Source organism: Anopheles marshallii, chromosome 3 (assembly GCF_943734725.1).
Source record: "Anopheles marshallii chromosome 3, idAnoMarsDA_429_01, whole genome shotgun sequence".
NCBI lineage: Eukaryota > Metazoa > Arthropoda > Insecta > Diptera > Culicidae > Anopheles > Anopheles marshallii.
In genome coordinates this window covers 81,002,247-81,072,821 of record NC_071327.1, presented here as the reverse complement: position 1 = coordinate 81,072,821, position 70,575 = coordinate 81,002,247, and the positions used below count along the sequence as shown (strand labels likewise).

General features: G+C 43.8%; 4 protein-coding genes across 4 annotated transcripts; 1 reads left to right on the top strand and 3 right to left on the bottom strand.

The window, feature by feature from the left end:
- Positions 1-17,614: 17,614 nt before the first annotated feature.
- Positions 17,615-21,205, top strand: LOC128712160 (E3 ubiquitin-protein ligase Bre1). The gene is made up of 4 exons (XM_053807054.1): positions 17,615-17,999; positions 18,089-20,055; positions 20,184-20,375; positions 20,633-21,205. The coding sequence occupies exons 1-4, from the start codon at positions 17,615-17,617 to the stop codon at positions 21,203-21,205; spliced, it is 3,117 nt and encodes a 1,038-aa protein (XP_053663029.1).
- A 2,638-nt stretch (positions 21,206-23,843) lies between these two features.
- Positions 23,844-25,215, bottom strand: LOC128714474 (tektin-1). Its single transcript, XM_053809348.1, has 3 exons — positions 25,070-25,215; positions 24,484-24,999; positions 23,844-24,420 (listed from the first exon to the last, which is right to left on the bottom strand). The coding sequence occupies exons 1-3, from the start codon at positions 25,213-25,215 to the stop codon at positions 23,844-23,846; spliced, it is 1,239 nt and encodes a 412-aa protein (XP_053665323.1).
- Positions 25,216-29,940: 4,725 nt separating this feature from the next.
- Positions 29,941-49,810, bottom strand: LOC128713989 (ribosomal protein S6 kinase beta-2). Its single transcript, XM_053808864.1, has 10 exons — positions 49,730-49,810; positions 32,206-32,246; positions 31,996-32,122; positions 31,778-31,909; positions 31,557-31,690; positions 31,280-31,471; positions 31,097-31,187; positions 30,775-31,023; positions 30,587-30,694; positions 29,941-30,423 (listed from the first exon to the last, which is right to left on the bottom strand). Exons 1-10 carry the CDS (start codon positions 49,808-49,810, stop codon positions 29,941-29,943), a joined length of 1,638 nt encoding a protein of 545 aa, XP_053664839.1.
- Positions 49,811-53,891: 4,081 nt separating this feature from the next.
- On the bottom strand, positions 53,892-59,406 carry LOC128711430 (rab GTPase-activating protein 1-like). The gene is made up of 8 exons (XM_053806306.1): positions 58,731-59,406; positions 57,795-58,341; positions 57,423-57,622; positions 55,596-56,983; positions 54,802-55,509; positions 54,420-54,740; positions 54,185-54,355; positions 53,892-54,122 (listed from the first exon to the last, which is right to left on the bottom strand). Exons 1-8 carry the CDS (start codon positions 59,404-59,406, stop codon positions 53,892-53,894), a joined length of 4,242 nt encoding a protein of 1,413 aa, XP_053662281.1.
- Between the last annotated feature and the right edge of the window lie 11,169 nt (positions 59,407-70,575).

Below are 70,575 nucleotides of genomic sequence, written 5' to 3'. Positions count from 1 at the left end.
TAGTCTGGAAAATCGATTCGATCTCCTTGACTGTAACGTTTTAAATGACATAATTCAATTAAACCCGCAACATGTCTTATTTGCATGTTGCATTTCGCCATTATGTTGCCATTGAAGACGGAAAATGCTTTTCCCAATTGTGTATTATAAAACAATTACAAAACTTTGGAGCGCTTGAGCGTTGGACTGGACCAATAGCACTACAGACACATTGGTTATTGCTCGGTAAAATAATTAGCATAAATATAATCTCCTTTATGCGTGTTGCAAATCATGCAATTCATAAACGCCATGCCTCTTCTGTGTGTTTTATTACCCATTTGTTTATTTCCTTTTTTATGGCCTGCTTGTAAACGATAGCGATAGCACTCATTTGCTCGTCTCGTAAACATTTACAAATTTAACGCTTCTTTGACAAATTGAAAACCAGCATCCAATGTTCCCCGGCTGACCTCATCATACCGCACATCGCGACGGGTTGCAGAGTAATCTGAATTGAATCTGATGCCCTCAGTTTGGTCCAAAGTTAATAGTAATCAAATGGACATAAACTTTCATCAGCACAAACGCAATTGAGCAATACATTCATGCGAAATAGCATGCACAGCACAAGCAAAACCTACGCTAATATAAGGCTGATGATGGATGGATTATGGTGTAATCTTGAAATTGTTGCGATCGTAAAAATGCTTCAGAAGTAACTTCTTATGCTTAACATGGGATTTCTTACTAAAATATATATTTTAAATGTTTTTATACAAATATAGAATGGAAACCAAACCAACCGTCAAATAATTTTATAACCATTTTGGTGCCATCACCAAGATCATACGAGTTGCTGCTTTAAATTCCGAATGGCTCTTGTTTTTAAAAATAATGTGCAATACATATTTCCCAGATTAAACACATGTTCCCTATCCCTGACTACACTGATGCAAAGCCGAAATGGTTCATAATTTTAGATAACCAGATTTTTTGGTGTCATCCCACATTCTTTAGCGATACTTCATCCCGTGTTCAACGATACAACGGGCGCGAGGAAAAGCAGGTAACACCCCGCCGACGACCGATGGAACGCTGCCAGAACGCATTCTGGCGCTCCAACATAAGAAAACACTTTTGCATCACGAGAGCACGTCCACGCGACCACAGGCACGACTTCACACCGCACCGAAATACCGAAAAATACCTATACCACAGCATAAATCTGTGCTGCGGCCCCTTCCCCCTTATGGCCGGATCGTTGAATTGGTGTTGTGTACTGCAGGATATAAGTTGTTGTTTTTTTTCTGTTTCAAAATAAACTAACACACTCAAATTCCCGTGAGTTGTGTTAAAACGATAATGAGATGCTCTGGGATGCTGTTGCTTGCTGGTTGCTGGTATTAAAAATATATGCTCAGAAGATGCTTATTTTTGTTGGTTTGTTTAAGTGCGAGAGCGCTAAAACCCCACAAGCGAACAGAGCAGGCGGGATTTTATTTTGGCTCCTCGGCAACTTTGCTCTGGAATGCGTACGGAATGCCGAAATGGGGTGGAAAAAGTTTTCGCGAGTGCAATAACTTGTAATCCAACCGTTGAGTGCAAGAAATGTCATAAAGACCTCGCGTCTAAGAAGAAACGACAGGGAAAACATGCGTTCGCGAGACACTTTGGTGGCATTTAAACTTTGTTTTGCATTGAAGAAATATTTTTAAAGTTTAATAACAACTTGATCGTTTTGGTGCCGTGACCAGGATTAACCAGATCGAAGAATTCCTATGTGAAGTGACTATAACTGTTTTGCAAACATCGTTTCGAGGCCAAATTTTCTGACAAATAAATTGGGATCGATAGAATCTGCACTCGCTGGATGGTCTGAAGCGATAATTTCATTGATTTAAATCAATCTATTGAATCAACCTCGATACAATTGGAGCCCTAACATCGTTCGCCTTGATCCCGTCGTACCACAGTAACGAACGCCAGCAAGGCCAGAGGAGAAGAAGAGCCCGTAAAACTTTGGTGACCTACATTCTCGCAACTTCTCGCCCATGTCCGTCTTTATGTGCAAATCTTATCCGAAAGAGTCGGGGAGGGAGATGAAATAAAGTCACCTCAAATGGCGCCAGTCGCTTGAAAAACCCCTTGAAAAACGAGACAAAGAAATCGGAAAGTTTGTTCATTCCAACAATTCGTAACAAAATGCTAAAGCTTCTAAAAGTGGACATTAGTATTGCAGCCGTGTAGCTGTGTGTTTCTATGTTGCATTGTATTCTGCATGTCTTCCCAATTCAACATTTCCCCAAGTACGAGAGAAAGAAAAAGAACTATAGCTAAACAATTTCCACCGTACGTTCGGAACCTTCACCGAGCTGCAATCGGGGGTTGAGACATTGACCAGACATTTTTTCTGCAATTCAACTTCCTCTAGTGGTTGTGCAGCGAAAGGGAAAATGTCTTAGCAAATAGAAGAAACAATCGTTGGGGCGACGACAGCGCACTGCAACTTCTAATCGGATTGCAGCGACGTAAACGACGAAGCAGGATAACATTCCTGCACTCGTTTTGATGTCGCACACGGGCAAACGCTTTGGTGAACTATTTTTGTTCAACACGGTTCGTTCCCGCGTACTCAATCTTTCTACACTTCATTCCCGAAAAAAAGGGATACCTCCCGGTTGTGTGAGTCATGAAAACATTTAAAACATTAAAAAATAAGGCCAACAAGACAAGACACTCCTTGCCTACCTCAGGTGTGGCCTTCGAAGGAAAGCAACTAAATGCCATTCCGCGATGCCCACATGCTGACCCCCGGGAGCGCGTCATGCTGGGGATGAAAAGAAGGTTTACAACTTCGCCCCGTTGCTCGAAAGTATTCCGATCACGATTCGCGCTTGTGATAATTGATTTCACACCCTTCACCGACAAACACTGACCTAACTTTTTTTTATCCCGCCGTGTTTACTGTATGTACTACACAGGTCGACAGAAAGAAAGCTTCCCAACCACTGCACGCAGTATCTGGCCGGACATCTCCGAACATTGGGGTTAGGGTAGGTCCAGCTGCAAGAGACGTCTGACCTACTTGAGTCGCTTGGTGTCACGTACTACGGCGAAACCGACGTAAATCGATACGTTTTCCCTGGGCCTTTTTTCCGTAAACAGTGCACTAAAAAGAACCAGATCACCTCAAGCGTATGTGATCGTGAAACAAACATGCAAAGCGGCGACGAGACTCGCGCTTGACGAAGAGCCTCCCCGTCCCCCAAAACATAAGAAACATTTTAGCAAACACATTCGCGTTCAACGTCCTTCAACCCTTTCGGTAGAAAAGGCTTCCGAAAATAGTGACTCAAGGTGAACAGACACGAGGTGCTGCCTCATCATGCCCATGATCCGACACCCTATCGAATGATCAAATCGTTGCTGTTTGGATCCTTACTATCTGATTGAGGTAGTGATGATGAAGGTCAGTGGTACGCCATCAGAAGCTAACCTTCCGAATGCGTAAGCATCTATTAACCTTTTTCGTTGTTTTGGAATGGAAACACCAGTATCCGAGAGAGCAGTACATTAATTTATGGTCCGTTGATTACATCAAGTGGCTACACCGTGAGATCGTATCACGGGATCGAGATTGACAAGCTTTCGAACACGCACCAAAAAAAACACACACACCGCACTTGACCGCATGTTTACACTTGCCGTCGGAAGTACCGTATTCGTGAGGATGTTCGAGTCCATGCAAGTCGCACCACGTGGAAAAAGTGAAACTGATACGCACGACACTCTTGCAGCTAAACAAAACAGAGCGTGAAACAAAGGTTTGGAGCTTAATTTTTTTGCGCCTTCCCCTTGGAGCGGTGTCTCACATTTTACATGACTTTCAACGTGATTAAAATTGTTGTTAAAGTGAGTGCGTGTACGATTGCACCCATTAAAGGTGCGGTTCGGCCGCAAGTGGGGTGGTAAAACAGTTGCCGAATTTTGTGAAGTGAACGATACACCTTTCCCCGCCGGTTGCAGGGGTTATTAAAAATGCAAGTGTGACTTTCACTAGCAATAAACCATTATTTTATTGACGTATCGAATCGACACGTGTGGACTAATTGGTGTTGGAGGTTGGATTAAGCTAAAGTTTTAATGTAACGATGATAATGAGCAAAGCTTTTAGTCCTACCTGCTTGGTTAATTTACGGTCTGTTTCAATTTTAATTGCGCATGCTACTCTCTTTCACGTAATTCCGCTCGCTCGTTGTATCTTGGTTTCATTGCGCCTAACAGTAGACAATTACAATTTTAAGATCTCCTAGACTTCGATGTTCAAGAATGTGAAGCTCAAGGCCATGTTCAAGAGTAAAAAAAGATGATGATCAACCGATCTTGTCTTGACCACCACTAAAAAAAAAAACCTATTTTATCAACACCTCAACATTTGTGGCTCATAAACTTGGACCGAATTAGCATTTAAAATGGAATTAATTTCCTCTTAATGTATCTTTCTTCTTCTGCTACTCAAATCACACAAATCATACACAAAACAAGAGTTGGGACAAATAAATCCTAGAGTTCTCACGGTCGTTTCAGATTTGAAGCTCTTTAGCCCATTGACTGCTGGTCTGGCTCGGTAATAGCTATCTCCTATTCCCTCTCGCTTGCATTTTATGTCTTTCTTTTTTATGATCCCCAATCGTAACGGCAGATTAGGAAATAAAACTACTGCCCCTGCTCGCATTATCACAAACGTTCCCATTCCAACCTAGCGCACTACCGATAAATCATCACACACCTCCAACGGGGTCCTGAAGTGAGCTCTTAAGCTGGAGTGCAACGATATAAGAGAACCCAAAAAAAAAACCCAATTCCAAAGCCGAAAAAAACTTCTTCTTGGGCGGTGGGAAATATTGTATGACAGGAACAAGTTCGTTCAAAAACCCAAACTACCGTACGTTAAAGGCCAATAATACGTAAGAGAGGGCGTTGCAAAGGGTTCACTTCCATTCGCTGCTGAAAAGTTCAAACCAATTACCTCGAAACCACTCGAAGCTATCATAACTCATATCAATTATGGGACCATCTCCCACACGGAACCATGTGGCCAAGAAGAACTAACCGAAAGTAGTTCTTCGATTCGCAGTTGGGAGCAGCAGCCAATTCCAACCAGAGCACCAGCAAACATAACATCAAACAGTCTGCCCGATTTAAGAGGGCTTTAAAAGTCGACTACTCTTACGAAGTTTGCCGCTCCCTGCAAACGTCTATAATCTCTCGTGGCCTAATAATAGCTCCACTTCGATGCTTGAAACAATCCGCAAAATGGACGTAACGTTTTTGGAGGCGAAGGATTCGGTAGATGCGTTTGACGCGTTCTTGCGCTCCCGGTCCGTGCGTATGGTCTTCAGCTAATTAAATTAAACATTCATTTATAGTGGTACCGACGAGCTAAACGAGTGCGGTCGCTTCTTCTGGGTGGTTAGCGTTTGACGACTTCTACACTTTGATGTAAAAGATCGGTGTCTGTTGGGTCCCAAGCCTCTTCCCAGCCATTTTGCTCCAGTTATGTGGTCCAGGGGCGGAGAAGAATAATATCTAGCAGCAAACAGGCACCTTCATTACGCGCATTATGAGTTTCACGATCCGTCCTCACGATCGCTGTCGTATGCATTCTAAGCCAACGGATTGGAACAACGGCGCGCTAAGCGCTAAGTAACGTTCTACACCCGTGGCACGGCAAAGAAATTCTTGCATACTACAGACAACACGCACCAGAAGGCTTCCTTCTTTACTATCACGCTTTGCCTAACGCGTACAACACGATACCGACCGATCATGTGTGCGCCTGGTAGCCATGATTCTTTATCTCCAGATGAGCGTCAGGCATAAACCATCGCACGCACATATTATGAGCCATGCTTCGGACGGGATCTCTGAACCATCCACATGTATCTGCAGCGAAGCGGTAGACAGTAAACACAAACATGAATATTTATAAATAACATATCCCTCCCGTCCTGTCAGACCCGTCCGGCGTGTGGCAGTGTCAAGAGAAACGATGCAAGATAGTGCATAAAACATATTAACCCTCTCACTTGGTATGCTACCGATCCGCGATCGTGTCTTGTCTGATCTTTTGAATTGTATCTGTTAGAACATTTGACTTTCGTACACTTACTGACTAAGAAATTAATTTTAATTATGAATTTGTTCACATAATAAAATACCCCTTATATGCTGGAAAATTATTTCCGGTTGTATTATTCGTGACTGTCATACTCGTCGAACAGCATCAGTTGCATCAAAATACGGCAACGTTGCAACCATTTCACCCTCATCCATAACACACATCATAAACACCGGATCAAAACCAGCAAGTTCTAACGTACGCGCAGACAAAATCATTCAAGCCGAACCAACAAAGCATAAACCATCCACAGACAGAACGCTGCACGCACACTTGCATCGAATCAGCCTCGAAACGCCGAATCATGCTCCACAGCATAAAACGGATCGCTAAATTACGGCCGCAGCCACAGATGTGTGCGTGCGATTGCGAATGTTCTTCTCCCGGCAACGGAGGCCAATTTTTAAGTGGATAATAAGACCGTCAGTTAAGACTGGATGTGTGTGCGGAGGGTGAAAGATTTCCCCAAACTACGCGTGTCTGCTGGATCGCAACAGCATCACTAGAATGAGCAGATTGATGTTTGTTATACGGTTTCGAGTCAATAAACCGTGTTGTTGTGATGCTTAAGCAAATGTTAATTTACGTTTCATAGACAAAACTTGATTACAGCAATACATAAAAGCCTTCTCTTTGATTTTCCCCAGTCAAAACATATCTCATGGTGAAATACGGCATTAAATTTATGTCAGAAGATTTCAAAAACCACTTGTGAAATAGCAGATGATCTACATAAAACGACATTTTCATTTCTTATTCACCTTATTAACAGTCTAACTCCGTCCAACCGTAATCACATCACACGAACAAATGAAAATAACATTAGAGAAATCTCGGATCGTAATGATTCCATCACTAAATGTATTGCAAACGCTCGTTTATGAATTGTGCTTTGTTGTCTGCCTTTATCCAAGACCCTTTTTTCACACCTTTTTCCTTCAATTTGTGAAGGCGAAAGTTTACAACATTCAACCTTCAGCCTGTGTGTCGCTCATTCAACCAAATGAAACACAATTCGGTAGTAAATGGAGCATAATGAAGCATAATCCATGTTTTTTTCTTTCGTTCGGAACACAACTAGTGGCACAATGAAAATAAATAAACATACACCAGAGTAAGCACGAATGCCAACACCGCCGGAACAAAGCCTAACGAAAAACAAGCGGAGGAAAATCTTCACACCTTTGGACCAACCACCACACCAACACCGTCCAAAAGGTATTGGAGAAAGGAAACGATGGATGAAAGACCATTAACAATTGCATCACCGTGCGCTGACTGTGGTAAGGAAAGCAACCGTTTTCCTTTTGTCAAATTTCGTGAAAATTAAAGGAAAATAACTCTCCATCCCCAAACAGTAGGAGCAACAGACGGTGCACACACGCGCCCGCTAATGTATAAATGCAACCATCGGGTATAGGGGATCCATCTTGCCTTACTCCAACACTCACATACAGATGCGTTCGGTGACTTGGATCGGTCACTTCATTACATCGGTGGAAGAGCCAAATCGTTACACCCGGATGAACGCTCGGCCGAAAGAAGGTGGACGCAATTTTCCACGACCAACACAACACAGCCCCCCCGAAAAAAGTCATCAACGGGTGCGAGCACGAGATGTTGAGCAATTTTTTCCTTCGCCACTCCGTCGGAAGATGTCGTAAAAATTTGGGCCATCTAGACAACCACAATCACACACAGCGAATGTCCGCACCGGTTCACAGTTTTAGCGGTAGTTTAAACGAGCTTGTGGCTACGACAATCAACGGAAGCAACAGTCGTCGTGCGGAGTTTTCGGACCAAACGCCTACCACAAGAAATAACCAAAACCTCAACGGGTACTGGTCATCCGCATCATCAATTTTTCATTTTCCATTTCCTTAACGGTCGCATCCGAATTTATTGGTGCTGTGTGCGAAAGTTTTCCGTCGTGTCCCCGTTCGAACAAGATTTCCTTCGACGTCTAATGAAACTCTTCTCAACATTTATCCACTCCGAATGGAATCCGACTTTTGGTGCCGCTTCGCCAACACGCCATTGCATAAGCCGTGGAGGAGGAAGGATTTAAATCATCGCCCGTGGTATGCGCCGAGTGCACCATTAGTGCTATTTCCTGCAATGATACAATCGAGCGAACTGAAAACAACTGATAATGGCAAAGAGTGTCGAACGCGTGATAAAAGCACCAGAAGTGCGGAGCAATACCGAAGAAACCGAGATTCACCCCAGCTGCACGGAAATGCGGTCAGTGCATTAGGCGAAATTACCGATATTCGACCGGTAGGAAGCCGTCGCAAGACATTCCTCGGTGCGGTTGGAAGTACCATTCGAGCGAGATTATGCAACGGTGAATCATTTGAGCATGGTGGCGCGAAACGGAAAGTATCCTGCTGCGTCGATGAGGCAATTTCGGCGCGAAACAACTTCTTGAATAAACACAAACATACATTCGGATGGATTGAGATGGTTGGCGGGTTCTGCAGTTGCCCAACCGAGGTACGCGAACGCTTCCCAGATCATTAGTAGTGCGGCTCGTCTTCGTACTTCGATTGACCAAAGGGCACTCGATCGCACGTGCTTACCTAAAACGAGAGAACGAAAACAGATTAAAATTACCAAACGGAACGGAGATTGTTGTTCTTTTTCTAAACACTCATCAAGTTTAATTTCGAGACCAGGGGCTGAGCATGAAAAACATTTAGACGTCACGCAACAAAACGGCTCTCCCCCGGTCCATAAAGCTCGCTGCTTTCTAACCACAAAATCAACCCGGCAACGCGAACCATATCAACCACTTTCCCTAATTGCGATTGATGATACATTAATTGGATCGAAACATGTCCCCTATCAGTTTACCCACCGTGTTTGAAGACCCACAATGACAGACCCATATTCCTGACTGGCTGGATCGTAAATTGTCCGAGTACCGGCACCAAACTCCACCGCGAGCTTTTCCGAAACCCTAGCCGCATCGGTCGAGCATGGAAAAACAGAACCAACAGTGAGAGTGATATATAACAGAAGCTAATGCGAAACGACACCGAACTACCGTCCCTGTCGGGCCGCATAACTGAAATAATAATTGATTTACGGTGTCTCTGCTGGATGTCAATCAGCAGCAGGGAGAGAAAGTAGGAACATTGTTGGTCGAGGCGCAGCCAGGGTAAAGAATGTTTGTTGTTCCAGTTGGTAGTGGAAGAAAAACATTTTACTAGGTCAGGGCAAGTAGCTCTGAAGGAGCCTCTTGCCACAAGCCCACTCGAGGATGCATTCTGAGTGAATGCCGGGTGACATAATTAACGGTCCCAGTCCTGTGGGCCCTTCTGTCCCGAATGCTAATTTCTCTTCGAGGCATTATTTCTTTTCTTCAATCCGCTCTCGGATAACATCGATCACTCTGGGAAGACACACCACTCCAACTACAACAGGACATGGTTTTTGTCCTCATCATTAAAAAGTAGCGGATTTCCTCGAACCACCCTCAGGGTATTGTGGAGCGATCGCCCTTGCAGCTATGCAGAAACATGATGGCTTTATTCTTTCCCGGCAAAGGCGCAGAACCGACAGCCAAGGAAAACTGTCATCATTCATTTGGTTCACCCAGCATAATCCCACCATGAGTTGGCGCACACCGGACGATTAATGGTGAACGTTCTCCTTTCCCATCGCCAATACCCGGACACAACTTCGGAAGATATTGCCGCTCTTTAAAACTCCCGAACGAACCCAATTCACTATTTCTTCCGCTTTCTACCATTCGACAAACTGTCGGGCAAGGAAGCGTTTGTAACGAGCGAGGAGTACACGGGGTGAGATTCACAAACTGCCGAAAAATCGACTTCCATTTCCAGCCGTACCCGGCGAGACAAATGTGGGAACCCGGGGGATCTGGGTGCATTTGTTGATTTATGTTGGCCGCTGTTCTGTTTTGGGAAATCAAACACGACCGAGCGAGCTTCTGAGTTACGCGATCAAATAAGTAAGGGTGCACCCGATGGGGTGGAAGCATTGGTGTGTAGATCGCTTGACATAGAAGTCTAGGAAAGCGAGTTCGGTTCGGTTCTCTGTTTTATGGTCGGTGTTTAGTTTTAAGAATTCATTAAAGCATAACTGCTGTCAACGCTGTCTTGTTGGTGGATTTATATGCTATACTGTTTACGAGCAAAGAAACGGCCAACGAGGAACTTTTCCACTTTTACTGTGTTTAAGACTAGTTTTAGGACATCGAAAATCTACTACTGTACCTATATCTTGCTAGGAATGATCAAATATGAGGTTAAACTAGATGTAGACTATTGTTAACTCCAAAATCTACACGACATTCAGAGTTTGATCCTCTTCCGGATCTGTCGATGTGCAATAATCTTTAACTCCAATTACTGATCACGAGGTAATTTTCAACTTTGAACATCAATTATAAAGCACCACTATGCCTCCGACTGTGTACTCGCTAGTGTACACCATTTGATTACATCGTTTCCACTGAGAAAGAGAGATGATTGGGTCAAACAAACCCTTCCCCATCTCGTTTGCTCACGAAGGAAAACCCTCAGGAAATGTTTCGTCCCGTTTCGTTTCATCCACCACCAACAAATGACTCATTAAATGTTATTTTCTGTTCAAATGCACATCCGTTATGCTAACAGTTTTCTTTCACGCTCGTTGATACCACGAACCAGATTACACCGAGACCTTCTGTTGATAGCAACGCGCAAACGCATGCCCTGTATGCGTAATAAAACCACGCCGGGCTGGGGATCCGGTAAAGGCAAAAAATAGACGCACTTGATAAGTGTGAAATGCTGTTGAAGGAAGGGATCGGGAGGTTTGAATCACATCTGGTAACCTTGTGTATGTCACAGTGGACCTTTAGATGACCCATCAGAAGATTTATAAAAAAAGGCTTGAATCGGTTCTTTATTTCCTCATTGCACGAGAAAACATTAGCTCATGAAACCTTTGCCATTTATGGTGTAAATATCAGAATTGGTTCGTTTTATTTTTCAAATTAATACGGTTATTATTCTCCAGCCCGATAGCAGCCTCAAGAATATATCCAGCAAGCTAACAAATATGGGCAATTAAAATGACAAAACGCAACAATCACACCAACATCGGCAGCCACAGGTTGCGAATGTCCAACCATGAAACCCCCCCAGAGTCGCCCCCAGAGCAACATTGTCTCTAGCAAGCCAGCTCGGCACACAAAATCACCGGATATAAGAGGAACGTGTGCAAAACCCGGTCCAAGACGTCGACAGCCAATCGTAAATCTAAAGCCCGAGACGGCCCAGAAACCGATTTGCCTTTTACGGAAGATCGCAACACAAGTTTTTCCCTGCCACAAACAAGAAACTCTACCTTTTGATCTCTTTTTTTGCGTATTTGCAACCCTCACAACTCTTGCCCCATGCATACAGGGTGGCGTTTGGATGTAATGGGACGTGAGGATTTAAATGCAGGTGACATCAATTTGATTATGTCTCGAACGTACTGCTTACATACATTGTACCAAGATGCTTACCGGCTCGGTCTATCAAATTAATAGTTCCGTTTCAGTTTTTTGCTCTACTACAACCCGTTGATACACCAACCCGAAACGCAGAGTGCCTTTGAGACACAGGTCAATTAGAAGCCACATTAACACTTCCTAATATGTTGCTCTAAGTTTGCGAGAACGCGGCCATCGAACCGACAAGGTTAAAGCGCTCGAACGCCGCGTGACATTGATTTCAAACATATTTGGAATAAATCTACCGAATGTTTGCGTAGGACATTATACTCTTTCAAAATGCAAGAAGCAAAAATTAAATTAATTGGAATAATATTAAGAAGGCATAGCATGAGCTGTCACACCTAAGTGACATATTAAAAATAATAAGAACGGAAAGCAGAATCAATTGATTGAACAATCACATTTCAAAGGAGCAGTTTCAGTTCTTCCGCAGATCCTTAAAGACTTTCAAACAGCGAACTAAAGCACCTTATGAATAATTCAATCATCAGAATTCAGCAACAATCTCAAGCAACTTTGAAAGAAAAGAGCTGTTTTTTTTGTATAGCAACATCCCGAAACATCGTGAATATTGCATTGAATGATGTCTGGGAAAAGGAAACGGTTTTCCAGTCCTACTTGCCCAATATTTTTCTTATGAGCTGTCTTCTTTGTCAGGACTGTTACCTGTTGTGACAACGTGTTAGCCAATTTTATTACTAGTCACGGCATTATTCAATAAGCTGCAAGCTATTCAAACCAATGAAACTCAACCCGAATAGCTGCTGTACATACAGATGCATTGGAAATTGGAATTAGAACAAGTCACTGGAGCTATGCTGGTCCATTTATGTAAATAAATCCATATCCAACTTAGCTAACCTTGCCTCTTATCGACCCCCAAACCGGAAGGATCAATTTTCTGCGGCATTTCAAATGGATACAGAAAGAAATTTCCGAATGCCTCAGTGGTTCATTTGCATAGCAATGCAACGAAAAGGCTCCAGGGCGAGCCACTGCTGCAGAGCCTTTCTTGCGACACGGCGTATTACAGCTGTCGACAGCACCATCATCATCATCATCATCATCATCATGGGTCAGGTATGTGTGTGTTTGGGTTTTTTTTTGCACACTTACAACTCACATAGACACACACACTCAAAAACATGTCATATCATTGTGACTCCCATCATACGAACAACTTTATGCGGTCCGGACCATCTGGCCGGCGCCATTGTTGTCGGTTATATTTATTGTCACACGAAACGGCAGCAAAATAGAAAGGATAAACCATTTATCGTTATGCGACACGAGATTGTGTTGTCAGTGTTGCATGTTCCGTAGGACCCAACGGCAATACGAACCTGTACGACACGAACGAACACCGGAGACCGCCCCCTCAGACGGAAGGGGAACCAAGGGCAAATTGGATTTTCAACTCAATCAAACGTGGGCGCAGACGGAAATGTAAAGGAATCGTCCTTTGCTAGGGTTGTCGTTGCTAGGAGGGAAAACAGAACATTGGAAAACTTATGACAGACGAAAATGGACGGTCGCGTGGGACCGTCAAGCTAATGGGACTTTGTCAATATTTTATGACAAAACTTGATTCTCCAGGAAAACCGAAGATAATCTAAACCTCAACTTTAAAATAAGAAAACTCATTCGTCGCTGACAATAACTTGTCAAAAACTAATTACAAGTAATGTCAGAATCCGATGTCCTCGGCTAGATAAGCGGAAAGAGAATACAACTTTGAACAACAACCATTCACTTGTCGTAGGGTTTTCATCTCGGATTAACTACCCGCCATTGTATCGTTTTATGTAAAGGTCACCAGAAGACCTCCGGAATGGCGATATTACACCATTGCCTTCGTTTCGTTTCGATTCAGGCGATTTTCGATGAGCATTATCGATGCACCTGAACATCGGAAAGGTGGCCCTGCAATCTAAGGACAGACAACACCAAACACCAACATAATACCGGTGCGGCCATAACGGTAGGTGTGAGCATTGTTTGCACAACCATTGAACTCGCCTACACGCGAGTGTAGTTGGCGGAAAACCACCCCCCTTTCCCAAGCGAGCCATAGACGCACAAAAGCACCCTCGTAAAACAGCAGAACCGGTACAGCAATCAATAGATCGATCGATCGATTGAAATTAACTCCCAAAGAACATCATCCAGAGGAAGCGAGGCTGGGGCACGTACCAGGAGACGCCTGCCAGCTGTAGCTTGGGCGGCTTTTGGCTCTGCCGGAAGGAAAGCATAATCCGGAAACGTGCAAACCCCGAACCGAGCTGGTAACGGTCGTTCCGGCAAGGGAAGCAAACGAAAGATGAAACCGTTGATTTTTCGAACGTTTTTTTTTGTTTTTGCTGCCCCCTATTTCTCATGTATTTCAACAGGCGCGCTTCTCCGCAGCTTCACCGTGTGGTTATCGATTGGTCCGGTTTTTTGGGCTAAGCTTACCGCTTGCTTAATCCGCTCCGATTCCATTAAGCGTTACTAAGGCCGCGCATCCGTGAAGGGAGTTTTTATTGTTGGCAGCAGGGAATTGGCACGGGACATTGAGAATCTGTCCAGGAAGATAAAGCTGTACAGGAAGCGTAAATGGAGAAAGGGCAGAAAAAGCATTTGGCTCCGAGCTGATGACGTCGATTTGTAGGCGGTATTGCTCTTTCATAAAGATGCAATTGCTTTAAAAATCTTAAATTTCTAATGAACTTTTAGACTATCAGAGACTTCAGAGAGTTCACCTTCCTCAATGACTATTTGAGTCTCTATATTAATTTGTTCCAGAGCAATGGAGTAGCTGTTAAAGTACAAATTCGATCAGCTGCAATCCTAGAATTCCATCGGAATTTTTTTTTATAACAATTAAACCTTCAAATTCAACTTAAACCACCTTCAACTCCTTCTACCACTCCCACAGTTATACGATTGTACAGTCGGATATAACATTACGCAACATCTTCCCAAGCTGTTTTGGACTTGTCCTATCATATTTAACATTTTACTGTTCGCCCCAAAGGTATAGACCGGTGACGAAAGCAACCAAAAATAAAGTAACTAACGTACGCCAATCAACCAGCACCACCTAGACTTGGGCAATTATCGACCCATCTACAGTCCCCCTTCTACAGGAAGAAGGAAGTTTTCAAAAAGGCACCAAATAACATGGATTCAAAATGACATTTTCGAAAGGGAAAAAAGGGTGGAGACTTCGGTCACGACGCTCATGTTCGGTTGCTAGCAACAAAACAAACAAATGTTGTTGGTCAGGTGATAAGAAAGGAAGCAAAACGGATCATTTGTTGTGTTTCAAAGAATGAGTTCGTATTTTAATTGAAAAAAATCTTCAAAATGGGTAGCTGTAAATATTAGAAAAACCCTTTCCATTTACAGAAATCATTTTCATCAATAACAGACCCCATACACTAGTGCAAAAGCTCGCTCGCGCAGTAGGCTTTCCCAAAGTGCTCAAACGTCCTTCAGAAGAAACTTCGTCCTTGCTTAGTCGCCGGCTGGAACTCCTCCCTTTTCCATTTATTTGCACAAGGATTTCACAGCTGGCCGACAAGAAGCAACATGCGCGCGGAAAAAAGGGAGAAAAGCGTCCGTTTGCGTTTGCGATTCGCTTGAAGGGAGAGAAAACTCCCTCCTGCAGCAGAAAACTCCACACAGCACACGCACACATATTCGCTCTGCCCTTCTTCGTATCGTCCTATTCCTTCCTGACGGTGGTAACCATGGTTACACACAAAAAGCCACAGCCAAGCGAACCTTTATCTAGAGGAGAAGATTGCTCGCGAGACTCACCTTAAACGATTGGCCGGAGAATGGCAAGAACAAGAATGCCCGAAATCTGCAAGACCTTGAACTCACAGCTGCTCCGCACACCGTAGTATCCTTTCTACCACATATATCCTTCTACGAGCCCGCAACACCGTACGAGCAGGCTTTCTTCACATAACCTTTTTCTGCACCTAGTTTTGCATCACACACCAAGGAAAAACCTTCAGCTAACGAAGTGCACCCCGTAGCAGCTGAATGAGTGAGACCCCGTGTACATGCAGCTGTACGCACGCAATTTCCACACCTTTTTTCACGTTTTCCAAGGCTTTTTCGACGGCACTCTGCTGCGGTGAAGCAATTTCACAATTGGAAGCACGTTTAGCTTTGAGAAGGCTTCATTTATGCACCAACAAGAAAAAAAGGAACTACACCACACTGCTAACAACACAAATTTAACGCAAAAAACAACACTCCATGTCGTACTTCATTTGATCCGTGGAGTTTGTACGAAAACGCACAGGAGAGATTATGGACAGCAATTCTAAAACGTAAACCCACGGTGTACTTGCCGTACAATTTTGGTTTGATAATTTGTGCCCAAAAGTTTGGTATCTGAATGCTGAACAAACGAAAGGAAAAGAAACAACACCGGACGGGCACGCACCACCGTTCGCTTTGAAAGACTTCGAAATTGTGTGAGTGTGTTGATGCAGCGAACTGACATGAGGCACAAGCGATGCACGGGGCACCAAAACACGGTTCAAAAAAACACTCGCACTGTGGGTAAATATGAAACCGGTACATTATATTATCACATTATGCCTAATTAAGATGGTTAGTGAATAACCTATATGCCTTTTAAAAAACGAAACGGAGATTGCTTATAAAAATTTCATTGTACTTGTCATTACCGGTTGCTAAATAGCTGTATAGTAAAAAACTAGAACTGTACCAAGAGTACGCACTCCATTGAAATATGTCCGTGTGAGGGAACCATAGTGTAAAGCGAGAGAGAAGAGCTGCAATTAGAAAAGGACGAAACCTTGCACCAGCAAAATGACACCACGAATAAAACCGGTAACGAAGTCGAATGATTGTAGACTATGAAGACCGAAGAATAATTTCCCTAAAAGGGACAAAACAGAACTTTATTATCATTATTCACTTTCTCTCAATACAGTGAGGCGTGGTTTTGAGTGTCGGTTTTATATGAACACAGTCGTAGATTTCATCCGTTTCTCGCTTGAAAATGTATGTCGTATGAAAACTTTCTGCAATGAAATATTTCACAATCCGTTTTCAAACAAGAGTCTTTTGTTATCAACTTCCGAAACAATGTTCTTAATCGTTCTTTTTCTTGTTTTATATTTCCTCTACTGCAAAGCATTCTGATCATTGTTTAGTTTAATTGAAAATGAATTTCTGCGTTTATCGCTATTGTGAAAGTTTTTCCACCGGCCCAAAAACGAACGAAACATTTCAAACTTTCGTTGATTTTCTCCGAAACATTTTGACATCCAAATGTGGCTGGTTACTGTCAAGACGGGCGTTTCGTTGTGTTGGTAAGAAAATGTACCATGAACCAACCTGCTTTGATTAGACTTTGATTATTGCTATTATTATTCAATCGGGACTGGCTGGCTTGGCTTTGTTGATGTGAACCGTTTTCCATTTTTCTTCACTTAATTGTTGAAAGAAAGAGTAATACGTGCGTAATTTATGCTTCCGCGAAGGTAAGTGTACAATTAATTCTCGAGCTGAGCTTCATTTGCAGCCTCTTTGACTCATAGGGTCGCGTAGAAAAAACACATCTTAACCCCAAGCGCGACAGGATGGTGCTGGATGGGTTTTTTCTGGTCACCATTAAAGAAAACAGCACATTTATTGCCAAGAAACGTGTACAGTTCGCACAAAACATCAATGTTTAGCGATTAAATACACGTTTCTGTCGAATTTTAACTAAACAATCTTCTGTTTTCTCCTCTCACTGTTCTTTCTGCACCCATCTCACCACTTGACCGGATGGGTTGTGGATGACTTGCCGACTCAATTTCGCACCCTTGACAGGTCGTACGGATCGGTTCTCTAGGTTAACACGTTCCCGGTGCTGCTGGAACCGTCGGAGAATCCCATCCACCGCCCCAGCATAGGTAACGATGTCGAAGCGATCGGCAGAGGAAACGGCCGGTGGTGCCAGCGGTACGGTCGGTGGTGCTGCAGGCACAGGTGGCGCTGGTGGCCTGCAACCACCGATCAAGAAGGTACACTTCGAACCACACCTTATCGGACCGATTTCCACGCTGGAAGAGTTGGACATCAAGGTGCTGAAGTTCCAAAACAAAAAGCTGGCCCAGCGGATCGAGCAGCGGATACGATGCGAATCGGAACTACGGTCACGTATAGAGCAGCTGGAAAAACGTCAAACACAGGACGACGCCGTACTAAATGTGGTGAATCGCTACTGGAATCAGCTGAATGAAGACATTCGCGTACTGCTGCAACGTTTCGATGCGGAAACAGCTGACGAATCGGAAAACAAAAGTACGAGCTTTCGCAAACGTCTGTTCCACCGGGCCAAATGTAGCACTAATGCGTATTTCCATTTTCTGCTTGTATTTTTCTCCCTCCAGATGAGAACGAGGTGACGACCTCTTTTCTCATGCAGCTATCGACCTGGGACAAAGAAGAGCTCGACGACAAGCTGGCGAATCGGGTGCAGGTTTCGAAGCGTGCCGTGGCCAAAATCGTGCAGGTATTCGACCGGTTAATGCAGCGTAACGAGAAGCTGATGCTGGCGATGAAGGGTGAATCGGAGGACGGCAAATCGCCGGCCATGGCACCGCCCGACCTGGACGAATCCCTGCGCCAAACGTACATTGATGTGATGGCGGAGAATCGTAACCTGCAGACACAGAACACGCTGCTGCATGAAAAGTTTCACACAATATCGTTGAAAATGAGCGAGTACCAGGACATGCTGAACGGCAAGGAAACGGAAGCGGCCGAACTACGCAACCAGATTGACGATCTGCAGTACGAGCTGGAGAAGGTGAGGTGTCGTAACGATAAGCTCGAGAACCACCTTGCCGAGGCGATCGAGAAGTTGAAAGCGTATCATCAACTGCACGGAGGTGATCCGCTAAGTGGTGGCGCAGGTAGCGGTGATTCCGGGCGACAATCTTCCTCGGCCGGCGGTGGGTCGAGAGGATCCGGCTCAATGACGAGTGTAGCCGCCCAGCACCTGGAAGATCTGCAAAAAGAGCTAGAGGAATACAAGGAACTATCGAACAACCGGTTGCAGGAACTTGACAAACTGCATTTGCAGCACCGCGAAGCCCTAAAAGAGGTGGAGAAGTTAAAAATGGACATTCGACAGCTGCCGGAATCGGTAATTGTCGAGACGACCGAGTACAAGTGCTTGCAGTCACAGTTCTCGGTGCTGTATAACGAATCGATGCAGATCAAAACGCTGCTAGACGAGAGCCGGAATCAACTGCAATCGAGTAAGAACCAGCACCTGCGCCAGATCGAGATGATGGAAAGTGAGGAGCTGATAGCGCAGAAGCGGGTCCGCAGCGACATGATCCAGATGGAGGACGTCATGTCGCAGATCCGGAAAGAGTACGAGATGCTGCGGATCGAGTTCGAACAAAACATGGCGGCGAACGAACAGACGGCCCCGATAAATCACGAGATGCGTCATCTCATTCTGTCGCTGCAGAATCACAACGGTCAGTTGAAGGGTGAGGTGCAGCGCTACAAGAAAAAGTACAAAGATGTGTCCGCGGACAACGGGAAGCTGCGGAAGGAGCTGGAGGAGCAGACGGCTAAGGTGACCATGATACAGGAAGCCCATCAACAGCTGACGGAAACGATCAAGATGGAAAACTGTCTCTCGATGCGGGATGCCGGTGGTGGCGGTGCCACCGTGAAGGAGGAATCCGGCGGCTTACTGCTCGAACGCGATGGTCAGTGCACTATCAAGGAGGAAGATCCGAATGGGTCGATAAACTCGTGTGGCACCGGTGGACTGGGTGGAACTAGTGGCAGTGGGGGTTCCTTGACAAGGTCCGATTCCGGCGAGGAGGGCGAAATGGACGCGAACGGTATCAAGCGGGAGGAGATTATGGGACCGGACGGGATGATGGTGGTAAAGAAGGAAGGATCGACCGGTGCGGCAGGCGGTGGCGGTCTCGGGATGGACGGGAAAGCAAATGGGCCCGCCGACCATCACCGGGGCGTGAAGTGTGCCGAGTCGGATCTGGTGCGCGAGCTGCGCAATCAGCTGAAGAAAGCTTTAAACGATCAGAAAGAGATGAAGCTACTGCTGGACATGTACAAGGGTGTGCCGAAGGAGCAGCGGGACAAGGTACAACTGATGGCGTCGGAGAAGAAAAAGTGCGCCGAAATCGAGGACCTCAAGTGTCAGATGAAGAAACTGCAGGAGAGTAAACGGGAAGATCGAAAGAAGCTGGCGGATGAGGAAGCGTTGCGGAAGATCAAGCAACTGGAGGAGCAGAAGTACGAGCTGCAGAAGCAGGTTCAGAACCAGAAGCAACCTCCGGACAGCAGCTGGACTACCGGCTATCGACCATTTGTAGGGATCCTCTATTTATTGTTTACGATACCCTATTTTTAGTACTTACATTGTTTCGTTGTCAACGTCTTCGTGGTCAGAACACTAACGTCTTTCTTTTCTTCTCGTTATGCCGATTGATTTTGCAGGAAGAAGAGGCTCTCCTGAACGAAATGGAAGTGACCGGGCAAGCGTTCGAAGATATGCAGGAGCAAAACTCAAGACTGATACAACAGTTGCGCGAAAAGGACGATGCAAACTTTAAGCTGATGTCCGATCGAATTAAAGCCAATCAGATGCACAAGCTGCTCAGGGAGGAAAAGCAACTACTTGAAGATCAGGTACGTCACCACCCATCCGGAGGTTGTTAGGATACGTCTGAATACTTTTATTCTTTAGTTCGAAATCCAAGATATCGGATGTATTGAAGATGACGATCAAAGCAGGTGTGTTGTATTATTTAGATTTGAGTAGTAGGTGCTGAGTATTTTTTTAATCGTACAGAGTGTGATTCTATACATTCAACTATATTTTAACTTGACGATCATTTTATATGTTATATTATATTTATTAATACTTATTCTCTCTTCCCCATCAGGTATCCACACGAGATAGTCAAATCGAAGCGATGCACGTCGTATTACGAAAGCTCGAGGAAAAAGAACGCATACTGCAGAACACGGTCACCACGATCGAGAAAGAGCTGGTCGCACGCCAGCAAGCTATGGAGATGCACAAGCGGAAAGCTATCGAATCGGCCCAGTCGGCGGCCGACCTGAAGCTACATCTGGAGAAATATCACGCCCAGATGAAGGAGGCGCAGCAGGTGGTGGCGGAAAAGACGAGTTCGCTAGAGGCGGAAGCGTACAAAACGAAACGGCTGCAGGAGGAGCTTGCCCAGTTCAAGCGCAAGGCAGAGCGCATGAAGAAGATCGAAATGTCCGGCACGACGATCGACGAGGTGATGCTGGAGGAGATCCGCGAGTACAAGGAAACGCTCACCTGCCCGTCCTGCAAGGTGAAACGGAAGGATGCGGTCTTGTCCAAATGTTTCCACGTGTTTTGCTACGACTGTCTGCGCACGAGGTACGAGACGCGCCAGCGCAAATGCCCGAAATGCAACTGTGCGTTTGGTGCGAACGATTACCACCGGCTGTATCTGTCAACGTAAGGCTGTTCCCGCAGATGTGTCCCTCTGTGAATGTGTGAATGAGTGTGCGCGCGCGTTTGTGTCCGTGTGTGTGTGTGTGTGTGCGTGATTGCAAGGGAATCTGGTCTCCTTTCCTACCCTCCTACTTCTGGTGTCTGTTTCCGGTATTTCCCTATCATTAAGGGAATTCTTCTTTCTTGCCCGAAGGAAGTGTATGTGCGGTACTTTCGGACTAGACACAATATCCGCCTAATGTAAAGTATGTACAGTTTGAATCTGTTCCCGGGAAGAGTATCCTTTCGCTGAAGGAAGGAGCCACGAAAAAGCCAAGTTTATTAAGCCCCAAACGCTAGGAGACCTTTTGGAAGCGGCCGAACCTCTCCGACACTGTTATTTGCTACTAGCCGTGTATAATGGCCTCATGTTTTAATTACCCCCTGTATCAGTCGAATCTATTTCAGCAGCAGAAGCAACCAAGCATTGCTAGAAGTACACGGTCTAGCAAGGATATTGAGATAGGGGGTAAACCAATTCCAAGACTCTAGTGCTGAACCACACGATCGTTAGCGATCTGTGCGTGATCAACAAAAAAAACAATTTACGCTAAAAACCATTACACTATTAGGGAAAGGATTTTCTGATAAGTTTTGCTAGTCTATTCATAGGCCGCTTCTCGATAGACGGGCTGCACTGCCTCCCGTGATCTAGATAGAATTCATGCTGCATTGTATTTTTTATATTTTTATCTACTTTAGATCCCCAAACTCCTTCCTACACATTTTTATAGTGTTTCAACGCCTTTAATACCTTCCGTTGAAGACAAAACATATTGGGAACAAAACCCTTCATCTCACGGTCATTGTGCAAATGGTTCTTACGCCACTGTTGAATATGTCCTGCCACTCGGGATCTGTTGTATTTCTTCCCCAAAATCGTCCCTCCCTCCGTTATCCTATTCCATCTGTACGGCCTGTACGGATTTAACCTCAATCGAACACCCTAGACTTATTTCTTGGACAAGTAGAAATGGATACTAAGAAATAGCTCTCTACCTCAGCCTCAGCCGGAGTGTGTACAGAAACCGCATCGGAGAGTACTGTCTGTGAGTGCGTTGGTGGGATGTGTGACGCAGTAAGAAGCAGTTTGTCGCAACTAATAGCCGATAAAAAAAACGTAAGCTCGAAAACAGATGCAAATGTGCAAGAGATAGGTTATGCGAAACGAAAAACTAGACGATAAGAACTTTTACAATATCCTTCCTACGTCTTCTAGCGTGTAATAGTACAATAGAGATTAGTGTTAGGGAAGTATTACACCGGACGAGTAGAAAAAAACAAAGCAAAACCAACACAATCAACTGTTAGCAGTGTTGTTTTAAGGACCGGGGAATAAAAAAAACCCAAGCCCCCTGTGTAGGACAAACTTAGAGTAACTCTATTAATATCCTACCCCATCCTTGGTTCGGATTTCATGAGGAAGCATTACAGATATTAGAAAGATGGTCTAATTCCAGATTGCATAAGAATTGCATATCTCGACAATTTTCTGCCAAGTTGTTTATATAGCCAGAAGGATTGAAACCTACATTGGTGGGACCTTAAACAGCAAAGGATACAGTTCCAAAGCGGATAGCGGATTGTTAACAATTTCCAATAAGCTAGTAAAAAGGAATTTTGTCACAGGGCTTGCATAAAATCCGTACCGTTTAGCGCTACAAATAGCTATTCTCTACAGTAGCGCTTTAGTACCAAAGCTACTGACGTGAAGGACAAAATTGGCATATTTACAGCATATTGTGAGCTTTGACAAGGCTGTACCGTCTTGGATGTGGAGGAGGGGGACGAGATCATCATGCACACTACTGCAAACAACAGGAAATCCATTGTAGCAATGGGATAATGAGAATTGGTAACGCGTTGCTAGGCGACAGGCTGTCTTTACTGTGCTACTCACAACCGACCGATGCCGTCACAGCTAGCTCCGATATTCCGTATCACACGCAGTCAGTTCAACTGCTGCAAATCATCTCAAGAGACGAAGTAAGAGAGAGAGAGAGAGAGAGCGCGAACGTGGTAGAGCAGAAGGAATGATGTTAAGCAAAACAAAATAAAATCTAAATTAAACTAAATTAATGTGGACAACCGTAAAAAAACACACAAAAACCTACAACAAAACATAGTAAGCAGCAGCAGTAGCAGCAGTAGGCGCTACTTGATATCGTTGACGACCCGTATCGTTAGTTAATGCTGAGCTGGACAACCCAAGAATCCCCACAGAACAGTAACAACAACCACTAGCAAACTTCAAAATACAACCTCACCATCACACTCCAACACACCTAACTGCATGCATGTTAAACGAAACGTAAAGGAAGAAAAAGGTGAAAAAGAATAACAAAAAAAAAGAAGGAAAAGATAGTGATACTATTATCTAACTGAGTGAAGAAACAAAACAGCATACAAGACAAGCAAAGAACAAGAAAAAAAAACCAACGCGGCAAACACAGAAACCAACAAATAATAAAAGCAAATCATTATTATCTAGCGTTAACCTTGTAGCGATTTCGAAACGTAGGTGCTTTTATTTACCAATTTTGTGTCAAGAGTAGTAGTAGTAGAAGCAGTTTTTCTGTACCACAAAGGGCGACCATTCCATGTCCTTAAAATTGAAATTTGAAGCTTTCCCTCATAGTGATGCAGTCAACTTCGTCGATGCGTAGCGATTCGGTTTTGAGGTTGATTTCTTCCTCCTGCATTACCTGCGTGTTGAGCAGATAGCGCAGGGTCGCTTTCGACTTCACCAAGCTGCCATCAAGCTTCGCGATCGTCTCACGCAGTGCGGCCAACTCGGCCTTCAACCCTTCGTACACATTGTCGCGGCAGAGTTCGATACCGGGTCGTGTCGAACGGTTAGCCAGTCGCGTTTGGGCGAGCGCCACATAGCCTTCCTTTTCGGCAATTTCACGCTCCAACCGTGTGACTGTGCGTGTCAGCTCGTTCACCTGCCGTACCGTTTCCTTGTGGACGTTCTCGAGCTTAATTTTGGTGTAGCGCATCTCGGCCACTCGCTCCCGGAAGGCGGCATTCGTACGCTCGACCTGTGTTCGGATGTCTTCCGCCACTTGACGGAGCAGCTGGTCGACGTACGAACGCAACGGTTGGGCGGAATTGATTTCCTTCGCCGTGGCTTCAATATTTCTATTCGTTACCATGATCCATTCCTCGTCGGTTGAGTTGCTAAAAGATATCAAAGCCGTTGAAGCCATTATACCAATCGCGCTACTGCGGTGCGTAACTTACTAAGGATCCAATGGTACTCTCCCGGCATAAATCTTTAGCTCCATCTGGTTTGGACGCAGTTCAAGATTTTTCGCATCGATCTTGATCGACCGATCCTTGTCCGCGAGGTCCCGATCGAGCAGATAGATGGTCGCCCGCAGCCGACGGATCTGCTCCACGCACTGCTCCAACACCTTGTCCAGCAGCGCTATACCTCCCTCGGTCACGTCCAGCTCCTTCCGCAGTTCCCGATCAACGCCATCGTTCACCAGGTCGGCTCCTTGTCTTTTCTCCCGCAGCACGATACATTTCTGACACAGCGGCACGGCGATCTCCCGCAGCGTGTTGATCGCATCGATCGTACGACGCTTGTACACCTTCAGCGCCTCCTCCTCGATGTGGGCATCCTTTTTCTGCTGCTGCAACTCATCCCGCCGGAACTGAATGTCCTCGATGCGTTCCTTCAACCGGAAGTCTACCTCGCTTTTGCTCTCTTCCGTCGTGTGCTTGGTCTCATCGATTATACGATCACTTTCACTAGAAAGAAAGACCACTCGCGGGAAGATTAACAGACAGGCCCTTTTTAAAGGTTTTTTAGCTTACCCACCTGATTACACGATCCGCCAATGCTTGCTGCTCCAGCGAGGACGCATTCTGTCGACGGTTGTTCGCATCCCAATCGCGGGTGGTGTATTTGGGCTGTTCCGGCGGGAGAAGGACCAGATTTTGCTGGCGTAGATACCTTTCGGACATTATCCGTTTAAGCTCGACACAGGGCACTAGATAGACGGCTTTTGGGAAAGAAACACGCTGCTATGTTGCAGTTTACAGCACGCTAGGAAAAGACGCCTACTGGGCAACAAATAACGAGAGCGGGAAGTGTTATTGGTTGCTATGATTTTGTTTACCAGCAGCGGATGGAAAGAACTGGAACACTAGGCGGCGAATGCGTGCGCATCAATTCTTGGTGTTTGAATGAAAATTGCAACGGAAAATTTGAATGACAATCCACCTCCAGGACTGTGCTACTCGGTCATCGCTACTCCATTCGTTCGAATCCCCGTTGCGATAAAATCTTCTAGAACTGTGTCGCTTTATCAGCGCTGATACCAAGAGAACATCCAATGCAGGAGGTAACATCTATTCGCTGTATACTAGCCCTGTAAGCCGTGCATAGTTGGCGATCTTCTATCTTTGTCCATCACTCTCGTAATACTGGCAAAACAAAGGCCAGTGATCGATAGTGTGAATGCGCGAAAAGAAAAGGAGAATGATTTCTCCACCTGCCACATACACTAACAATCTCTCCAACTCTGTCAATCTGATTGCTAGTAGTGCGAGAGTGATGGGTGATGATAAACGATCTTCCATCATGATAACACGAGAAAAAGGGACATTAGTACTACCTGCTGCATTGGTTGCTCTCCTGATATCAGAAACCAGGAACAGAGCCATTTCAACGGACGGAATCCGGATCGTTTTTCAGAAGAAGACGGAGCACGCCTCCAAATCGTTCTCAAATATTACCTACCCGTACCCAAACTTACCAGCGCGAAATGATAACCTTAAAATATACAATAACACCCATTCGCATTCTTCTCGCATCTATTCCATCGTTTACAACGTGTATTGTTTACCAGCTCACATCGTTTGCAGCTATTGTGGGTTTCTGTTTCATCATCATTGCTTTACATTTTTTCCATTTTCTTTTTCTATCTCGTGTTTCCTCTTGTGTGCTTTCCCATTACCTTCCCAAGTAAGCTAATAATTCAAAGGATAATATTTCTTTCATTCGGTTTATTTCCCTTTTTCTGTGTTGTAACACTGTTCCTTCTATTTTTTCCATACTGTTCGTTCGCAGTTGCAGTAGTAGTGCCAGGTTCATTGTCTAATCCTTCCTCTTATCAAACGATTTGTCTTGCATTTAGCTAGCTTGACCTCAACTTCTGGTTTATTTCGCTAAACACTACCCCCTTTCCATTCCCTTACGTATGCTATCCACTTCAACCGTTTGTTGTTCATTGTTTTGTATACAAAAAAAGCTAGTAGGTGGTTTGTAAAAAAAGAAAATGAGTGTAAAACTCCAATTTCTTAAGCCATTAAAAAAAACCATATGATTGTGTAGTTGCGTGCAGCAAGCGGCGCTCGAAAGGGAAGCAATGTCACAAAATACTAGAACAAGTTTCCTCACTTGCTTTTCATTGATCATTGTACAGATATTCATAGTGGTTAATATATTAGGTGCAAAACAAATGTATAGCAGCTACCACCAGAACGGAATGACAGTCGGAAGCAGCACGTGGCGATGTAGATCATGAAGCCGCGCGCGCACCGGTAATTGAGTGCCAATGTTTGCTATTTGTTTGGCATTTCTTTATCTACTTTCTTGGAACTTTAATTAAGGCAGAATTATGTTAAATTGTGAGTAGTTTGCTGGTACAAGTTGCGAACTTGCGTAATTGCTTTGATTTGTTACGTACAGTTTAATGTACAATTATGTAACAATTATTTAATGTACAATAATGTACAATTAGTGCACACGAGTGGTTTAGTTTGCTGAGGTGTTTATAGTGTTACAATGTTTGTATAACTTTATCTTGCTATATCTAAATCATACCTACGGAGGGATCGGGGAAATAAACCAACGGAACACACGCACCAAATTGAACTAGCACATAAAAGCTACAAATGAAACAATATTTCCTTCCGATTCCGACATAGTTCTTCTAGCAATAGGATAGATATTAACCTTCATTATGCTTCAACACCTTAATTGTAAATGAAAGAAACGTTCAGCATCTTAATTCGAAAGGAAAACTGGTACTAATTCAATGTTACATCCATGCAACGACAGCCGGGAAAGTCGTTAATTGTGAAGCTGCAAGATACATTTAGCTAGAATACAGGAACAACGTAGAACAGAGCGCGTTCCTTCTCCTTTTTCTGTTCTGCTGTACATTCTTTTGGTAGTTGACAAAACCCGATCTTCGTCCGCTCGCTGTTGCTTTGTTTGCACTGATTTTCTCTTTACTCTCGGCCCATCATTACACTCCCACCACACCCGCGAGAGGCCAGCGGTTTCGATAAAAATCAGTCATTTCGGTTTCCATCTCTGCTGTTACACTATTGTTTTATTTTACTTCCACGTAACATATGGGTCTGTGCTCTGGCTGCTGCACATTTCGCATTAGTAAAGTAACTTAATTTGCTAGTAGTTTTACCATGTTGGATGCAGTTTGAATAATGGAGAGTTATTCTGAGTTGCATATCGCCGAATCCTTCACTTCGCATTCTCCTCCTCCTTCTCCTGCCGCACCACAATCGCTACCAGGTTTAGTTTACTACTCGATTTGCTACACTGTATTCACATATACCCTTCTTTGTTTTTGCTAAATTCAGACTATTGCAAATGGTAGTTTTCGTTTACGTTTTGGTTTTTTGGTTTTTGTTTGTAAGTTTGTTTTGTTTGTTTGCTTTTTTTTTGGGTGTGTTTTTGTGGTGTGTTTACCTTTTTCTTTCCGCATTCACTTCATTTGATTCCTCACTAATTTGCTGTCAAAAACCTTTTCATGCGGGAGGTATCCCTGTTTCCCTTCCGTGGGCAGTGTACGAGTTTTCTTTTTGCTTGAGTCATTTCCCAACTGAGGCAATGTTGGAAACACAGGAAGGAACATAGGTTATTTTTGCATTTTTCGTTTGTTAAATTTAATAGATTGAATGCACTCGAAGCCCTTTACACTTCGAGAAATGTTTGATTTGTATCGGTTGTAAAACAAAAACAATAAAAAAAAGTAGAAAAAGCGATCCAATTTTACAATCTAGTCATTTTACGAACGATTTTAAAGTAATTAATTTCCATTTGATGTCTTCATTTGTTATACGCACGCGGTTTGCATCTCGTTTGTCTTCCATGTTCTGTTGTGTTCAGGTCTTGTTTGTAAATAATCTTGGAGGGTTTCTTTTTTGTTTAACTGTTCACCACCACACACATAATCTTTTTCATCTTACCGGGTTCGTTCACTTCTTTCTTAATTTGTTGAAAATGCAACATCTTTTACGTTTCGTCTATTTCTTTAAACCTTCCGCTTGACCTATAATTTCCTTCCCTGGCGTACTATGCGCTGCTGTAGTTATTAATAATTGCGAGTGTAAAAATTCCTGCACCAGGTAATTTAAAGAGCTTTGCGACCAAACCAATAATCCGCAGAGGAACGGAGGATTTTGAGCGGTCGTCGCAACAGCACGCACACACACAGACACGCCACACGATATAATACAATTTATAAACAAATTTTAATCAATTTCCTGCCTTACCAAAAATCTCAAAATATGCCACTACACCTTCGGTATGCGGGCCTGCCACCGCGTGCAGGGAATGGCCCGTGTCGTATTGCAATGAAATCGATAATTTTCCACTAAAGCTGCTGCATCATTTTGTCAAGCAAGGATTCTAAGTAATTTCTATCTGTAATATCTTGCGAACCGTGTTCGAAAAGCATAACGTTGGGAAACGGAAGAAAACAAACTGAATAATAAAGGCTTCAATATCAAAATATCAAAAATATTTCTAAATATATCCCGGAAAATGATTGTTTACAATAGAATAGACACTACTCTCTCTCTCTCACTCTCGTGCGCGCACAGTTCAGCACATAGAAAGAGCGTAGAAGTTATAAAGTATTTCATCCTCTACTGCCGGCAACACTATTCTTCACGTGTAAAACGTCGCATTCGCACCATTTGCTAGGTATTGCAATCATAACTCTACTGGGTACAACCTTTCCTAAAACGAATGCAACTTTGCTGTATGTGCCTAGTCTAAACGGGCACTTGACTTCCACCTATATGCGGAGTCGCTGGATTGGTGTGGTTGGGAGCTTACTTTTAGAATCTGGTGTCGCCTGAGTCGAACATTGTAAAAAAAAGGTAGCAAAACATAAAAGTGCGTAAACCATTGCCCCAACGCAGTGTGCATTTTGGTAACGTCTAGGCAACATCAGTACATTAATCAATCGTTTATGGTAAATACCGGAATTTCATTACACGGAGAAAAACAAAATTTGTCTAGCCTGCCTGCAAAAAGGAAATGAAATATGTGAGTGGAAAATTCGTTATTCTAGTTTACTTCCTTGGTGATTTGTTGCACTTGCTTTCCCCCCTTTTCTCTCGCTATATTTTCACTAACTTACACCGCTCATTCGTTACTAGAATAAGTTGCTTTTCCTATTGTTTACGCTAGACTACGGGGTTAGTATTAGTTTGGAGATGAGCGTTTATGCTGCTTTCTGTACAGCTCCAACCATCATCATCACCTTCATCATTAATGGTGTCGCTGGACACGCTGGACCGCTCACAATTTTTAGGTGACAAATTTTCTATAACTGCTATAATCTTCCAGCGTTGGCCTAAAGCGAAAGGAAAGGAAAAGACAAACACATTCAACAAGGGCACTTGCAACTCGCAGCAGCCTGCTACTCACTAAGAGATGGACATTTCCGGATACACATCCATCATTTCGTCCTGTGGCGAGGGTCTCGGTGCAAACGGTTGCAGATGTGGTGGCGTTCGTCGGGAAATGGATGCCGCGTTGAACGGTCTGCTGCCGGGCGGACCGGCACTGACACCGGCCTGGCTCGGTTGCGTCTGATTGTGAGGTTGAGCCGGTTGGCCGACTGATTGTTGCTGCTGGTTCGGTGGTACCATCTGTCCCCCCACCCGTTGCTGCTGATGCACGTGCGGGTGATGGTTGTGCAGGTTTTGATGCGGTGCCATCTTCCACGCACCACCGTTCTCCATCATTCGACTGTTGCCTGCACCGTGCCCACCGACGGAAGTACCAGCCCCACCGTGATGGTGATTGTGTGGATAGTGATAGTGACGCGGCATTCGACGGGGCGATCGTGGCGTTGTGATTCGCGTTTGCATTTCCTCTAGCACGGAAGGTGCGACGTACGTGAAACCCTAGAACGAAAACATTTTGCCATTAACATGTGTTTCAGATACGAAATGCGTCCTAATAAAGCGGTACTGTCTAGCGAATTGCATACATTCACAGGTGAAGCGTGCGATTCGCATGATTAAAACCCTGTCTGCAGCAAGCAGCTCGTCGAAGATTTTTTCTCACCTGGAAGATTAGATTGACACTCTCACTCAGCGTTGTTTCATCGGGCGAATCTACAGGAATCTCTTTCGTGAACTTGGTATCGAATTGTGACACATCATCTTCACTGGACTGTTGAAAATAAAAAGGAACACCCATAAGACACCTTTCCTTCACACGCCTCTTCGAACTCCCTTCTATGAAACACTTACCAACATCGGTTTGATTGGTGGATCGAGCCTTCTTTTCACCACATCATCCCAGTTGACGTTCTTGAAGAACGGATGTGCCCTGACCGCCTGTCCATCGGTCGGCCCACTGCCGAGACGTTGTGAGACTTGACGTTTCATCAACCGGCGAATTAGGTCGCGCGAATCCGGCGTTAGATAGCCCGGAATGTTGAGCTTGTCCTTCAGTATAGCATCGACCGTTTTCTTTCGATTGTCCGCACAGAATGGTGGCTGTAAATAAGCATATTCACACAGGTTCAGTACATCATTTTCTCGCTATCAATGGCGCTCCTTCCAAGCTTACCGTTCCCGTCAACATATCGTACATGAGGGCACCCAATGACCACCAATCGACCGCCTTACCATGTCCGCTGCGGGTTAATATTTCTGGTGCCCTATAGAAAAAAAAGTGTAAGCAAAACCATTAGCACTTCATCCCATTCGAAGCCATGTACGAAAGAATGGAGAATGAAAAAAATCCACTCACATGTACTCGATCGTACCGCAGAACGTGTGCGTTACAATGCCCTCCTGGATGTGTTCTTTGCAGAGACCGAAGTCGGTTAGCTTCACGTGACCTTTCGCATCGAGTAGCACATTTTCCGGCTTCAGATCCCGATAGATAATGCCAAGATTGTGCAGGTGTTCCAGGGCCAGAATGATTTCACACAGGTAAAAGCTGTCAAACGGAACCGAACGGTACGAGAGGGTTATTTCAACGTTGTTTGGTGCACTTTGTCCCGAACGGGCGTTCAGATACGCACCATGCAGTATCCTCCAAGAATATACCCTCACGCTCTAAATGCATGAACAGCTCGCCGCCGCTCAAGTATTCTAGGATTAAATACAACTTGCCACCGGTCTGGAAGGCGTACACTAGCTCTACTATAAATGGATGCTAAAAATGAGAAAGAGAGAAATCATCAATTAGACCTCACACATTCGTGCAAACTACCGGGGGCGGCCTCTTGGCGATCAACCCTACCCGAACGGCTTCTAATATGTTTCGCTCGGCGCGTGTGTGGGCTGTGTCTTTTTGATTTCTAACTATCGAAGCTTTTTTTAACACCTTCATCGCGAAGTACGAATTCGCATCAGCACCAGTGGTTTTTCTGACCTAAAACGAGCGAAGAAGCAGAAACGCTTAGCATCAATCCATCGAACGGAGCAAACATTAGCAGCATCGCGTAACCCGATACTTACTTGGAAGACTTTACCATATCCACCTTTTCCTAATACTTTCTTTAGCTCGAAATCCTGCGGTCCCAGCTTGATTCGTCCCGGATTTACAATATCTTCCGACAGTGGTATCGTTTCAGATCCTTCGGTACTGAATGGGCATGGTAGAATAAGAAAAGATATCGTAAGCTTATTTTCCCAGACCACTTGGTATAATGTGTCTACCGCACTTACTCTAGATTTGTGTTGATGTGAAGTTCGGGCTCGAGGTCGACCTGAGGGAAAAAAGGAGAGAAGATGATGAAAACGTCAATAAAACACACCATTAGCTTGCTGCATTATGACGATTATTGTGATTGATTTTTCATTGCGCATTGGTAAACACCAGAGAAATTACAGGAAAGGCATACGAAAGTGAGTGAGTCATTATTATGAATCATTGCCAGTAAGTACTTCTTTAAAATCATTCAGAGCGGAGCAACAAACTTATATTTTTTCAACTATTATCTGAAGCAGACAACGTATTTGCATCTCAATCCCCAATACAAAAAGAATTATGTCCCTTCCATTCTCTTCCTTAAAATATCATCCAACAAGTAACAAAGAAAATCCGCATATGCTATAGATAGAAACCATGGCCGGTCCCGCCGACAGTACGTGCAAGGTATATCCATCGTGAGGTTGCATTTTCCGTTGGCAGAGGGGAAAAACAATCCGGAAACTGGATTCCTCTGTCTCGGGGTTAGGACCAGATGCACTGCAGCAGTTGTGCACGTAAAAGTCATTGACCTTCGCAGACTCCAGACAACACAACTGTTCGCCTTCCTTCAGCGGCCGCCCTTATTTTTCAACATATCCGATTTTATTTCATTTTGCCGCTTCTCCCTATATGTCAAACACGCCCCTATATTCCAACTGTGGAACGATTTTTCCACTTTTTTTATGGACAATACTGATATGAACTGTTTCTTAATGCTTCAGAAGCGGACAAACATAAAACAAAAATTTTCTGTGGAAAACGTGTTTCGCTTTTGTATAAAGTTCAATAATGATCAAATTATGTCATGCAAATTGCCTATGTTCAGGCGTTTTTATGTTACGCTTCAATGCACATTGCATATTTACAGGGGAATTTTCCTGTTTTTGCTTTCTAAATAATCTATCATTTTCAATGAATCTTGACTAAACATAAACAGCGCCAAACGGAACTCGTTTCGCCACCCATTGAGAACGGTTTTACCGCCGTTACGCCATTATCAGCACCAAGGTCAGGCCAAACAGAAAAGCTCATCCTTATCCCATTCCCACAGCTCCATTTAGATGGTTCGAACAAAGTGTGCACTGCAGCAGTACATGACACTGACTGCTCTTTATCACCTATGAGGAAATATACCTCCGCATGGCCGCAAAGTGAAAACATAAACCCTTCCTCCTGCCTGAAACCGTCGTCCTGCCATTATTATCATCTGAATCTCCCCGAACCTCGGACGAGGTCACTTCAACGAAACTGTGTATGTTTGTTCTCGTGTGCGGTTCTCAAGTTCTCAAGAATATATTAACACTTTCAACGGGCGCAACATCATGATCAGCGGGTCCTATGTCTATCAATGTCCCGCATCGGAATTGTCAATCTATTCGGAAGTGATCCCAAATTCATATCGCGATCGGCCGCGGACCAGTGCTAATGGCAAAACCAAACAAACCAAAATTATCAATCAAACGCTAGCCCGAGATATAGTTATGCTGGATGAGGATGATGGCGATGTATTTTGGAGCTCGATTTACCAAAAACACCAAATGACGTCTTAGCGGGAACGGACGCATAGGTGATGCGCAGAAAGAAAAGCATCACCGTCCAAATGTTTTGACCCTGAAATTATCTAATCACACTTCGTCCGTGGTTAAGTGTCCATCAAACTTTTGCAATCGGACGATTCTCGTTCGTGTGTAGGGAGTCTTCTATTTTTTTTCGCCTAAAGAGAGTGTATGGCACGAAACGTGGCACTCGACTACGGCAGGGCAGAGGACTTCAATTAATTGAAGTGTCGTAACCACTTCAACTTAACACAAGCTGCCGTTGTTTGAACATTCTATTGATTTAGACCCAATCTCCCGATGCTATCGTATGTTGAGTGACATCGAAAAACGGTTTTTATGTGCAAGTTTTACATGTGAAAACTCTTTCATTTTCAGGAAATTTTCAAATACTATTCTGCCCTTAATTCCCTCGCGATTCTTCTTCTATTATGAATGGTCGCTCCCCCCCATAAGCTGAAACTGAGCGATGAGACAGGCACGTGTACGGTCGACACACAGAACACGCACGCACGGTTGTGTCAGAGAGCGGCAGAAACACACACCCAGGGTATCGGCGCCCGGTACAACACCCCACGACGAGCCGTCTAGAGAAAAACCTTGTAAGGTTATTGACATTACTTCCGAAACCAGGCGGGTACCATCCCCGTTCGTCGCGCACCCCCATTTGTTCATTCCTGTGGGATACAACGACGACTACCACAACACAAATCGCTTGTACTACGCACGAGGCACGATGACACCAACAGTGTGTCCAGCAACTTTGTTGCTGCTACTACTACTACTGCCACTATTGCTAGTACTGGTACAAACGTGCCCTTAGTTAATGCCCTCGAGACCTGGAGGAGCGAAACAATAATGGCCGGAATCAAAACACGATCACACAAAAGGTAAATGTTATCTATTGCTCTGGGCAGAACAATTCGTTTGCCAATCCATCAAATATTGATTGAATATCGATTTGTGCGAGACTCTCCTGGGTAACTCCTGCAAAAAGACTAAATTAAGAAAGAAAACCAAAACAAAACGCATTCTTAATTCGTCTGTCATCGAGTTGCTTATTGGGGTAGCAATTAAAAGTCTTGGATCACACACAGATGATCGCGCTCAATGTCTTCCTCACTCGCTCTCGCTCCATTTCAGCTTCGATTACTTCCGGGTTGCGTGCTAATGTGTTAAGTCGGGTGAAAATTAACGCATCCGCACACACACACACACACACACTGAGCTGAAGCTTCCATCCAACCACGGGCAAGGACATCCGCGGAGTCGACGTCGGCGGACCGAAACTCGCCGTCTAACCGGGTCGATGTCTTAAGATCTTATTTTCGTCACCATTCCTACTTGTGCACGGAGACAATTTTAGAAAAAGTTTGCTCTGTTTGTTGCTTACAAGCATGTCTCCCCACCGACCCCCCCCCCCCTTTTGTTGTGTCGTAAGAGTGTGTGTTGTTGTGCGTTTTTTTTCCTCTCTTATTTCTTTCACTTCCTAAAGAGCAACGGACTTTTTTTGGCGGATCGTATCTCATGTTGCTGCCGGCACAGACACTCATTTGTCGAGGCAATGAGTTTCAAAGTTTGCTAACACAGAAGAAGCAAAGAAAACACAGACCGAGGGGGGGAGTGCGCGGTTGGGGAGTGGCGATAAATTTTTTGGCTGCGTCAAAATATTCCACTTGTGGTGCGCTACCTTGAACTCGCGCGAACAAGTCGGACCTGCCCCGGTCTGCCGCTTCGTTATCGTTCGATGAACGTCTTTTGCTTCGCCGTCTTCATCGTCGCAGTTGGCTGACTTTCGGACCATCCGGGAGGGGGGGGGGACCTTTATAAAGAAGAAGAGCAGGTGGTTGTGTAGGAGAGACAAAGAAAGAGAGAGAGAGGGACAGAAAACAAGACGGGTGCAAACCAGAAGGAACCGCCAAACAGGAGAAAAAAACCTTCCTTCTAATCGAATGACGGAGCAGAAGCATTTTGCTTGTGGCAATTTCATGCAACCCGCACCCACCCGGGGGAGACTCTCGAACGAACTTTGCTGAAGGGATTGATCGTGTGTGTGTGTGTGTGTTTTTTTTGTCTGCGTGGTTGTGTGTCTGTGCCGGTAGTATTCAGGGGGGGATCCGAGTGAAGAACGTTGGGAAAATCGGACACCAATAAATTTATTCGGTGAGGGCAGTTTTTGGTTTCGCCTGGCTGCATGCCGGAAAAATATTCAATGTATTTTATTGGTTCTGTACCAATAGTCTTGGCTGGTAATTAATGTGTGTGTTTAAAAAAAATATCCGGATGTGATTCATCGGGCAGCAACTTGCCCTACACCGTATCCCGGAAATAGATCCGACTCTAAGTAATAATTAGCTCGTCTAAAATAGATACAAAAAAAAGAACATCTTGGATATGAACCAACTGAAACATTTTAATAATTCTCTCAAGTAAACAATACATTGTAGCTAGAATTTAGACTATAAACTCTACATTAAGCTTCTTCTAATTGCCCACCAAACGTCACTACCATTGGACACACCTGATAGCGACACCAGGTAAATGCTCTTCTTCACAACATATCTATTCCGAGTTCAACCCTTGTTGGAACCCTCACCCGAAGGTTGTCCCAAACTCTCATAATTGACTCGACCAAAGGGACATTCTTTTCACTTCGTAGTCATAACACGTAGTAATGCAGAGACACGACGACGAGCAAGCAGCGAGTAACTAATACTACCGTAACAAACCACCACATCACCCCATGAATTGTACTCGTTAAAGTAGTGGTAGTGTGGTAGTAATGTAGTAGCAGAAACCCTCCCACCCCCTAACCACAGTCAAAAAAACCAATAAGAAACAATTTCCTGCCCGCTACCACCAGTCATCTCCAACGCACATGCGCGATGCTTTTCGCAACATTTAAAGCCTTGTGGAAGGATCTTTCCGTATTAGGCCGAGGATGGGGTGTGTGGAGCTCTCACTAAGAAAGTGCAACAATATAACCCCACTTTTGTGAGCGAGTTTTTCTTCATAACCCATTCGGGCGCGGTAATATACGGCCGAATGAATGTTCCCAACGCCGGTGGCACAACTCTTTCTATTTTCTCTATTTTGTCACACTCGTACACACACACAGACATGGTTTTTGCTTCGTCTTATCGTTCAATACGCGGGCAGAATACAGTTCCGCGACATGCGCTAATCATCACTGCATACAGCGCGCGTTGGAACGTGCGTGGTTTTTTTTTTTATTCGTGGTTCCGCCTTGGCGCCTATCATTCCCACACAATGTTGACAATGTGCCGGGCTCCGAGTCGTTGCCGTAGATGTAGATTGTCCTTGTCACACTCACTTGTGGGGCGTGGTGGGGGGTACACGTGTACTAATATTTAGTTGTTTATCTCCCTCGTTTTTTTCTTTTATTCAATCAGGCTCGTCGGTTTTAGGGCATGTAACAGAGTATCACAACAGTTTGTGTAGCGATTCAAACAGTAATTGTGGCAAACTTTGTAGAAGCAGCCACAAAACACATAAACTTGGAAGTAATAGTACCTTTTGTTTTAACAAACTGTAATTACAAAACCAACGCTTAAAACTAATCTCTTTTCCCAACCGGCCATCTTCTCCGCGGAGAGTAATTCAAGTAGGTAAATAGTCATAAAGCATTATCGACCACCCGCACGCTCCTTGTGCCGGAGGCAAATGGATTGTATTCACGCGCCATAAAATATAAAATGCTATAAAAAAAAAATAGCGAAACGAATGGCGAAGACGAGGTTGATTACAACAGACCATAAAAATGGCTCATCCAGCTTCATGATATGGAGAGGCCTCCTCGCGTACCATTCAGGTGCCAGGAGGGTGTTTGCTACGAAAAAAAAAATGGGTGAATTATCACCTTTTCAGTGTGAAACATTGAGACTGCGCAAATCCACAGGACATGGTTTATTTTTAATATAAATGAAATAGCTGATTAATGGTCACTCTCTTCTCGTGTATAGCCGTTGAGACATTGAGTTGTATATATCGACCAGAATTCAAACAACCTGTATAGTAAAACCGACCGAACTGCGTCATACTATTTATGGCAAACTGTTGCAACTCACTTCGATCGTCTAAATGTCCCATTCATCATCGTCTTATGGCGTAGTAATAAAAACCGTACCGAGGGCACCCTACAGTTTGTAATTAAATTTGCAAACGATTTGTGAGCCATCGTGCGTTCTCCTGCGGCCTCCCGCTTGTCTGCGCGTTCGAGTGCATTCGCCGCACCAACCTGTTACGGGGAGCAGCGCACTCTACTTGCGTGGGCTTTTATATTTATGTTTATGATCACACGCGCATTAGTGTTGGAGGTGAAACTTGGCCCCCAGGTGGGTGGAAGGAGCGCAGAACGGGAGGCAGCTGTCGAACGATCGAACTCGTACAACGTTTGTTTGTTTTTATTTGTGTTTCCTCGCATATAGTACGTTTCCCTGCGCTGCTTATCGCTCGCTCGCCCTCCCTAACTCATGCAACAATAATAACTCCCCTTCGCTCGCACTCACCGCCCAGCACAGCACCAACCACCCGATCGAACTGCACACGCCCGCCGCCGTGCATGAAGTAGATGCGTGTGCAGCAAAACTTGCAATTGCAATCAACAAACACACACACACACAGTACTGTTGTTGTTTTGCTACGCGGCAACATTCACGCGTGTATCGCGCGCGCATCGCACTCTTCCATTCATTATACGCGCGTTATGATGCACACCGAATGCACCGCGCCGCTCTGTAGTAGTAGCAGGCAAAAAGGTATCGCAAGAAGGCGGAAATTCCACTACTGCATTGAAATGGGGGGAGGGAGGTTGGGATGGCAGACTGCAGACACGGGAGAGAAGGTCACGCGCAAACGAGGTGATGACGTAAGCGAGATTTTCTCATCCCTTGCACACTTGTGCGAGGTTGTAGTATGGCTATCGATTTATGTGCGCCTATGCATCCATCTTTCTCTTGCCTGCCACGGTGACCTCATTCTCGGCTCGGTGTATCTTTTCAATGGTTTTACACACGCCGGCAGCGGTCGTGATGATGACGACACCGCACACTGTTCCAACCGAATGTGCACGGTGAGAGAAAGTGAACAAAACAAAACTGCTCCCACGCCCATGTCGGGGACGGGTTACACGCAGAAAGTTACACAGAAAACACCATTATGTTTGGGATTTTGGGATTTTGGCACCATTATGTTTGAGATTTGGGCAGCATACGCAACACAACGACACGACAAAACGACATGCACACTGTAGCTCCGTAAAACCTGCAGCTGACGCGGTCATGCAACGATGCATCGAACACGCACCGATGCAATGCTGCGGCCGCAACACCAGGCGCACGATGATTAATGAAAGGGATTTGGATTACGCCAACGTGCGACACATAAATTATGAAATCGTACATAACGCTCGAGGGAACAACGGCGGATTAGAAATGTCTGTAGCTTTGGGAAAAAAGGTGTGAAAAATTTAGAAAATTAATTGAGAAATATCCCTTTTGGATTTAGGAAGAGATAGATTTATAGCATGCCGAAGACACATAGTGATGGACAGCATGGAGTTGGAAGAATTAATGGTAGTGAATGCACTCAAGCAATGAATTATAAAGTTTTATCACAAGAATCAATCATCTTTTAAAAACAATCATAAATTCTAGCGAAACGATATATGTACACCATTATAGCAGACCGCTATAATCCCGGCAAATATGCTTCAATGTTGAAAATGTATATAACAAGATCAAAATAGTTACTTTTAACAATAGAAATACCAAGCGTTTCAAGCCTCTTTCATTGAGGGTCATTTTGTAAACAACTCCGCTGTCCTGAAGATAATGTTTTAATACGATTTTGAGTTCATACTACAGCAAAGATATGTAAAAGTCATGCATCAGCTATGGTAGAATTGTTTTATCCCAAAAATTAATGTAATGAAAATGAAGTGTTCCAATCGAACTAACTGGTCCGGTAGTTCTAGTGTTAAGCCAGAATTATATGCTATAAATGAACTGAGATGAAAGCCTTAAAAAAAACCTTTGTTTTAAAGCTTTTCCAACAGCAATTCTCCATTGCTCTAACATTATTTTACAATTACAAAAGATAGCTTCCACATCAATATCGTATTGAAGATCTTTCCTTTTGATACTTCAATGATTGGAACGCTTATCACCCTGAACCACACGAACACACCAACAAACCACACAGTCTCGAGCCCCATGCCCACTTTCTCCAATTCGCACTGTATTTACCTTTTCCCAGCTTTCCTCCCACCCTTAAAGTGCACGTAAGAGCATGAAAGGAAAACCCATTGCTGCACCATTGCAGCTGCAGCTTTAGCCCACCACACACGTGCCGGACATAAATGACGCACTGGAATTGAAGCTATGGACGGAGCCGCTTTGTAGTGTCGCGCATTTGCGTCAGTAAATAAGCGGCCTTTTTTTTCTCTTTCCTTTGCGTCTGCTTTGGTTCTAATTGTTTTACAGGGAAATTAAACACGTGTAGAGGAGCAGAAACTTTGAGTCACATTTCTATTTCACACAGCATCATAAAAACCGGGATCGGATACTATCGATGGGGCGAAATATTTACACTCATCTATGCCACTTGTTGTCGGAGCCGGAAATGCGTTAGCAACGTCGCAGTTCGACGACGTCGCAGTACAATAAATTTCGAATTGAAAGAATACATTCCAATAAAGTGGATAATTGTTTGATGAAATTTCACACATGGCCAGCGTGCTCCGTAGTAGCTCCGCGGGCCCAACAACAAATCAAGGACAGGACGGACGGCGGCAGACAGCGGGATTCCATTTTCTCTCGACAGCTGTAAACAGTTATTTGTGGAATGCGAATCATCGGAAACTGTGTCACAATTGCCCTAGAGCGGCGAAACGATGCAGAGCGGGCCCCCCCCCCCCCCCCCTCACACGGCTGTGACCTACTGATACACATTCCCCGACCCGGTGCGGTGCGGCCGAAAGAGAGACTTTCGGTTTCTTGTGTAACGGACGACGCGACAGTATATTTAGCCGTTCAGCGGGCAGGATAAAGCAACACGGCGGTGCCGGATGCCGATAAGGGCATGGGGCGGGCGGGGGATCGATGCAAGTGAAAAAACCTTTTCCTGAACAAAACAAACCACACACACACACACACTTGATCCAATCATCGGGTCCGTTTGAACGCAGCATTTGCAAGTGGATTGCGACTTCTTCAATAGCGCAAGCTCCCCGTAATAAATATGCCTGATTGATTATTCAACAGCAACTATGTTGGTGAAATCAGGTTTTTCTTGCGTCTCGCGCATTAATAGGACCACTTTTTTAATACCGACGCGGCGGCTGTTCCTCCCCTATTGAGCGGTGGGTACAATTGAGGTGGTGGTTTAAGATAAGCAGCGTATCTTATCACTACCGTGCGCCTTTGTACCTCGCCTTGTCTATGGCACAGCGGGGACCATGTTTGGAAGGTGCATTTTAAGTCAACGAAGACAGCGAGAACTTGCTGTGCTTGTTAGTTTGTGGTTTATTAACAAATTCATCCACAGGAACAGGGTGTACCAGGAGCCTCACACACTTCCATTGCAAGGTAAGTGAGAATTTCACCTTTAACCACCTAAGCTAATTATATGTCCATCAGCTCAAACCATGCTTAGAACCGATTTTAGATATGATTTTTATTTTTTCCTATCAAATTTATGCGCCTGCAAGTATGCAATAACGATGCTTTATGGACTATTAAGAACATACAGAGTGTTTAAGTGTCCAGATAGTGATACTGCTAGACAATCTAAGCCAACGGCTCTTCAACATATTCAACAATACAAACTTTTTGAAATGGCCTATAGTTTACAACATGAATTGCATAGTTGTAGGCGTTTCTACCCAAGACAAAAGCCAGTTTAGAGTCACCGAAAACAGTGCTGCAGGGCGGAAAGTTTCTTTTAAGAGGGATCGGGGGGAATCACTCTATACCTCATGGAAACATTTGTTTGTAAAGCATGTTTCTGTTAGTAAAAAAACAACAAAACATTTAATACAACCCTTAAACGAAACACAAAACCGAAAACCAACTGTCTACCCTTCCGATTCTCCCATTTTTGTTTTGCTTCTTTCCACTACTCCAATCGGCAATTCCACCGCTTTTGGCTGTGTTGTCTCGCTGTGTGTTCTCGCCGTGCTGTGGCATAATCGCCGTGAATCAATCCAACCGACAGGAACACAAACACGCGCGCACACACACATCCATGGATCGGAAGGTGGGTCGTTTTCCTTCTCGTCTATTATGCGCTGGCCCGGTTTGTTTCTTTTTTTTGTATTTGTTTCGTCTAACACAAACCATTCGTCATTGACCTACTTTTTGGCGGGTTGGTGGTATCTATTTTTTCGCTTTTTTCCGCCACGGGGTTCTTTCCCACATTTATAGTGGCGTTGGGGGGCGAGAGATGCACCGGGGGCAGCAGGCAGAGCGCACGCGATAGATTGAATGTGTGTCTAGGTGGGGTATGTTGTATGTGTGAGGGGCTGTTTTTCTGTGGTGCGATGTTTTCTTAGTTCCACTGTAGTCGCCGGTCGCCTTCCAGCATGGTCCAAACGCCATTGGTTCATTGGTGCCACCGGTTGGGGTAATCAGTGGATGATGTTGGGTGGTGTCGATAAAAGAGACCTTGCTTATTCGGTTTCACCCTGGAAGGTACCTACTACACTGTTGATACACACCTTCGACAATCACGGAAGGGCAAGCTCAATATTGTTTTTATCTCGCCGGTTTGCCAGCAGGAAAGTCAAATATTTTTTCTTGGCCTATCTTTTTTCGGTTAGCTGTTTTTCTTCATCGGCACAACAACCTCGGGAGGTCTAAGGTCTGCCATTTCTGGCTTCCTTTGACTGTATTTCCCCGTAGCGGGATAGCCAGTTCTGCGTCCTGAGGATTGATCCGGATGAGATTTCCGGAGACCGTTCCTGTCATGTTAAGACCGGAACCGCTACCAATACACCACCGGCCCGCCATAATACCTTGACAAAATCATTTCCCACATTCAGGAAATTCTAAACGCATTCAACGAAAAACTTGCCTCACTCGCGTTTCATATGCAGATGAGTGAAAAGCAACGAATTTTGGGAAAATGTATGACGAAATGGGCTGATGATTCACGTTGAGTGCAGGACGGAAAATCTCAACATGACGCATCTTTGCAAAGTCCACAGCACTACCGACGAATGCAGCCGACACTACCGCGAACTAGACGATCAGTCAAATGGAAATTCCTTAAATGCTTTTCCCTCTACAGGATGCTGACAGGCCGGAAAGAGCAGAGCGAGAAAGAGAGAAAAAACACAAACCACGAAAACCACGCGCCTGGTCTCGTCGGACTGATTTGCAAGAAGTAAAACATTCTAAAAATAACTCCCGAATTCCCCCCAAACGAAAAAAAAAACGAAAACGGGCAGCAGAAAACGGAAGCAGCGTAGCGGGCCGACAAACACGGCGACAAGTCTCACTCCGCCCGGAACTATATTTAGGGTAGGACGATTCATCGTAGGCGTCACAGACTGTCCGATGTCTGGTGGGAGAGTTTAAGGATGATCAAAGGATGGATACAAGAAGGAGTGGGACTTGAATATCCTTCGCCAAACTCCTCAAACTCCTTAATGGCTAAATAATGGAAAACAAAGGAGTAATACCGGCGGCATAAGCGATTGCCTGCACACGCTCACCGATCCCTGTGGCCGTGTCTTGGGGGAGGACTTTGGAAAACTTGGCCAACCATTGTCACCGTGCACCTCTATAGTCCCCAGACGAGTCCCCCCGGCCAGTACTCCGGGGCATTGAAGCGAAACGTAGTACTCCACCACGACCGCGCGTTGTGCACTCGCGCGCCGGGCGTGTATTTTTAGTTACAATCACGCTCTAGACGGCGCCACACGTCTTCTATTATAATTTCAGAAGATCCTAGTCCTTCGGCCAAATCGCTGGTAGCGCGGCGCAACCACACGCCGACAATATGCCCAATCGCCGCATATTTTCGTACGCCGGTACGACACACAGTACAACAGCGTGTGTGGGCGGAGGTTGCAGCAGGACGGTATTGTGATGCATAAATTTAGCCACGGTACGATATTCGACACCTACTACTGCCACACGCGCACAGTTTAATACAATATATTATTACGGGGTTTTCGCCGGACGGAAAATGATACTTAGGGGAATGGGCGAGTGATGGAAAATTAAACTATTCGATCTTAAAGAAGATAGATAGAAACTTTGGCCTTTTGAGGAGATCTACTAGAAATAACTAAGGTACATTGTTAAAATAGTTTTAATAACTATAATTATTGATCGATCTTGTTTGGACTTTTCAATGTGTAATATAGATCAGACGTATTTAGTCTGAATTATTCAAAACATTTAAATAGTACAAATAATATCAGTCTTTAGTTGAATAGCTCCACAAAAATTGACATCAATTGCAAAATCCAAAGGGCATCTACGATCAGCTTTACCCAGGCCCACTTCAGCTTAAACTCAGCTTCAACTATCATCACACAAAGCTATCTATTAACACAAACGGCTCACAACCCACTTGGACTTTGGCCGACTAAAGGGAAAGTAGGCGAGTTGCAAATTCCATTCTCAGCCAACATTCATGCGTCGCAGTGCAACTCCTTGCTCTTGCATCCTCCTCCTCCATCTCCCATCACCCGTAGTTAGCATAACACAGGCACTACATGCCGCCCGCCGTTTGCGTAAGCCACCTCCCTCGCGAGAGAGCTTTCGCATCCAATCGACTTGGTCTTGTCTTGGGACGGGCGAATGCAAAAGTAGCGAACTACAAACCACGATGATGATGATGACGGTAATGAGGATGATGATTGGGACCCGTTACTACTGTTACTTTTTGCACAGCCTCTTGGTAACTGTGCGAAACACCACCACCAAGTGGGGCCGACCTCACACAACCGTAGCGGCAGCAGTACAAAGTAGAGCACCTGGGTGGGAAAGGTTGGAAATGGGGTCAGATTTGTTGATTGGTTCGCACCTTTCAGCCGTGCTTAGTACTTCATCGTTAAGGCGGAAGAGAGGAACGTTGAACGAAAAAAATGGCCCCCCACATCAACTAAATGTACCGTTTTGCTGAATGGTCCTTGGCAAACAAATTTTCACAAACAGTTTTGAAACTGAAAACAGTTTTATAAAAAGAAAACAAAATGCAAACACTGCCACTTGCTTGGACGTGGACAAGTTCAAGCTCAAGGAAAACTGCCTTCGAATGCACAACATCTGATTTGCATACGACCAGACAATGTCATGCGCATACACACACACACACACACGAACGCAGGTGTGGGACCAAGCACCAAGTGCAAACACAAAAACCGAAAGCTTTGGCCACCTTCATTTTCATGCTTTCTTATGTTGGGAGGCATTTCCTCTTCTGACAGTGCTTTAAGCGAGATGGCATTTAAAGAATGAACTAACAGAGAAGGAATGTGAAAGCCACAGCTGAAGCCGTACTTGTGCCTCTGTTGTGGCCATATTGAGTACCGCGAGGTACCGTGAGATATGAGTTGAATTTATTCCGTAACCTGGCTCATAGCTCGCGAGTAATTTCGCAAGCTTCGGCAAGTGTCGTTGAACAATTCTCATGCAAAACTCTTCATCTTCTCTTTGCACTATACCGAACATTTAGGGTTGTTTCTAAGTACCAAGCGACCAGTGTCTTAAAGTACTTGTACATTGAGTTATCACTGCACTGAATCTCATAGGTCGATAAGAGCATTTGAACAACAAGCCCAGACATTTACTACGTGCAGCAAAAGAGACTTTGCAAAGGCCGGTGCTGTGTGACTAATATTTGTGGTGAACGAATAAAACAACATAACTAATCCAGTGAGTCACACAAAAATAATCCATTACTATGTTTATGGAACTAACTACAGCTCAACGTGGCAAACCGAATGCCATCAGCCTCACAGCAATAAGAAAAAAACAACCATCATTCTCCTTTACGTCGATGAGTCATTCAATCGATTCCAAGAACAACATGAAAAACTGCAACAAAAAAAAAACAGCCTCAGAGAGGTCATGTACCACGTGCATTCCAACCCACACAGAAACAGTATGGAAGTTCACCATTTGTTCGCCGCTCCTGCATTTGCTCCAACGTTGCTCCACTTCGCACCAAGCCCAAAAACCCAATCGAATCAAATCTGTGGGCAACGGTTAATGGTGCGATTTTCTCCGTCCACCCGTGGAACGAATTCCATGCCGGGGAAAACCGGCTCTCATTTTCTTTCCCTGCTTTCGTGGCGCTTCCTTGGCTAGGTGAACATTCCAAGCGGACGCAATTCCGCTCGCGATTACTTTTATCTTACCGTTACACACACACACATACACACATCTGACACAAAAAGGCATGGTGCCTTTAAACAACAGGCCACGATACAGTGCCGACTGTTGCAAATTCAATTGATCTGCGGCTCATTTGTAATGCCTCCATGACGTCAAGACACGCTGCGCTGATGTCAGAGCCGGTTTTTTTTTTTTGACAAACATTGTGTTGTGTTGTGACTGTTGGTACACCGTGTGCTGCCGGAGAGTTTAATGACCATTGCCGGGGCGTTGGTACCCCCCAACGAATAACTTCCCACAAATCACCAACTATCCCACAACCGACCCAGCGTGTGTGTGTGTGTGATGATCGGGACACTAATTGAAACAAAAAGGGACAAACATCAATGGATCACCTATCGCGCATTCGCGTGTGCGTGGAGCAATGGAGAGCAAGAATGGCCGGGAACGTCCAAGTGAGTAAACACAACCAAGAGGATGTCACAGGGTATGAATGGAAAGCTGTGGCAGGCTGAGTGTGTGTAATGCAGTAGAGTACGTACGTTGCAACGGATGCAATCCGTAGTACACGTCGGCAATTACGGAACATGAACATCGCGCACACGAATGGAGCGGGATGGGATGGATCAATCAAAAGGCTATTAGCTACAACCCTGTTTTTGTACGGGGTGTGTGTGTGGAATAAACGATGACGAATGCTGAATGACTTGGGGATTTCCAAGCGATAGGACAACGATAAAGCAAACCCTGGCCACTACAAAAGGAAGGAACAATCGTTTCAAAATAGCTCCCAATGGCCAGTTGTTACCTTAATAACGTTAACAATACTACCGTCTATAATTGCTTCCATGTACAACATTCAAAATGCGACATAATAATTCACACGAGGGTTAGAAACTCGTTTGATTCTTTTTAAATCAGTTTGCATACTAATGGAAAAAAAATTCCAACCAACTGGAAAATTGCATCTAAATAGGAAAATTATTTTAAAAAATTGTTACCAAATCATCATCATAATGGTAATGCCGGGAAAAATTTACAAGACGAACATGATTAACCTATGAAAATTAATCTCTAAATCCACTTAGTAGACGATTAATACTGATGTAAAAAGCGATAAATTGCATACTTTTAGGAGCAGCATTCGCAAGAAAATTACAACCCAAGCAAAAGACGAAACCAGTTTGTCAAACTGCGCCGCCCAGTGCCAGCTGCTGCACATTCGAATTGCAGGGGACAGGGAAGATGTTATTGAACTTCTCGAAATTGCGTTGCGAAACGAAAGGCTAGAAGGATGGCGCTCTCTTCCCCTAGAGGCAAGCCGAAATGGGCGGTATCCCCACATCTGCCAATGCAGGGTCGCCGTGCGTAAGTGCACGCGCGTTCTTCAATCTCCCCCCGGAAGGCAAATATTCCACCATCGCCAATACAACCAAAAAAGGGGACAGAATCGCGCGCGATGCCAGAGTCCGGCGTCCTGCAGAATACGAGCGTGAGGATTGCTCTCTCCCAAACGCCTGAGCCTCGTCGCCACGAATGCCGGGTCAAAACAGAGGACAGACAACACATTCACCGTTCGTTCGCCCGAATCCGGGGCCGCATTGGGGGTCGCCGACGCCGCCGCCGCCCAGTGCATTGGCTCTTGCTGGTCCGTCTGGCAAACAGTAACCGCCCAAGCGCCATACACCGCCATTAGCAAAAGAGAGCAGCAACAACAAACCGCAACACACCACACAACAGCAACCGCGTCAGGTGTCAAAGAACTTTCGTTTGGGATGCGGCTGCAATGGTGGTGGAGACGGCCGATCCCAAGGAGCAATTTTTACCCCGCAGCTACCAGTTTCGCTGGCCCCACAAACTGAGCGGCTCTCACTGAAATATTATTCCTTTCTCTGTCGTACATTCCACTGGTTTTCGTGCTTTCTCGCTCTTCTGAGACTTGCGGGTTCTTCCGCTGTGGTGAGTACACGCGCAGTTATCAAAGGCGGTGTCGAAAAGAAGTGCGCGTGAGGATTATTCTAAGATTAACCTAGGGATACATTGATTTAAATTTGTAAGTAAACTAAATATCTAGCAACGTTTATTTATATCGTATTAACAAAAGTTCACAGGAAACTCATCGCAGCAACATTCTATCGCCGTAGGCGACGCACTTTGTCGACAATGGAGCTGGATGTGTGTGTGTGAAGTGAAGTGTTGCAAGGATTTGTATAGTGTTTTGTTGTACTATCAGCACGTCCAAATGATCTTCCTGAGCAAGGAAGCAGAAATTCTGTGCGTGGTCAGTGCAGGAACACAATAAAACAATTCGCACACAGTGCGTAGGGCGAAAACAGCTGGGATGATGTCGCAATCCCGTTGTGTGAGAGCGTTTTCATCACCACTGTCGCGTTAGAATGAACATTGAGAGAATGAGTGCTAGGCACCCGTCCTCCTTCCTTTCTTAAAACCCCCTCCAATTGCTCACTAATCCTGCAGGCGAGCCAATAAATGAGCTTCAAAATGAAAATTTGGATCCCATACAAAATTGGTCTGCGATTGCTGCTTGGGAGTCGTCTTTCGCATGCTTTTCCTTCGATCTTTCACGCTCTCTCTCCCTCTCACTCTCCCCCTCTCGTTCTCGCTCTGTTTAACCTTGTCTGGTTGAGTGCGTTCCTACGAAACAGGGGGAGAGAGAGATAGAATGGAGTACATTCAACCGATGGGGAGTACAGTCAGTCAGTGTCTTCCATCCGGTTAAGGTTTTTTTTTTTGGGGTGGAGATTAGTTTTCGTGCGTGTGTATGTGCGAAATTGCCCTCAAGAAGCATTCCAGCATTTCATTCTTGAAAGCTCCGGGGGATTGGTGAGTGTTGTTTGCAACCACACTCTCTTACATTCGGGTGGCCCTCTTGTTCTTGAACTCCTCTGACCTCTCGGACGTCTATGTCTCCCTGGTAAAGCAAGCCACCCTTCGCTTTACTTGAATTTTTTGGCGAGTTTGTGGCGAGTCCATTATCGAATGGAAACCCAGTTTTGCAAAAGGGGTTTTTTTTTAAGGTGGCGAGTTGAACTCACAGTTTGAGGTTTCTGGGTTTTATTTGTGTTCTACCATGAGCAGACAGGAGGGATCGGCGAGTTACGATTAAAAAATGTGTCCACGTACGGTGTTAAAGGCAAAAGCAATAAGACGGTCGCGTTGATCGTTAACCCGGGTTGGGGTTTCCACCCATACAAGAGGGCATTGCTCCCCGTTTAGAAGGTTTCCGATCCATTTCGTTACACTTGGACTGTTTTACATTGGACCGTCTGCACGATTGCATTAATGTCGGGCATGCCTCTTTATGAACGAACTCTTAACAAATCCTTCAATATTTCTTCTATGATAAGATTGCGAAATTGTTGCGCACAATTTATTCTCAGTAATTGGGTGTGAAGGAGTATGCGAGTAAAAATATTCATACATTAAAAAAGCTTTTTCATTTCATTTCATTCATTCCACATTTTTCTATATTTCCCTAAAAATTTAGAACAAAAGTCAAGATTAAATATCTCCACCAGGGTTTCATCGAGATTTTGGAACTTTTTACTTACATCCTCGATCTCGATAACGTCGTCATCGGAGTCGTGAAGGTCCTCCTCCTCGTGCAGCTCCAGATCGAACACACCCGCCATATCGTCGTCGTCACGGTAGGTGTATTGGTGAGACGTAAAACAGGATGACGACGTTCTGTTGCGAGAAGGCAGGAAGAGTGCGCCGCTATTTTTCACACAATACTACCACCTCCACCACTACCACTACTACTACTTAGCAGCACACAGGGGGGAGCCTTCTTCTATTTCTTTTTCTTCTGGAGCGAAAAAGGCGCGTCGTCGCAGTGCGGTTTGTTTTGTTTGGGTTTTCTAGCACGTAGAATATGCGAGCTTCGCAGCAGCTTTTTCCTTTCCTTTACGTCACACAAACACTCACGCACTATTTACTGCTTCAATTTTGTTTCGGGGTGTACTTTTTTACACCGCGCTCTGTAACCTTTCGTAACACGCTTTTCTTTAACTTTTTTGTTTCATTAACTTTCCATGGACTGCTGAGTGAAAATTTTCATCTCAGGAGTTTCAGTTGAGATAATTAAACAACCACACACTTGCGGAGGCTTACCTTGGTAAGCACTGCTACGCACTAAATGAGGTAGGTTTTATTTGTTTTACTTTATTTCTGGTGAAACAACACTCCACACACTGTTAACTTGTTACTTTAATTAATTTTGTTGCACACTTCCACCAACCTAAGCGCAGGGTTTTATTTTATGATGATGCACTGTTTTGGCTGCAAAAATAGGGAAATAAAATCAATAAATCTATATTCTACGAACACGATAAACACACATCGATGCCAAAGAATAGAAAAGAAGGCGCAATAACTACACATCACGAATTGCCGGACCGGTAGAAAAGTGACCATTCAATTGCACTACGCCACAGCACAACGGCGGCACGGCCTTCTTCACGCAATGTAAACAACAAACACACACACGCGCGCGACAAATGCTGAGATGGCAACAAAAGCAAACCAGCAATCCAGTGCAAACACAGGATGTCTGGGAAGGTGTTATCGGGAAACGCGTCAACGGTCTGCTGACGGTCTTTTTTTGCATGTGTTCGGTGTCGCCTGCACGGTCAAAGACAACACACTACCACCATTGCACCGCAGAGACACAGGGGCTGAACGACACTTTCGCGAAATATAATGTGACGCACTTTCTGAGGTGACGTACAGGAAAAAGAGGGAAAGAATTACACCACTCATTGTAATGTGTCCGGACGGCCCTCGGGTAGACTGTACACCAACAACGAAGGCGCTTCGAAATCCTGCTCCGTTTGCAATCCACTCAGGGGAATGTTATAATGGCGCCTTCGGGCACAAATGCTTTCACTCTTCGACTCCAAGCCAGACACGAATTTCAGGACGACAAAGTGCCCGAAACGGTGACACGCACACAGGGACGCACAGTTGTATAAAAGGAAGGGAGAAACCATGAAAGGACCCTTTAGCTTGATAACTTCGTTTTAATTTAAGCAAGCACCACAGCAAGGATGTGGAAAGGATAGACAGAAAAAGAGAGAGAACAGGAGCTTATGGCAACATTTCTGATATACGATGCATATGTATTCCGCGTAATGACGACACACGTGCGTCCTGCTTGCTATTTAGAGCCCGATTTCACATACAAATAATGACACCATGAACACACAACACTGCAGTAATGCGACCATCTTTCATCATTGACGCTTACTTTTACGGAAAATCTGCTTCACCCGTGACACGCAACTTTTTTTGCTCGTTGTTTTTCACATGACGCGCAACACGAACGCAGTCTGCACGCATTGAACGACAATTTATTTCTTCTTTCCCGTGCGTTCGCTTGCCTTGCTAGGGTACGGTTGAAGCTTCGCAGAGAAGGCTGGTGTATGCTGCGTATTATGACAGCTGCCCTGTTGACGTAAGGGATTGCCGATTGGATTTCGTGTGGCAACAGAAAGCTGGCGGAATTTCTTGGAAATCACCTAAACTTGAGTTTTACGCCAAGATTTCAATATTCTACTCTATTTTGCTTTATTTGTTTCTCATAAAACAATAATTATTACACTATAAAACAATCTAGTTTAAGAATTGCGATAATACCGCCATAATCGCATGACGGTTTTTATAACAAAATGGCGAATTGGTGAAGCAGCCCTTGTTTCGCGTGAGTTGCACACTGAACGACATTGTTGAAATTTGGTCAAATTTGAGCAAACTGTAACTTTTATTGCAGTTTTAAAACTTACACCGTATTTGAAAGGGATTGTTAAAAGAAATAAAGTATCTCATTATCTAATATTAAAAGTCCGACTTTTCTGGCCCCTCTAACCATGATTAATGGCATGATCAGCTCACCGGAGCCTGGCCAGTCTAATTCGCTATACAATAGTGAATTCGTCGTTGCTAGCTTTTTATTCTAGCGGCTCCTTCGTTGTCCTCACACTCATATACAGGGCCAAAATCTCTTCTGAGAATCTTCCTTATGTACGTGGTTAAGAAGATTTAGTAACCATTGGAATAACTACGCGTATTAGAAGCGTATCTGATATCCGGAACATCATAACAGTATAAGCTATATAAGGTTTGTTCGTAGCGACAAGCTGTTTTGATTTGAGAATCTTTCTCAGTTTTTAAAAGGATCGGTTGACAGCCTGCACCCTAGCGCAAATCTCAATATCAATGCTTGTCGGTGCTTTACCCAAGATAGGTCTCACAAAGCCTCTCAATAGCTAGACACTGTATAACAATTCGCATATATGCAACACGCATTTGCGATGTATTCAGCAAATTAATATCGGATATTCATGCTAACGCCTCTCAACATTACACCCAGCTGATTTCCCGCGTGGTTCATTTTATTTGAATTATAAATATGTGGAGAATGTGAATATGCTTTTCCTACCGTAAGGATCCTAATCGTTTCTTTGTTTTGCTTTTTGTGAGTAAGCTTTTTTCCGATGTAGAGTAAGTAGCCGCTATCAAAACTAGTTGCATCGCAAGTTCGGTCCTTTTTGGAACAACTAGCCATGCTGTGTTGGGATGGGGTTGGTGGTGCACCATAAGACGGACCGAGGGTAAGATTTCTTTTAGAAATAACAACATAAAAATATTACCAGTAACAGAGCTAACTAACCGTTTGACTGAAACTTTGCTAACCAATGATATGCAAAATTCTCTCTTGTGCCAAGTCGGAGGGGAGCAAAATGGTGGATAAGTTAACCTTTCCTACTAAGCCACAACGTAAGATCGTAAATTTGGTAAACATAAAACGTTTTCTAATAGCTGTTCTTGGGAGTATCTTTTGTTTCTAACACAACATTCATCTATGAACGTAATCATATCAATGCGGAGAACGGTACAAAACTTTCTTGTGCGAAGAACGAAATTCATAAAACAATCCAAATGAAAATGAATGAACAGAAGCGATTGAAGTAAAACAAATATTCAAAGCAAACTTAACAAAGGAAACGTTTTCTTCTGAGTTCTTCTCATAAAGTTCAGAGTCGACATCTATCCACACTCCCATCTTACATTCGAAATAAATGCGATCGCTTCGCATATTCATGAAACCAGTAAAACATAAAATATTAACTCCAAATAATGTTAAATATCAATTCAAACGCGATTCTTTTCGTTTCGAAGTGGTTCCATGTTCAACCCTAAAAAACAACAAGCTGAAGCACACACATGCGCATAAGTTATTCGGTAACGTTCGTGAACATTGTTTTGATTTCAGAACCCTATCACAAGGAATGTTTCTTACAACTTTCATAAAAATAATTATACGAAATGGGAGAAATAAATGAACGGTATTTGAAGAGATTGTGGAAAATGAGACAATTCTAATATGCCCATTTGCTTGTCATGTGCTTTTGTAAAACGAAAACAGTAATAATATCGAGTGCTTTCGCTACGCTTCTACCATCCGCCCGCACTTATCTGCGTGCGCTCTTACAGATATCTCTCCTACCACAAAATACACTAAAACAACAAGAATATTGATGATGATGGCTGGTTTGACCGGTTGTCTACTTCTCGAGCATCTCTTACACACTAGCGCTACGCCCCTCGAGAATCACTGAGCTTGGAATTGGACTATTTAAAACAGGAAACGTATATAGCAACACACATTTAGCTGCAGAAAGCCTGGTGTCGTACATATGTGCACCATACATCCTACTTCAGACTATTGCACCGTGTATCCTTGTACAGTATGTTTACGCTGCTGTCGTACTTTGCTCTGGCAAGCACCTGTGGATCACCGTTACCATCTGCGTCTGTAGCCGGGCTGGCCGAGCTATAGTCCGAGCTTGAAAAGTTCACCTGCGCAAGGCTGTGCCGTTGTGCCAGTGTCGCCTTATTGTTATTGTTTCGCACGTGGGGCAATGTGTTGGAGTGATTTTTTATCTACAAGTAAGATGAACAAGTTAAATAAACGGAATATCGTTAAAAAGCATTTTCCATCATACATTCCCATCCGTAGAAGAGTAGGACTGGAACGTGGGAGCGGGTGGATTAACTTCACGCTTTGTGACCACTTTCTCCTGTATCGAGTTCAACGTCTTGGACAGCCACGGTTGCCAGCTGCTCCGAGTGGCTTGCAACTCAGTAACGGTTGTGTTTAGCTGGTGATGAAGATCCTGCGGGGTAAGGTTATATGATGTAGTATCGATACCATTTGTAATCAGTCCAACCGATTCTTACCTGATTCTTACACTCTGCCTCAACTTGTGCGAGTTTGGTTTGTGCCAGCTCTAGCTCTAACTCGCGAATTCGCTGCGATGCAATTACCAACGGATCGAGCGGTCCAAGACCTCCTATTACAGCGGAAGCACCGGACTGTTTGCCTCCACCAGACGTTCCAGTCGAACTTCCACCGTCCGGTTGATCCACCAGAGGATGGATTTGTTGGTCGTTATTATTGTTCACGGTGTTCGCCTGCTGGAAGTTCTTGCCGTAGCTCTTATGAAGTGGAGACGATTGTGGTATGCTGGCTGTACATTTGCTGCACGTTGAAATAGTTTTCTAGATGTGGAAGAATAATGTTTCACTTGAATTGAATCGAAAAAAATACACTCTGTCTTACCGTCAGATCGTCAAGCATGGTGTGAAGCTTGCCCTGCTCTGCTTCCTGCCGTTGAATAATCTGCTTGTAATCCTGTATGATACCCGCGTTCTTACGATCTTTGCGTGCCATCGCATCAATCTTTTCATTCAGCAACCCAATTTCCTGCTGCAGCTTCGCTCGTTCTTCCCCATACCGTAGCTCGTACTGCTTCAGCTCCTGTTCCTTCCGTTCGGTTTCTTCCTTTTTAGCCAGATATTCCAACTCGTACTTCTTCAGCTTCTTCACCTTACACTCGAACGAAAGCTTCATCAGCTTTTGGGCCTGCGTTTCGCTGCGACACTTTTTCGGCAGTGTCACGCGGAAGTACTTAAGGATGCCCTCGAAATCCAGCTCCAGCAGATCCTTACGGCAAACGCTCAGCAGCGTTAGGGCGACCTGGAACAGCACCGGTATGCCATCGAGCAGAAACACATCCAGGATGTAGAACACAAAGTAGAGTGGAAAGCGGGCGGTGAACAGCGTCAAAAACCACTGGCTGGCAAACATGTGCGACTCGACACCCATTTGCACGAAATGCTCGTACAGATCGGGTAGCTGATCCTTCATGAGCCGGTTCAGCTGGTACAGGCGCAGGTAGAGCGACTCGAATCCCATTTTGTACATATCGCGCAAACCGTAGTTGTACATCAGGGCTACCAGCACGCAGAACGCTTCCTCCTCAGGCATCTGTGAAAAATATGAAGTTGATCGTTTATATCCAACATTCCTCGATTTCTCTCGAACTCTGGGAGTCCAACGTGTAATACACTTACGTGCAACAGCAAACTGGCCGCTATGAAGCTTAACCCTTGACAATAGCCCACCTCCGTATCGTACACGGCGTACGCTTTCGACACCTTGTACAGATTCTCCTGGCCCGTGCCACCGTTCTCCTTGAACGATTTGTGTGCCGGAAACGTACGATTGATGTCTCGTTGGATGACGGTTTCGCAGCTGCTTTCCTTCGTGATTAGCACCCGATAGGAGTCGAACATTTCCTTGCGATTTTCCACACAAGCCAAACGTTGCCACACCGTCCCACGCAGCGGTTCCGGTATACCCATTCGCACAAGGTTGGGTAGGTTTTTGGGCCGCTTTTCCGGGCTACTTCCCTCCTGGTACCACTCTTGTATGATGATATGCCACTCGTCCAGCTGGGCTGCGGTACAGTTCTTCGACACTTCGCCCGTTCCGCTGAGCAACGGTTCGTCCCCATCCGAGCTGTAGTCGGTCGGGCTGGGATCGTCAAAGTCCTGCATCGACTGAACGCTGGCCGAATTGCGGAAGGTCCAGTTTCGGAAGTTGAAATTCAACGACAACGATGAGGTGGAAGACGCTGCCTGCGGTTCCACTATTTCATCTGAATGGTTAATCGCGTCCACCTCCCAGGTGCCTTCACCATTTTCGCGCAGCGTCAGATAGAAGTGTAGCAGCAACGGTCGCTTGTTAGTGAACATGTTCGACACGATGCGTAGCTCGCTCTGGGACAGTATCGCAACGGACGTTTCTATTACGAATCGCACCGGTTCCTGAATACCCTTGATGACTAGATCGACGGCTACGGTGAGTGCCATCTTGGGGGTTTCCATATTAAGCGGCTCGAACGCATTCGCTTTCCATTCGGCCTTGATCTGGTACGGAAGTTGGGAGAAGTTTGCAGGGCTGGTAACGCTGCTACTGCTGCTAGTGCATGTAGCGTTAGTACCGCCACTGTTGCTATTGCCCGTACCGTTCGAGGAGGGATTACCACCGTCCAGTGGTTTCACGTACCCCATGCTGACCATATCGAGCAGCTGCATATCGGCCTGTCGTACAATCCGACCCGGGCTTAGCAGCACTCCAAAGCACCGCTCGATCAGCAGGGAAGGATACCGATCCGACGGTACCTGGCGCACGGTAATGCATACTTCCTTGTCCGTTTTGCAACGCAATCGAAAGCTGGACTTGACGTCACGTGGCACCGTAACGTAGCTGCTGTTCCGTTCCTTCTCTTTAATTTCGAGCGACACCGCAAAATCATACGTCGCCGATTGGATCGGATTGCCGGCTGTGTCGGATGTGACTGAGGCGAGCATTACGTTTACGCCGCTTTCTGCCAGCGATGTGGTCATGCTTGCAGGTATGCTAGGTGGCAATCGTTGGAAAGCCTTGGCAAAGCATGCTGAAAATAAAAGAGAATTCTTTATTAGAATAAGATTCGTTTGGTTTAATAATGATTGACGCTTCAAAGTAAAAGGAAAGAACCATGCGAGTTGGAAACGATATTTTAAGGTTCAAATAAACACATCACAAAATAAAGGGCAATAATGGATAATGAATTGTTACGGAAAATAATACGCGATAGCCGGTGAGAATGGCTTAACTTGTGAATACTACTAAAATGCTCCCCTTACTACGTTTAAAACTAGATGTTTGAATAGGATCCTATAAATCAGTTTTGAGAAGCGTAAAATTATATAAAATAAGTAAAATCATAAAAAACTTTTCACAGAACAGCATAAAGCAAACAAATTGTGAATAAAACGAGCAAATGGTTGGATGAACGTGAGGGCCTAACAAACTAACTAAACGACGACGGTTCGCCTACGCATAACACTTACTGCTGACTTGCGTGACCGCTTCCGGGATGTTGCAGCGAAACACATGGCACTGATGGACGGCCGTTTCCTGTGATTCCCCATGGGACCAGGTGAAGGCAAAGCAGGCCTGATCGGTGGAACCGACCGGACCGCGGGCAAAGAACAGTATCCGCTGCACCTCGTACGTCGCTACCACCGCATGCGATTCACAATCGTACAATCTGCGAGGGATGTTGGATGCGTGTGCGTGTAATCCGTCCGGAAGGATAAAGCATGAAGGAAGCGAATAGGTGAGATGTCCAGGTTAGTTCTACGGCACACACACCAAAACAAACGCCACAACCACGCGCTCTCACACGAGCCTTCTTCACAAAACCATACGGGAGTACTTACACAACGAGCCCCTCGGAACAGGTGGGAACGCTTACGGAAACCTTCAGGCCGAGCGGACTGTCGGATCCGGTCCCGGCACAGCTACCGTCACCGCAGCCACCATCACCGCCACCATTCATTTCGGTAACTTTCTGCAAAATTTCTCGCTCCGACTTGGGCGCATTGATCCGGGACGCACCGAGATACGTGACACCGCTGAATATTGTGCAGTCCTGATCGATATCGGACAATTCTTCGTCGGTTTCGCCAGCACAACTTCCCACCGGTTTCATATCATCCTTCTTCTCCGTCAGCGGACTGCTGTCCAGACAATCGTAGAACACGGACTGTCCCACACCACGGCCGATGCCTTCGGGAGACAGCAGTGCATTTGGCGTGGTATCCGTAGAACCATCACCGCCGATCGTGAAATTTGCCCGCATACTTTGTAGTCCAAGACGGAGTGTGGTTGGAACTTGGGGTTTCTTCGGCCCACCGTCACCGCCAAGTGGGTTCTGTGAGCTGTGATCGACGGTGTTCAGCATGTCGGGACTCCGAACCGGTGTCGCTGCATCGGAAGGTTGATTTATTACGGGCACAAACACATAAGGCAAAAGAGGATGTGGAGGAAGGTTGTAGTAAAACAAATACAGAGCATAAGCAGCATGAATGTGGTGTGTCGTTGCGTAACGTGCGTAACTCTACTACAACGGGGAGTCGATTAGTCAACGTCGATAGAAACTACTAAGCAGCGTTGCATTTGATTTGTTACTTAAACATAAATCCAACTCCAATCGGAACCAACTATTTTACCAAATACTCTAACTAAAAAAAAATAAAACAAACGTAACGAAACAAACAGAAAGTAAGCATAACCTAGATTTATACCCTATTCAAACATCCCTTGGGCTGTCGTAAACGGTTTTAGGGGGAGTTCCATTTTGGTTGCATGTTTACCTTTGTTTGAAGAACTCGGATCGCTCGCTCCGCTCAATGTGCGCTCCTCTTCCAGCTCGTGTATCACCTCGTTCATGTTCTTCTCCAGATCCATCATATTGCCGTTTCCCTCGATGTTCAGTATCGGCGAGATCGCCGTCAGCTTTTTGCCCACAGCTCGTTTCTTCGCTTGCTCCTTTCCTTCCTTACCTTCCAACTCTCCGTCGTCCGCAATGCACTCGGCTAGATCGGCTCCAATGTCACCGCCAGGATTGCCATTCGCTTCGGTATTACGAATTGGTTCGCTTCCCAGCTGTTTGCTATGCGACGTCGTAACACCACTGTCGACGAGATCTTCCCCAATAGAAGGTGCTTCCGGGACAATCTCGTACTCACCACTCGTCGTTACCGAGTCGGATGATTTGATGCTCAAGCTGTCCTCGGACTTTGGGCCCAACGATGGGCTGTCGGTGGTACCACTCGCGGAGGGTTCCAGCTGGACGGGTGAAGCACCACCGTTCCCGGAAGTACTGTCGGGATGAGTGTGCTTTTCAGAGCTTGTAATATCCACACCAGCGCTAGTTACGCCTCCTTCCTTCTTGCTGGCAGATGCTGCAGTGACGTCGTTCTTTGTCGTTGCTTCCCCGATCGGTGTGCTACTACTACTGTTGTTAGCCCAGCCCGACTGTTTTTCCATACTGGAAGCACTTAGATCGGGCGAACTTGTGGTGCGATACCCTAATGTCGATAGTGTGCCACTGGTGTGTACGACGGGTGGGCACTATGTGTTTGTGACAGTGTCACCAATGCGTCTATTTGTCACGGGAATGATTCACACGTTTTAGTGACACAAATACAGCTACTCTTCGCCGACAAGCTGCGTACGAATAGCAGGGCGTCAGAGAAGCAATAACGATGATTGACCTAGACGGCGTCGTCGCTGTCTCAAACCATGCACCACCACCTAACAAAGCAACCATTCACAGATGCGTTGCGTTGCGTAGAGATAGCGCCGGTTGGTAGTTTACATTGTTGTTTATTCAATGTTTCGGGAAGCTGGGCATTTGTTGGTGATAAACGATGTAGCCGCTTTTACAACTTTCTTGCGAAAGTGTACAATTTTCTATTCAAAATTTGCATCTACGATTGGACGTATTTTGCATGCATCAAACAATTGTTCTGAAAATAAAGTTCGCAATTAAAAGATTAGTTACGTATTTATCTCAGCCATCGGCAATTAATTGCTTGTTATCATGTTAATTTAGAAGTACTTAGTGAAGAGAGCTTGTAATCCTACTCAACCCAAACACGTGCGCTACTCGTAAACAACTTGACGTTACATTAAAAGGGGAGTTTTTCATGAACAACCAATTCTTCACGAGGTTTCCTTCGATCGGTGTTGTTTACTCAAGGGCTCCTTTGACAAAACCATTTCCTAGTCGACAGCTGAACAAATAAGACGAATAGTCTCTGCCAGTACTACTCACTTAAGCTCTGGTGATGACCTAAGTATGCGATAAACACTTTTATTTTGATACTCGATTTGCAAAACTGAAGCAAAACTTTAACTATATTGTGAAGAACGTTGGACACGAAACCAGCAATCTCGTTCGTGACAAACGAATCAAAAAATCCATGCCAAGGTAAGGAATGCACAGTCTGCTTCATTCGTCCGAAAAAGCTTCCCATTTTCCTAGCATTTTCAGTCCGTAAGCGCACCTCTATTTGCTTGGAATTTAGCATTATGTCTTCTTGATGTATATCTCTGTGTGCGTGTGTGTGTGTATGTGGCGCGAATGAAATATTGATTTTCCAAGGACTATTTAACCGGAGGAGTGATTCGTCGCCTTTCCGGCAAGACCTTCGTGCTCTTTTCCACCATTGCAGCCACGAAAGGACAATAATGAAATATGCACCCCGTGACAGGGATGCTACCAATAGTTTGATATAAGAGCATTGTGTGGGACAAGAATGTAGACAATTCTTCCCGTAGAAGGGTGTAACTACTCAAGGTTCTTTTTCCGCGGATAGTGAGCAAGCTGTAAATAATATTTTGAGAAATAATTCTTAGAAATACGCTGTTCTCAATACACTCGTTCAATTCCACTGCTTATGAACTTAGATGCATGGGGGTTCACTACGCTGCGTCACTATTTAGTAGAAAAACCATCGAAATACGTCCATATCTAACGAAACTTAGAACAAATACGAATCTTGTCTAAAGCATCACTGTTGTGTACAATCAATCAGGACATTCGTTATGTCATGTTGAATTTGTTGAATAACGCTAGGCTATGATTCGCAGAATTCGTGAGGGTGCCACCAGTTTGGATTGCAGAATAAATAAAACCAACAAAAAAACACACTCAACACAACATTTTTTCACCAACAACAAAGGCACTGATAAGCTCTAACGCCAAATTTGGTTAAATCACAGCAAAACAAAGATGAGCTGTTATACTCACCACACTTTTAAGCACTTTAATTCATGTCCCACAGATATTTACCTCCGATCAGAGTTTGATATATTTGCGTTTTCGGATAATCGTTTACCGTACCCACAGAGGCAGCACAGAACCTTTTTTCACGGAATGCAAAAACAAACCAACAACTGCTTACGTCAATTTTTTTCGTTTGCATTGGGGTAGATTTATAGGGTATGGTTGAAAGCTTACAAACGCGTTTTTGTGTTCTTGCTTTCTCGCTCTTTCGAACTATGGGCAAAACACACAAAATTAGTACATTTGTTACCTTCTCGTGCCTCTTGTACTATTCAATAAAGCAATGTAACAAAAAGTGAAACAATAATTCTTTCCGAAAGAGTGTTGTACAGTAATCAAAACGCATTAGCAAGTGATTTTTATTAAGTTGGTTTTATTTATACACCGCAGTTCCAATGCTTTCTCGGTTGGTTTAGACTTGACCTGATAAGTTTTATAGTAGAGTTTGACGATGCCGTTACGGTTAATACAATTTGAATGAGTTTTTTTTTTATTTCGTGCAAGAAACATTATTTTGGGTTGACATTGCATTGAATCGCATTTTGCTTGATCATTTATCTTCATTTTTCATCCATCTGCCATCTGTATGCATAATATGTCGGTGGCCAGTATACTGGCTTTTATAAGTTCATGTTAGACAACTGAAAATGTGTGACTGTAAACTCAAGGCGAGGCTTTTCCAATCTCGAAACCAACCTATGGTGTAAGGATTCTAAGTTTATATATTTTACTAAACTGTTCAATGATCATTGGCTTTCGATTAGATTCAGCTAGTGTGATAAAGAGAAGACGGGGTAGGGAACTACTTTGTCCCAAACGCTCCCATTCCGAAAACACAGTCACAACAATCCAAGTTGTTGCTCATGCTATGCATTCACCGTTTAGTCCTGCTCTTGGGGATGTTTTACTAACTCCAAGGATGATCACAACATAGTTTACTACAGTCCATTATCCTTCTATCAAATCAAGTGATAAAAATTCTTCCTTCATCTTTCTATCATATCATGATCATGCCTCTGCACATCATACTAGCTTAATTTCTTGGAAATTCAAACATGCCTGATTCGTTACCGGGAGAACGTTACATTACAGCCATGCTGCTGTCTAGTCGGTAAACTAATGAAGCGATCATACTGTCCTGTCCAACGGAAAGGTTTAGAAGGTGAAATTAACTACTTACAACCTTCTCCATTGCCGTGCTAAGGAACGTAAAAAGTATTGCAATCCGCGCATCTTTCTCTCTGTACGTTGTTCCGCTGGACGATGTTGAAGCTTCCATCATTAAGCAGAGTGCTTTCCATTGTTACAGCCGGTTGGTGACGCCTAATTCTAGTTGGTATGGTAGTTAGCTAGTTAAATAGTGAGGTTATGAAATTGTGCCTGTTTTTATTCGTAGTATTACATCCAAATGATCAGTAGCTTCGTATGCTCCATGTTAGCGTAATGCAATATCTGCCCTGTATTCCAGCTTCATGTCCATAAGTCTTTTAGGTTAGTGTTTCAGCAGCGTGTACGTGGAATGATCGTATCGATCCTAGTTATTGGTTTAACTGTGATGCATGCATGATCGCCACTCGTCCGGAAGAGATTGACTCCAAAGTACAGTGTTTAGTTAATGTTTGGGAATAATTCGAGAACTCTCCTGCTCTTTCCTATGTACATCGGATAGGCAATCAGTTCCTTGCTTATATCCGCTTGTTTGCTTTTCATGCTCCCCGGCAGTGAACGTCTTTGCATGTGCAATATTGCGCAACACTTTCATCAAATATGGTTAGCAATTATTTTAAATTTTAACTACACTCACGATATTAATTGCTGATAGAAGAGATGAATAAATTCATTACACTACTCTGTTCCTCCAGCCCTCGTGTACCACGAACGCTCTTATGTGTCTGACATAAATTATGAAGCTAAATCGGAAAAAGTGAGATATTCCCTTATATTATCGACATTCGACATTACTTAGTCGAGCTTATTCCGATCTCCTTCCGAAGACGTGACAACCGATGTTGTTCTATTTTCCGAGAATCGCCTTACAACTCACTAACTTCCAGCCCTTGAAGTCAATGTCCTTTTGCTGGTAAAGCAATCACCTGTAATAGTTGTATAAAAATGCTACCTTACGGCTTACATGACTGCATCAAGTTGGTGAATGTATGAAGAGTTCTCAGTGATGCAAAGCGCACAAGGCAATCGTTCAAATGCGCCATGCGTTCGTATTCCGAGCAAATTCGTTTATGTTTATTTTCCTGTGGTTGACTAAAGTGCAAGAGCCATGCAGAACAGACGGGAAGGTCTGGGTTTGTTCGGCTGAGGCTGAAACTTTTCATTCTGAGGTATATCATCGGTAGAGATGTACATTTGTGTAAACGAAGTAGTTGAGTATAGGTGGTACGGTATATTAGCTAGAGATGTTTACTTTCTCAGAGATGTATGTACAATGTGCTACTAACTTACGCGCTTTTGTGTCAGTTCGATTTGATGCTGCCGTGATCGACGTATGGACTATTTAGTTTAGCAAAGTAGAAAAGGATCGTAAAATGTTCGATCGTGGCATTGGGAAAGAGCAAAATGTGTAAGGAGGGCCTGCTGATATATGTATATGTATATATAGGTCTCTCTAATCCAGAGCTAACGAGGTAAGCACTTCAGCAAATCGCTAATCTACACGCTGTGCGGGACGCCGCAGCTTGTACGTACACGCAAGCCCACATTTGCACCCCGATGCGCACGCGCAGATTTTCTTACAGTCTACTTGTTTATGTTTTCTGAAACCAACAACGGAGCCAGGAAGATGAACAGCCGGTTGCTGCTGGCCAACACCATTTGCATCAAGTCCTGGAAAAACTTCGAAAGAATTTATTTGATTTGCTACTAAAGTAATGCGCGTTTTTTTGCCAGCCTCGATTCACTCAGCTCACTCACTTCTATCTCAGCATTCCCTATTGACCACCAGTCTCTCCTTCACGCAGCACAAAGCCCCACCAATTTGTGGTGGGCAATCAGTCCACTGGTGGTACGATCAGTCGTCGATCAGTTAGTTTGTCAGTCGTGGGGCGGGTGTTTCAGTCAGTCAGTCAGACAAATTTATCTAGTACACTACAACTACCAGAAGGCTAGCTGGTACGCTACGCATTCGCTGGTTATCACTTCCCCTGCAACCAAAGTGCCCTCGCACAGATATGAAACCTGAATCTAGTTTTTATCCTTTTACGCAATTTTATAACTTATCCAGTAAGAACCCACTTCCACCTTTTATTCTTGGGAAGATTTATTTAGCTTTTACTAATATTCTGTCCAATAGCTCCCCTAAGTGTGCCAGCTCAGAAATAGATAAAGCTCTGTGCGTACATAAAAAAATGATAATGTAAATTAATTACCATTTTCATCACGAAATATTTGTATGATCATCTCTTTCCACTTGTTTAAATCCCAGCGAGAGAGAAAGTACGATCGCCAACGGAGTATTTTATTATTTTTAATAGTGAGAGACCACGTACACATCGGAGTAACACTATTCATCATTCGACTAAGTAATGAAATTAAAAGAGACGAAGGTAGAGAGAGAGAAACTTTCTGTTCCGACCGACACACTAGCTATCGATCGAGAGTAAAGGGCATTAGTAAAAGATCTTCAGCCATAATAACATGCGTAAAAGAGACAACAGTAGGCGTTACTAGAATAGTACAAATTAATTAGTGAATAGTGCTTCCTTCTGCATGGGATTCTCTCTTGGCATTGAAAAGAGATGTATTTTTAATAGATTAAAATAAGAAATTTGAATAACAAAACTTAACTCCATATAAGTAAAGAGCTTTTTCAGCTATTAGTGAAATGCTTGAGCTAGTTCTCCTCAGTAGCTCCTCCGAGCTAGGGCACATAGTTCCCGCTTACTGGCTCTTTTCCGTTGACCTGATCTTGCGAACTCGACTCAACAGCTCCTGACACATCATTAGCTTCTACATTTGAATTTACGGTACAGCTACAGGGAACAAGGGACAAGGGGTCTCTAATTTGCTCTATTATACTACGCTGGGGGTGAAAAAGGTTGAGTAACATTTCCGTAGCTTCTCTGCTTGTATTTATAGTACGATAACATGCTTCCTCCTCTTTGCTGCCTTCAACCATCGGTAAACGCTTTTGTTTATGCTTCGAGCTTCCTCTATTGGTTTTGAACGTAGTTGTTGTATGTATATTGAGGTATATTTGCCATTTTGTTTGTTTTCTCTTTGTGTTGCTGCATCATCTATTCCTTCATCCCGTGCGCTTACTGTAACATTCTTCTATTATATGATAAATATTGCACATTTGTCCTCGCTCTTTGCTGTGTGTACTTTGAGTTGCCATCTTTGTGTGAGTGTTTTTTTGTATTTAATTTTCTTTCCCTAACATCCGTATGTTAGTGATGAGGTTTATGTGGTTTATTTGAACATTTGGACTCATATCGTAAAGCCACACCGCAGGATGTGGCGTTGAAAATTTTACTAACAAATTACACTAGGACCGCTCGGCTAAAAAACAATTGGACTATAATCGCCTATACGTATCCCGGCTTGGGTGCAGGGTTCGCATAGGCAAGATAAATAAGTTTACTCTGATAAATAAGTAATTACTAGCGAACGTTTTTTTCTTTGTTTTCTTTTTGTCAACTCGCTCTCTTACTCTTGCTGTGTTTGACGGGGATTAAAATTTACGCTTTTACGCTGGTTATAGAATGTTCTAGTACGGGCATTATAGCTTAAAGTACGTGTTTCTATTAATGATATTGGTTTCTTTTTGTCTTCTTGCTTCCTACCTCAAGTTCACACCGAAACTCTGGCGCTACTTCACCAAAACACGTAAGTTTGCAAAAATTTGACTAAAATTAACTAATATTGCGAACATGTCCGGATCGTGGCTCAATGAGAAGTGCTCAAATGTGATCTTCCGCTAGCTGCCGATCGGTACAATCCTTAACGCTAATGAAATTTCACTCTTGCTGTGTATGTGTGTCGGTTTGTGTTCTTCACTTAACGTTTCCTAAAAAGTCGAAAAGAGTACAACTAGTATCTGACGTCCAAACACTGAGAATAGTATTTTTTTGTTGTTTTTCTGCTTAAAGTTGCTTTCCCTCCATTACATCACGAGTTTTCGTTTTTGGACCACACCTAGAATTCTTGGGGGTGAAAATATGCGTTCCCGAGCGGAGGCCGCTTACGGAACCTGGAATGGCGGTAAATGTTGTATGACGTTACTACTAGAAATGGATTCGAAAAAAAGATGTAAACAAATATATATAATATACATCTGTATAATTGTAGTGGTGCATCAAAAAATTCGTGCCAATCGTGTGTCTCTATTGTGCTTCTCGGTCGATCAGTGTCGCCCTTCCGTACCTTCTCCGTACGAGAAACCGTTTGTTGTTTCAATTTTTGCTAACATTTTCATTTCCCACCATCGTCACAAATGCAACAAACATCACTAGTCGATCTTTTTTTCTTTTGCTCATAAGTTTACTCATTGTGTTCCGCTTGTAGTCCATCATCTAGTAGAATATGTGTATCGGTTTTGCATGTATTGAAGTTCATGAACATTCAAAGTTTAGATTAATTTTGTTTATCACATCCAGTTTGCCAATTAATTCAAAATTCACCACTACTGTGTTCATCATTTCCAATTCATTCCGATTTCGCCAATGTTCGCTTCATTCCCGCCATTGTTTAATACACAGCCAATCGAAGTTCCGTTCCGACGAGTGTTTGGACATTGCATAGCTCCTGTTTGTGAGGTTGACACCTCTTCTAAGTTCCAGCATCAAATGCCGATTCAGACTTTTTCAGACTCTTTCTTTGAAGGGGAAAACGTAATTTTTCTTTCCTTCTTGAAACACTATCATTTCGACATGCATTCGATTAGACATGGTTGGTTTTGTAAAGCCATGGTTTGGTATTTCAGCTTGAAACTCCGTGTAAGAGAATATGTTTAGTTTCGTTTCGCTTGTTTATGGGTTATCTTCTGTTTAGGGTTTCATTTTACTAATTCAGTCTTTTCCAATTAGATTAACACCTCACACTGACCATTGCGTCTCATTTCCTTACTCAGCTCACACCTATTTCACCGTGTAGTAATCATCATATAGCTGTATTGACATTGATTTAGTACTTAGTATTATCGTTATTGACGCAACATTCAATACGTAAACAAACAAAAGTACCACAAACGAAAGAGTTTTACCAAAAACATTAACACGACTTATATAGCAATGGTTTTGTAGTTTCACCTTAGCAAATGCTTGTCTTTTTTATAATTGTTTTGGGCTTTTGCATCATTTTATCTACCTATTCCGGTGGAGAAACGTTTGTTTTTTAAATACACATCAAGTAAAATTATAGGAGAAACTTTTGAAAAAAGAAATTGCACATTGACCTAAATTCTGTTATACATCTGTATTCCATACTGCAGAATTGCGCCTAAAGTTATACTTTCCGCATGACCGCCGTCTTCAGTAACTGTGCGTCAAAACAAATGCATTTAGCAAGAACTTATAATTAAATTACAGAAAAAATAAATCATCGTACAAACAAGAAGGTAAACAACACAAACAGGAAAATTACAACCTACATAACACAAAAAAAGAACGAAAGAAAGAAATCATAATTTATATAGCGTTTTATTCGTCACATGTCGGCTGAAACGCGCGTGATCTTAAAAGTAGATATAATTTTACACCACGGTTGGCCGCGCCGTTTTTTTTTTTACAACAAAATATGCACAGTTTTGTTTTGCTTAACCATTCACTAGCTTCTCTGTTTTGTTTTACGTATTCACTATCCGCTAATCCGTTGCTGCTGGTTTTTCTTCTGTAACTTATGTCTCTTACAAACCGTTTCTTCACGTCTATAAATTTCAACCTTTACATACTAATCTTCTCAAACACGTGTTACTTGTTTTTATACAAATTATTTATAAACAATTCATTTTTTGCAGACGCTTCTCGGTGCTCGGAGCGTTAAAAACTAATTTACTTAATAATTCTCAATTATAAAACTTTTGCAATCGTTTAAAAAACATTCACCCTCTAATACACAGTCGAACCAAAAACCACATACGCACACCTACCTCACTCGGTACCGTACGAGCGAGAGTACCGCACAATGTGTGATTTGTTTTCTCATTTGTGTGTGTTTTTTTGTGGTTTGTTAATGTAGTTTGTGTAATATTTTATGCTTTTATACTTCAACTATATCTATTGTTTTAAACTGTTCTGTTGTTGCTTAAAAAGAACGGTAAGTTTTGATTTGTAATTGTATTGTTTCTGTTCATTTTGCTTGTAGTTTTTGCGCAATTTTCCTGCTTCCCTCAATTAAGTTTGTTATGATTCACAACAACAAAATAACAATTTCTTTAACTATTTGTTTGTTTCATTTTTTGTTTTCTGTTCTGGTATTTTAATATGATATTGCATAGAAACATAGAAATGGTTGCTGAAAGGTTTTTACTCTTGGGCTCGCTAGAGAAGTTGGTGCCACTTTATCCAATACAGCATAACTAAAACATTCTTTTACGAAGTACAAATATAAACCTTTTTTTGATTGTTTTCTTCTTCTTCTTCTTATTGTTCCTTGTCTGATGTACACTCACACACACGCAGCAAAAATAAAAAAAATATCCGCATTGCATACGGACATGACCAATACTCTTCCGGAGGCAAAGAAAGCAGATGAATAAATTAATGAGATCAAGATTCTAACAACACAACACAAGTAAAAGCGAAAAAAGGTTGACAGAAAAATATATAAAACTCAATAATAAAGCAATAAAAAAAACCGAATTGAAAATTATAAACACAACAGCGAAAAGGAAAACCCCACATGGAACATATTGGTTTTCCTTTCCACTCTCTCTCTCTCTGCTGCTCTCTTTTTCTATATCTCTTTCTTTCTTTTTCCTCGCTTCCTCTTAATCTTGCCAATTTGTTTGCGGTGAGTATAAGCTTAGATGGGGGGTAGAGTAGTGGATGGATAGTAGTATCCGCACCATTCTACCGTCATCGTTTAACAAAATGGTGGTGAGTTCGATTGTAGTGGTCAAACTGTGTCACGGAAAGCAATTCCAATTCACACGGAAAAGAGGGCAGTGGAAAGCTACGACAGTGGGGTTGAAGAAGGACACATCAGTTTCACAGATATGTCAATAAAAAACCCAAACTCCTTCCAGAATCGCTTTCTTTAAAGTAATTGTTTTAAAAGTAGCAGGCAGCTCCGAGCCTTCACAAGTGAAGCAGTTAAAATAGGCAAAGTAAAACTGCGACCATAAGCCGCACGCGTTCCTCCCTAACGGGGAACTCTAAAAGGTAGTAGTAGATCAAAATAAAAGTACTAAGAATAGATGTTCTGTGTGAACGGAACTTGCCGCTGAGCCGATGACCTAACCTAATATAATAAAATACAACTTTCCTGTCCATTTTTTACACAATTTTTACAACTCGTCCTTGATAAACGATCCTTTCTAAAGCGACTTAACAATATGTTTTGTAGTAAAAAAATGTACACCAAACATCGTTCGCACCAGGGACATAGATCGCTTCTCTATACGCCCTATATCAACGCAAGTGTACACGTTAAGAATGCTCCTTTGCGTCCCACCTGTCTCGCTTACCTTCCTTTACAAGCTAAAACGACTTAAGCCAACTATCTTACAAAAAAAAACCATAATTACAATGAGAACTTTCCGCTCTTAAGACAAAACACGCACGCGCACACCTACAAAACAATCTCACACGTGTCTATTTTTATGTGGGTGTAAAAGGTAAAATAAAGCACAAACAAAAACATAAAATAAACCGAAAAGTAACTTTAAAGGCTCGTCAAACTGATCAAAGATTATACTTCCAAGGGCAGGTTAGTGTTGCTGCAGGTGGATCAGTGTTTCAGTTTGGCCAATAACCTCGTGTGAGCATACATCCGATGGTAAGGTGTGTTTACTTAACTATTTTTATCCAAGGAAGTGAATTGGGAGAGGAGAATAAATTCTAACACTATTTCACTATTGCCAGCAACATCGCTTACGTTTTATATATATGTGTGTGTGTGTGTGTGTTTGATTCTTTTCTTCTTCCTTTTTTGTACTCTTAGCTTTCAATTCTACGTATTGCCATTATCGCTGTGTATGGATGCGTGTGTCTGTATTTGCCATGAGGATGCGGTTGAATTTTAGTAATACGATTTCCGGGGCTTCTGGTTTGCTTATTCAATTGTACTAATTGCTTGTGTCCGGTTTAGTTTACCGGTATGTGTAGTTGTGTGTTATTGTCTTTTTTTTACTGTATAATTTAAAATCTTGTCTTGTATGCAATTTTTGTAAAACAAAATGAATCGATTTCACA

Coding starts and splice junctions, on each gene's coding strand:
- LOC128712160 (XM_053807054.1), top strand. CDS start 17,615: ATGTCGAAGCGATCGGCAGAGGAAACGGCCGGTGGTGCCAGCGGTACG. Junction 18,000..18,088: donor TGACGAATCGGAAAACAAAA/GTACGAGCTTTC, acceptor TTCTCCCTCCAG/ATGAGAACGAGGTGACGACC. Junction 20,376..20,632: donor AGCAACTACTTGAAGATCAG/GTACGTCACCAC, acceptor CTTCCCCATCAG/GTATCCACACGAGATAGTCA.
- LOC128714474 (XM_053809348.1), bottom strand. CDS start 25,215: ATGTCCGAAAGGTATCTACGCCAGCAAAATCTGGTCCTTCTCCCGCCG. Junction 25,000..25,069: donor TTGGCGGATCGTGTAATCAG/GTGGGTAAGCTA, acceptor CTTTCTTTCTAG/TGAAAGTGATCGTATAATCG. Junction 24,421..24,483: donor AGAGTACCATTGGATCCTTA/GTAAGTTACGCA, acceptor GATATCTTTTAG/CAACTCAACCGACGAGGAAT.
- LOC128713989 (XM_053808864.1), bottom strand. CDS start 49,810: ATGGCGGGTGTGTTCGATCTGGAGCTGCACGAGGAGGAGGACCTTCAC. Junction 31,188..31,279: donor TGCGGTACGATCGAGTACAT/GTGAGTGGATTT, acceptor TTTTTTCTATAG/GGCACCAGAAATATTAACCC. Junction 30,695..30,774: donor CACCAATCAAACCGATGTTG/GTAAGTGTTTCA, acceptor TATTTTCAACAG/TCCAGTGAAGATGATGTGTC.
- LOC128711430 (XM_053806306.1), bottom strand. CDS start 59,406: ATGGAAAAACAGTCGGGCTGGGCTAACAACAGTAGTAGTAGCACACCG. Junction 57,623..57,794: donor TGTTCCGAGGGGCTCGTTGT/GTAAGTACTCCC, acceptor CATCCCTCGCAG/ATTGTACGATTGTGAATCGC. Junction 54,356..54,419: donor AGGCAGAGTGTAAGAATCAG/GTAAGAATCGGT, acceptor CTTACCCCGCAG/GATCTTCATCACCAGCTAAA.